Consider the following 58131-nt stretch of genomic DNA (forward strand, 5'->3'; position numbering starts at 1 on the left):
CAAGAAACACATATTACATGGCAACTCCATACCAATTCCCACTAACCATACTTCTTTTATCGCTAGATGAACTTGAACAATAAATAGCTCCTAGACTTTCTTTTACTGTTTCACCAACTCAGTTTGCTTCAAGTAATGTCATGTGATCATAACAGTTGGAGCACTTGGTTTGGTTTGAGAACAAATTGGCTTTGTCAACAGAATCTGCCTCCCAACAGCTGCAACAGCAACAACACAATACGTGTATGTCGTTATACTAGACTGATTTATATAGTTTTGTATCTATCGTTTTTGGCTTCTAAAACAATATATACGTGAACACTTTGTCTGTGACCGTCCTTCACGTTACCATGTCTGTAATCTGGGATACGTGAGAAATTTCGAACCGATGTCTTTCCAATCAAATTTTTTTCTGTTAAATTCCGATACAACTTACACGCAAGAAAAATAAAAACAACTAACGTGGATTTCACTTCATGATATCAATAGAAATTAGCCACTTAGCCATACTGTACCCCAAGCTAGAATACAAAGACTTCACTTAGCTCTAACTTCTTCTATAAGTCAAGTTGCCTGGGTGACGTAGCTCAAGTTGAAACCCACGTATCTTTATTTATACTGCCAACCTTCCCTCTCTCTTTTCTTAAACCAAAACAATTCTTCCTTGAAAAAGTTTTCCTGAAAAAGACCATGTCTGAATCTCGTGTGCGTTTGCATTTTCTCTTGCTAATCTTGCTCTGTTTTGTCTCCCGTTCAAGCTATGCTGCTTGTCCTCCCCCTCAGATTCAAGCTCTCACTGAGTTCATGAACGAGTTTGATAGCAGCCACTGCAACCTCAGTAATCCCTTTAATGGAGTCTGGTGCGATAACTCTACCGGTGCAGTCACAAAGCTACAACTCAGTGCCTGTCTCAGCGGAACTCTAAAGCCCAACAGTAGCCTATTCAGGTTACATCATCTTCGTTACCTTGACCTCAATCAAAACAACTTCATCTCGTCTTCACTTCCTTCTGAATTTGGCAATCTCAACAGGTTAGAGTTCTTATCTCTTTACAATAACCGCTTCGTAGGCCAAGTTCCTTCCTCATTTAATGACCTAAACCTCCTTTCCTTTTTAGACCTTTCCCAAAATGAGCTCACCGGTAGATTCCCACTTGTAGGGAATCTAACAAAGCTCTCTTCTTTATATCTTTATCAGAATCATTTCTCAGGATCTCTGAATCCCAACAGTACTGGACTTTTTGAGTTGCATCACCTCCGTTATCTTTATCTTGCTTACAACAACTTCAGTTCATCACTCCCTTCTGAGTTAGGAAACCTCAACAAACTTGAGATCTTGTCTCTTTCCATCAATGACTTTGTCGGGCAAGTTCCTCCCACAATTAGTAACCTAACCTCGTTAACCGAATTATACCTTGAACATAACCAGTTCACTGGTAGTTTCCCACTGGTACAAAATCTTACCATTCTCTCTGTTCTATATCTTGATTATAACAACTTTTCGGGAACCATTCCTTCTTCTCTCACCACTATGCCTTTTTTATCAAATCTCGATTTGAGGGTAAACGATCTTATCGGCTCTATTGATTTTCCTAACAATTCCTCTACCCCATCTAGGCTCGAGTACTTGTACCTTGGCCATAACCATTTTGAAGGAAATATCATTGAGCCTATCTCAAAGCTCATCAACCTCAAGCTTCTTGACCTTTCTTTCCTAAACACAAGTTACCCGATTGATGTAAGCCTCTTCTCCCCGCTAAAATATTTGCTGCACCTTGATCTTTCCGGTAATAAGATATCTCCGGCCAGTTTAGATACAAACTTAGACATCCCAATAAACCTAGAGATATTGTTGTTACAAGGTTGCGGCATCAACGAGTTCCCAAACATCTTAAAGTTCCTTGACAAGTTGGAGAATATAGACATTTCAGGAAATGTAATCGAAGGGAAAGTCCCTGAGTGGTTATGGAAGCTTCCTCGTCTAAACACGGTGTTTCTTTCAAATAATTCATTTCGTGGTTTCCAAGGTCCAGTGGATGTTCTGGTAAATTCATCGGTGAAGAATTTATTTGTGGAGCAAAACTATTTTGAAGGAGCTATTCCCATTCTACCACTCTCCATCAACGTCTTCTCTGCGTTAGACAATAGATTCACAGGGAGCATACCTCTTTCGATTTGCAACTATAAGTCTCTGACGCTTTTGAGGCTACCTTACAACAACCTCTCGGGACCAATTCCTCAGTGCTTGAGTAACTTGACGTTTGTGAATCTTCGGAAGAACAACTTGGAAGGAAGTATTCCTGACGCCTTTTATATCAGTTCATCTCTACGATCACTTGACGTTGGACACAATCGATTAACCGGGAAGCTTCCAAGGTCTCTTCAGAACTGCTCATCTCTAGAGTTTCTAGTTGTTGACCACAACCGAATCAAAGACGAGTTTCCTTTTTGGCTCAAGGCGTTACCAAACTTGCAAGTCCTTATCCTCAGTTCAAACAAATTCTATGGCTCTATATCTCCTCCTAATCAAGGTCCTCTCGGGTTTCCGGAGCTGCGTATATTTGAGATATCTGATAATAAGTTTACTGGAAGCTTGCCACCAACATACTTTGTCAACTGGAAAGCATCTTCACTTATGATGAACGAAGATGGTGGTCTATACATGTTATACACGAAAAATACTTATGGGACAATATCCTATATCAATATGGAAGCTATAGATTTGCAATACAAAGGTGTATCAATGGAGCAACAGAGGGTCCTTACCTCCTATGCTACCATTGATTTGTCCGGGAACAGAATTGAAGGACAGATTCCTCAATCAATTGGTCTTTTGAGAGCATTGATTGCACTCAACTTATCCAACAACGCCTTCGCAGGCCATATTCCTCTGTCTCTCTCCAATCTTGGCAAGCTCGAGTCACTTGACCTATCAAGCAACCAACTCTCAGGGACTATTCCTAATGGACTTGGGAGCCTCTCGTTTTTGGCGTACATAAACTTGTCTCACAACCAGCTCAAGGGTGAAATACCACAAGGCACACAAATTACAGGACAACCTAAATCTTCATTTGAAGGGAATGCAGGGCTTTGTGGTCTTCCTCTCCAGGACACTTGCTTTGGGACTAATGCGCCATCGACACAGCAACCTCTGGAAGAAGAAGAAGAAGGAGAAGAAGAGGAACAAGTGTTGAACTGGAAAGGTGTTGCAATAGGGTGTGGACCTGGAGTGTTGCTTGGACTTGCAATAGCACAGCTCGTTGCAACATACAAACCGGAGTGGCTCGTTAAGATAATTGGTCAGAACAAGCGCAGAAGTCGTTAGAAATTGTTTTCAGTTTGAGTATGATCCTTCAATGTGTGTCAAGTGGTTGATGATTTCTCTTGTATGGAGGCATCTCTTTATGTTTGTTGTATCATTATCTGATGTTTCTTTTTATCTATTTCCTTTTTCTATAAAGTAAGAAGGATGAATGTTTTGAAGTCAATTTCATGTGCATCTAATCTACCTCTCTTTTTCTACCGAGTAAAAAAGGCAAAAGCAAAGAAGATAGTGAAAGTTGGTCATATTGGGGTTTAGTGATATTCAAACATTAGATCGACCACACTCGGGCAAGAAGAAGCCAAGAAACTGTTGAGACCTAATGGGATATAGAGACAACTAATATATCAAATGGCCTTTTTGTATTGAAAAAAAAGCTTTGTGATGGGGTCAGTTATTAGTTTAGAGTTTGGTTGTGCGAGATACTACAAAATATTGATCGTAAATGAAAGCTACTCCGTCAACAGAACGAAACCGCAACTTATAGTTATAGGAGTGAGAAGGCTATGCTCTTGGAGTCAAAGTAGCTTAAGTCATTGCTTCACAGTCACAATAGTAAAGCCTGCCTCAGTTACAAAAGAAAACCTGATTCTGTATACGGAAACGAATCAGAGGAGTAAGAAAAACAGAGGATCACAGCATTGATAAATTATTCAAGACTACAAACAATGCAACCACAGGGAGTTTTACTGAATTCAGAAATTTCCTTAACACAACAAAGGCAAGTAAAAACAAATTCATTGCTTCATTGATAAAACAAAGTCAACTAGGCTTGACTTCTACAAAGAAGGCTAATAAAAGACTTGGAATCCTCTCGTTTTTTGGAGTACAATAAGGATGAAATACAACAAGGAACACAGATTACATGGCAACCTAATCTTCCTTTGAACTTCAAAGTCTAATCAAGTTGGTTGAGGAACGCTGTCAAGTTTCCTGTTTTGCCTCCGAACTTCATGTCGGATAAGTGATTCTGATGGATGAGATTCTGATATGTAAATGCCAGAGATTTGTTTGGTTTTTGTATATAATAGAATCATTTTGGTGTTGATTGTGTTTTTTGTTCCATGAAAAAGTTTTTCAAGTGTTGATAATGTTAGTAGCTCAGAGTTCATTATGGAATCTTTATGAGCTTCGAGGAGGGTGGGTTTGCAGAAGGCTACACAGAGCCTCTCTGACAGAGGTATATTACCGAATCTTAACATATACCAGTGGTGACCAATGGGAGTCTTAGACACAAGAACTTAGTTCGTGTTCTTGTATACTATAGCTTAATCTATAGCTGTTAATTAAAAGATATCCTTAAGCCTTTAATCTTTAACTGTTTATTAAAAGATAGCTTGCCTTGTTCACATGCGATTGTAGCCATTGGCCAACCATGTCCAGCATTGGTTATGGACAATGTTTGCCTCAAATTCCTCACAATTTGCTAGGCATTGAGAAAAATATCAAACCAAAGATTGGTTGACTCCTCCTAAAAAAACTGCAGGACTTGAGATTCTAAGTAATAGGTTATTGAGATTGATTTGATTCTAAATGATTTGCTCATACTGAGATAAACAACATGATCCAACGTAGTCTATACACATACACATGAATTTAAGATATAACTATTCATCATCCCCTCAGGGATATTTTAACATTAGGCTCGCTTATTACATGATACTAGAGACTCCTCTATATAACAAAAGTATAAATTGATTCTGCACCTCAAGACTAATGAAACAAACAACATTGGTGGCAAAGATCACACTATAACAGGACGGATATAGCTATCATAACATCTTCTCTGAAGAGACTTTTGGTAAGGTACGTACTGGTTTTGCTTTCGGAGTCAGAGACTCCCTCTTTGTCTTGGCATCAACCACTCCAGCCTGTTAAAACAGGAAAAGTAATGACACCAGCATATATACATTCCTGGATTAGAAAAGTGAAAAAAAAAAAAAACTATGCAAACCTTTGGGTTCTTCTGCAAGCGTGTCTTGTCTATAGGTCTTGCGCCAGATTTGGAAAGCTGAACACCGTGGAAGAAAGCATTAGCGCAAGTTCATAGATGTTGTCTAGAGTGAGCCTCTCATGTTTTGTTTGGTCATGAGAGAGAGAGATGTTACCTCTTTTTGTTGTTTCTCAGCTGCCGCATTGCTTTTCAACCCACGAGACGCAGAATAACCATGAGCGCTAGTACTACTTCTCTTCTCCATGCCACTTGCTTTTGCATGCCTGTTTTTTAGGACAAGAACATAACTTTATGACTCCAAACATTACAAATAAAAACGACAACTCCCCTGAGTGTGTATATTATATATATACCTGCCATTTTCCTTCTGCCGTGTAGCTACTGACGGAATAGTAGTAGCCTTTGCTGGAATCTGGTGTTTACGTAAGCTTAATTAGTAGAAAAACCTTTAAATAAATTGTGAAAACGCAAAACATTACTAAATAGAGATATACCTGCTTTTGCTCTTGGACAGAAGTTTCGAGGTCATAACTTTTTTGAAATGACTTAAACGCACGTTTGACAATGTCTTTATCTCCCATACGCTCCATGATCAACGATTTTCTAGTGCTTGTAAGAGCACTAGGATCAGAGGCAGATGATGGACCAAGACTCATAGACATATGCAATGACTTTGGAGCGGTTTGTTTGTTTCCCAGTAGAGAAGAGGCATTCTCCTTCTTTACAGAAGACTGGGAAGTAGACAGTGAAGTGGCTTTCGAAGCTGGCTTGTACACTCTCGGAGTTGAAAACCCTGGTGGGGCTGCTTTTGTGATAGGTGCTGCTGGTTTCTTTGTTGGTTTCACCATGTTTTTGATCTCCTTGCTCGGTGGAGTTTTCTTGCTTGTTGCAATCTTGTTAGCTGTCGGTTTTGTCCTCACCTGCTCAGGCTAGAGACAAGAAAAGCAATGAAGACATAAGAACCAAGCTCTCTGTTATAAACACAACTGAAGAAGACAAGAGAGGTTACCTTGGGAGAGTTTCTGGTACGATTGATCCCCACGTTTCCACCCTTCTTGATTAGTTTTTGGGGTTTCTCTTCCTCCATCTCCTTCTTTGGTGTTTCATCCGCATTGCCAGTAGTGTCATTGCATAGAATGTTCTCTGTCACGTCTTCTCTTACTTCTGTCTTTTCTTTCTCGTCTATTTGTACAACCTCTTCTGGTTTCTCCTGCATATGGTCGACCACTTCTGGTTTCTCCTCCTCCACAAGAGGACACTCTTCTGGTTTCTCCAATCTTGGACTGTCTTTGACTTCTTCTTTCACCTCATCAACAGAGCTTTGACATTCCTTGACAATGATTGTTTCTTCATTAACACTCAGCTCCTTCACTTGAGCAGCAATGTCAGTCACATGCTTATCTTCTTCAGTATCAACCACAGACCCGCCAACTTCACCTTCCAGACTCCCCTGGTCTGTAACGACCGATCTAAAAGAAGCGTTCTTCTTGTTGTCCTCCATTTGTTGTTTCTCCTGATTATCCATGATCTCAGCTTTCCTCTCAGCGATCTTCTTGTAATGAGCTTCGAAATAAGCCTTCTTCTGAGCTACGGAGCCTGGAGTAGCACACTTTCCAACTTCCTCCAAGTACTTGTTCGGAGAGAAAGCAGAGAACTTCTCCCATGAAAGTGAATCATTCTCAAACCTCCCGAATGAAACCGACACTTGCAGGGTTGGGTTCGATGTAGCCACCACCGGTTTATCCTCCATCATGCCATAACAGCCCTAAAAACACATAGACAAATCAAGAACCCCCTCAAAATCAAGACAAATCTTGTCAAGAACTTGGGAAAGATCTCTAGAAAAAACAGAGACTAATAATAATAATAATACCTTATCGTCAATATTGGCAACAACACCAACTTGCATATCCCCCATTAATGCTCAGCACAAGAAACCTTAAATCCACCCAAAATCCACAAAATTTGTATTATCAACCACCATAGCCATTTCATCTTTTTTTTTAAGTAAAAAAAGAAGGATCTATTTGCTACTTTCGTGTAACTTTTTAACACAACACAAAACCCTTGTTGGTGAGTAAAGCTCAGATTCTAATAGAGAAGTGTGTACTTAAAAAATTGGATAAGCTTTGAAAATAATTGAAGAAACAAAGTCATCAATGATTGAAAGTACTCAAAATCTCACTTTAGAGGAGAGAGAATCTAAAAACAAATAAGGATCTGCTACCAAATTAAATCTTACCAGAAGAGAAAAAAAGGTGAAGATAACCCACAGAAACAAAACTCTTGTTAGCTCCCTCCCAATGATGATCCCCCACCTTTTTCAGATTCCTGCTTCTAGTGGACACACACACACACACACAAAAGTTGAACACACAGTTTGTCTAAAAGTAAACACACCAATGTTTTTTCAAAGCTGAAGAAGACTTTGACGAAAAGGAGAAAGGAAGACCTTTCAAAGATTGAATTATTAAATAACTTTTATCACTCAACTGAAAGAAATCTTTAATGCAAGATTTAACGAGAGAGAGAGAGAGAGAGAGAGAGAGAGGAAAAGCAAGAGGAAGAAGAAGAGATGAGATTAGAGTCAGATCGGCAATGAAGACAAGAGTCGGTGGGACCAGTGATTGAAATAATAAAAAAGTAACGTGGAAGTGATAACTTCAAGGGCGATCTAAGATAGAGAGATCAGAGACAATGCACACTGTAGTACTACACAAGTATCCTAGTTTACGAATTTTTTACTTTTTTAATCACCAAATTAATTAAAGACAATATTTAATGCTTGCCTCCTCTTCTCAGGACGCCTGTGAACGTGTGGGACCCACATAGATTCATTTCTTCTCAAGGTCATCGGAGTGAACTGCAACGAAAAGGTTATGGGCAGAAAAAACTATTTGGGCTTTCCCAGCCCAGCCCATTGTTAGTCCCATAATGACGTTGTGTATTGTTTTATGGTTTGAAAAAGAGAACAAACCATATATGATGATGATCATTCGCCAGGTAAGTTTTATTAACATAGCAAGAAGACTTAAAGAGAGAAATGAAATGTCAAAACCTAAATTAAGATTTCAAATAGTTAAAAAGCCATTAAATGTCATGACAAACCTACGCACTCAGTGCCACCGATCATATTCTTCTTCGCCATTTCAAACATGATGGACACATTATTAAGGTTTGATTGGTAATCTTTTCTACAAAACACAATACTTCAAGATGAGTTTTTTTTTATTAGGGAACAAGAAGATTGAAGATAAGAAGAAGAGCACCAAAATGAAAAGAAAAAAAATCTCCAAAAAGGGTTCATCAATGGCTTCCATAGCCCTCTAATATCTCTTTCTCTAATTCGATTTATACACCAGAAAAAAACAAAGAATCACCTGAACAAATGTATTGTAGAATCTGTAACGCAGACGATGTTAAAAAAAAAAAAGAATGCAATTTTTTCCTTAAACTCTCACAAAAAGATTGAATCATCAGCCAAGTCTGACAAAGAAGCAAACCCGAGCAGAGACTGATCTTTAGCTCTCTCAATCTTATGCTTATTATAGAGATCATACGGCTCCCAAAGACGATCCAGCGGACAAGCCCTCTTCTCATCAAGTCTCACCCACGGCTTCCCTTTCCCACTCCAATGCAGCAAACTCACAGGACCAGAATGCAACGACCGACAGCTTCCTCGTACGTTGTCCCCTCCTAGACCGTGCTGGTTCCACCTATGATCGATAGCTTCCACATCCCCTCCGAACACAAGCAGAAACGGCGGCAAAGAACCCAAATCGTAGATCCTCTTCTTCTTCTGAAGCTGCATCCATCTCTCCAGCTTCTCCCTGTAGTTCCCTTCTCTCCACCTAACCATGTCCATCACCATCACCCCCGTGTTGAAGTAGCAAGGCCTCCGACCCGAGATCTCGCCCGGTAAAGCCGGGTCGGACCAGAAGTTTGAAGTGAAGTACAGCGTGAAGTTCGCCTGGCAATACTCCGGAGCTCCGATGACACGTGTCCCGGTCAGCTCGGTGTTCCACAGCTTCGTTATGTCGTCGACCACGATCACGTCCGAGTCGAGGTAGATGACTCGGTCAACGCTCCGGTCGAGTATGTCTCCGAGGTAGTTCCGGGCGTAGTTCAGCGGGTTCTCGAGGGCCTGTCTGATCGACGACGATATCAGGTTGATCACCGTGTCTTCCCGGAAAATGTAGACTCTGAAGCTCAGCGAGGGGAAAGTCGACCTGACGAGTTGACTCAGCACGCGCGGGCTCGCCGAGTCGAACTCGGCGGATATGAAATGGAAGAAGACGTTCTCGGGACACGACGCGTGGCGGAGAACTGAGTGGACTGCGGCGACGGACCCGCGGAGATACTCCGAGTCCAGAGTCATGGCAATGTGGACGAGAGAGGGGTCGAAGCTCTTCTCTCTGTTTGCTGACGACGACGACGCGCACTCCTTGCCGTTTCTGTACTCCGGAGCTTCGGTGAACGGACCGAGTTTGCTGAACTCATTTCTTCCGTTGTCTCCGTTGGTCGTGATCCTCCCCGAGCCCGTCCGTATTCCGACGGCAAACGGTGAAAGAACGATCAAACACAAGACCGCCGCTAAAACGACGGCGTTTAACGGCATTATGAGAAGAGGAAGAAGAAGAAAACGCGTTTAAATTCAAAGCTAGTGAAAAAGAAAGATTTGAGCTTTTTATTTTATTTTAGTGTGCTAATGAATAATGATGTAACGTTGTGTGATAAAGATTGAAGAAGCTTCTGATCTGATGAGGTTTATTACCAAAGATATCAAGAATGTTGTTTTGTTTTGTCTCTCCACAGAGATGGAGAGATAAGGAGGAAGGAGTAGAAACATTGATTATAAAAGGCAGGTATGACTTTTAGATTCGCATGATTTGTTTCCTTGTTTTGTAAAAGCGCGTGAGACTGCAATAAGGCCAATCCCTAAACTCGAAATTACCCGTATTAACGGAAAAGTTTAAAAACAACATTTCGGTGGGAGCTAAATAAGTAAGAGTGGCTTGGGTTCGTCTACGAGAGGGTGTATCGTAAGAACAACGAAAGGTTGGTTTTGGAAACTAGTCTTGACTCTTGACCCATTATGACGGTGCCAGCTAGCTATGAAGGTCGAGGGAAACAGCTGGATGATGCGCTTTTGTTAAATGGGTCCATATCCGAGAACGGACGGCTGAGATGTTGAGTTAACTCAACTTGTCACGTGCTCTGCACACATATTTGCTTGTAATAGTTCTTATGTCTGCAAATTAATGCTGGTTTGCCAGTTGAAATAAGAATAAATCTCTTTTTTTATTTTGTAAAAGAAAATATTAGAATTTCGTACTGGCAAGCATTACTAGTATATACCTCAGAAAATATTTCCCACGAATGTTTTTCGGGGAAAAGAATAAAATATATCTTTTTTTGCTTTATAGAATTTTACAAATATCAGATTTTGTACAGCCAAGCAAGGTATAACGTTACTAAAATAATTTTTTTGTAATGAATGTTTAAGGGAAAACAATATCCTTTCGCACTACAAAACGGTGAGGGCAAGCATTGGATTTTTGTATAACAACCAAACAAGGAAACTATAGATTCTCACATTCACATATCCCAATCATTTAACAATGATTTATAATGCTAATTTACACAATTTATAGAAACGTTGCTTTTTAAAACAACGCCGATCCGATGGTTAGATCGGATTCAACCATGAATTGGTTATATAATTAGATTGGATCTAATAGTTGGTTTGATCATAAATCGGTTATATAGTCGGATTGAATCTTAAAATTATTAAACTGATAAAAGCTACTGAAACTAACAAAAATCTATATACATAAAGTTAGTTTATATGTATAATGTTTTACGTTTAAATTTTATTTATATTTTAACTATTTATTATATTTACTAAAGTTATAAAGTTATATATTAAAAATATATTAAATCAGATTATTGAATTAAGTTTAATCTGGTCGAATCATATTAAACTATGATTAAAAAAAATCGACTCAATTTCCGGTTCAATTTTGAAAATACTGGTTGCTAGAAAAGACCATCATTTTGGTTTTATTTCGAATTTCCATTTGGCTAAATGTTCTTTGTCGGCAAAATTTCATTAAGACATTAAATTATTGAAATGATTGAATTTTATATGGGGCTGTTGGCAGCGACTACTGAGCCAATTACAGCGAATATTCCCGTTGGGTAGTGCAGCTCATGGTCGACGTAACATATAATATAAAGGAAGTTTATTATATAATGCCACATTTTCTATAGGATGTAATATGCGATGTGTGCTTCAAACTTTTGATCGGTATGAGAAGAGAACACGATGAAGATTTCACCTTGAACATCTTTGATTTGATATGTTTTTATTTAATGTATTTGGAATATTCTTGAATAGTTAAGTCACTGCAACTCTATATAAACTTTACCACCTAATTATTTTTGAGTTAATATAAACAAAAAATTGTTTATCTAAAATTTATTTTATTCAGAACTGTGTATCAAAAACTATACATAATTGTTCATATGATATATCGCATCAAAAAGCTAAAACAAATTCTTTAAAAACAATCTAATCCTATATAAAATATAACCTGATAAATACGATCAGAACAAAAATTAATGACAAAATCGACATCAAAATTTGGTTGAACGGCGACAATACTTTGATATCATAATGATCTTATTTCACACTTTTTAACAATCTTAATGTTTTTTCCGCATCACAATCGACTACAATCATCTTCATTATATACACGATAAAAATTCTTCAGATAGAAATAGAATATTTTCTTTGACTAAAATTATTCCAGAAATTTTTTTAGAACCCGTAACTAAAAACAAAGAAGCAAAAACTATTGGAAGAGAAATCCCAGTACGGGTGCTCCAAAAGCCACCAGTGCCGATTCACAAAAAAAACATATATATCTCTTTCATCCTCGCACTAGCTGCTACGGCTCATTTTTGATATAAGCAAGGTTAGGTTAAGAAAACAATTGTCGGGTTAAGAAAAGGAAGAATGAATCAAAGTTTAGTGATTAGCAGTTACAAGAAATCCAAAATATATATTAAGAAAATGCAGAAAGAAAAGAGTCGAGTGCGTCACTGAGTTTACCTGTTCAATAGGGTTTGGTGTGTTTCTTTTGTGGGGAATAAGAAAGTGACTTGTGGTAGAAGAAACGATAATTGAAGTTAGGTGGTAACATGAGGTTTAATTGCTACCGACGAAGCTGGTTCTTTTAATATATTTATCACAATAGTTGTATGTAGAGAACGAATTAAACACGGGTTCCTGATGAATTTTGTACTCGCATGTCGACATTCTTTATTAAGCTAAAGAAGATGATCTTTTCTTAATCTGCTCTCTTCTTGCTTCTCTTATCTTTTCTCACATATAGAGGAAAGAATGGTCTCGGAAGCTTCTTGCTTCGTGTCAATAACAATGTTGTTGTTGTATATAAAAGGGGCAAACAAACTAAGATTTAATGAATCTTCATCATGTCCTATGGAGCAAGACTTATGGAAGTGTCACTTTGAGTTCTTTTCTGTCTGCTCCAAATGACTGTCACATTGCAACGGAGAAAATCGCATAAATACTCTAGATTCATCTTATATTTACGGAAATGTAGAAAGAACTACAATACCAAAACGTCTAAAGTGAGATCAAAGATTATTGGCAAGTATAGTACCTCGACTCCACAGTCTTTCACGTACATGTTTGTGAATAGCTCAGATGCCTCTGGTATGGGACTCTCCTGCGATAAAGTTAAACCAAATGGAGTTTGTATGATTAACTGCTTTGGCACTCATAACAAAGACAAAAACCTAAGAAACAGCCACAGGATTGTTTATTACCTTGGCCTGAGCTACGGCGTCATTACGGCGTCATCTACTTCTTTCCTCACCTCTTTCTCCATATCCTTTTAAGTCAAAAAGATCAAATTGTTATTTTTTAATGGCAACCAATGATGATTGTATTTGTTTCAGTTTTTTTCAAGCTCTTTGTATGGAAGAAGGATGGGAAGGTAAGAGAATAATTGTACCTTAAGCTCTTTTTCTGTGGCTATGTCATGAGATAACAGCAACTTTCGAACCCTTTCAATTGGATCACGGACCTGAAGGTAACACCATTGAAGAAATATTTACAGATTATAAAAGGATACAAAAATTTCTGACGTTTTATTATTCTTAACAAATGAACAAAGAAGTAACCTGTCTCACTCCGGAGAGTTCGTCACGTGTACGGTATGTGCTTCCTGGGTCAGACATAGAGTGGCCGTGGTATCTTTAGGTGTCCATCTCAAGAATCTGCCAAGGTAAATGTCAATGGTTTTGTTTGGTGTTTCGTCATATCAATAGGTAGAAAATGGGCTATAAGAACCAAATATACGCTAACAACACACTGTGATGTGTTACTGACAAATATGCAATGAAGGAAAACTGGTTGGAAGCTGAAATCAAAATGTAACCAGGTACACACCAAAACTCCACAACAGCCTAGTCACGCTCTCCCGAAATCAGCAAGCAAAAAACGTTTCTTTTGACCTTTAACAAAAGTATACATGCTAAGTAGAGTTTCTAAAACAAAAAGTACTTATATAACGTTTAGATTTCTCCGAGAAATTACTCAAATAAACCTAAATCCAGACTAACTACAAGGATCTGAAGTTACCAAAGGGTCATATTGATAATGTTCAGTTTCAGATAAGCAAAGACTGAAGACCAAGGAATGAAGATTTAAAGCGGTAAATACTTGGTGACAGGATAAAGCATTACAATGGGGCCATGCTCCTTGGCGAACTTGCATGCCTGCTTCACAGCCAGTGCATCCATAACATCCACCTACACAAAACCATCATATACTCACTAGTCACCAATCAGAAAAACAAAGGATACAATAGTATTGGTTAAAACTATAAACATACAGTGAAGAATAAACATATAAAGCTTCGAAGACATTTGTAATACAATAAATCCAAACCCATAACAGATTCAAATATCACATAAAGGTTCCTTCTTTCTCACTCAGTTAGTATCGAAACCAGACAAGACTCATGAGATTAGACAAAATTAAGTCTCTCTCACCTTCAAACCAGGAACATATAGTCTCCACGCTTGAAATAAGCAGGAGACTTAGCCGACCTCCACGTAGCCGTTCCCACTCCATCTACACCACAACCATCCAATCAAAACCAAGACCCAAACTTTATCAAAAAAGAAAAAAAAAACTGACAATGGTTATTCTCGCAAACGAGAATAGCAGGCAAGCCCCAGAGAGCCGCAATATTCAAAGCCTCAAACAGCTGACCCTGATTCGCCGCACCATCACCATACAAAGACAAAACTCACACAACTCCTCCTTTGGAATACTTCTGAGCGAAAGCCAAACCACACCCCAACGGAATCTGAGCGCCAACGATCACACACTCCTTCTTATAAAAATGCATCGACCCTCCTTTCCCGTCAGAGCACCCTCTCCGCCTCCCCATGAGCTCGGAGAACGCGTCCACGAGCTCCCCCTCCTCGCCCCAGGAACATGCAGTGGTCTCTGTACGACGTGATGACGGCGTCTTTCCTGGTGATCGCCGCCTCCATCCCCACGGCCAGAGCCTCATGCCCGTCGTACAAGTGGCAGAACCCGCGGATCAGAACCCGAATGGATGGAGGTTGTTTGTTTAAGGAAGGGGTTGTTATCGGAGAGAGAGTCAATAACGCCATTTTTTATTTTTGGTTTAGGAAAGTTTCGATCTTTAGCAGTTAAAAATCGAAACTTTATAGTATAAAGAAGCGTCCGTCTTCTTCTATGATAAGAGTCAAAACCCTTTTATGCAATAACGCAAATCAAACATTGAATCCAACACCTCAGTTTCATTCTCAACGACAATTGGATTCCTCTTGGGTATAAAAGACATACTCATATAATGTAATACAGAACATATGTGCTCGTCAGAAGAGCTGAACTAAACTCAAAAACATTTTAGAAAAGAAACTAATTATACAAGCTCTTCTCGTTAATGATCTTCACATTTAAATACTATCTACTTTCTGCATCGAACGTCCATTCTAAGAAGCAACTGTAGGTGTCATGTTGTTTAGTATCTTTACGAGATATGCCGATGCTATTCCAACAGATATTTTTGTCGTTTGAAGTATCTGGTAAAGTCCTCGGTCAAGTCTTCGTGATAGTAGAGAAGATTCAGGACCTGCATCATGATATATATAACAACCAAGTCAAAACCACGAAAATAAAATGTATCAAGTGTCACACAGAATGGTAGAGAACATATTACCTTGTTGTACACCTTCCTTTTCGACTTTCTTCCCTCTTCGTATTTTTTCATCGTCTTCCTAAAGGACTCAACTACATGAGTATCAAGGCTCCGAAACCTTGTCTGCAGATAGAAGAATTTTTTAATTTTAAATCAAAAGTTATTTAGCAAAAATAAAGATAAACATCAATATATATCATTTAGCATTTGAATAATACCTTAAGCTTGTCCATAAAACTCGTTTCATCAGCTTCCACACGTTTCCTTTTGTTACTATAAGACTGACCAAAACCATGATGCTTAGCCTCGGGAGGAGGGTGGGGGCTCTTAACCTTGAGAATGATGGTTGTCTTAGCATTGTCCGGAAGGAAGACTTTGAAACCATAATACAGCTTCTTGTCTTCTTTCATGAGTTCCCTCATTTTTGCAGTGGTACTAGTGACACCGTTCCTACAAAAGAGACTAATTAATATCAGAACCAGTTCACATGTGTGATGCTTGAATTTAAGATTAAACCGGACGTAAGAAAAAAAAAACAATTCATACCCGAGATGATAATAACCATGCAAGATCTTTAGAAACTCCTCGTATTTTCCAGGTTCACCACGAAATGCTTTTTTCACAGAAGCAATGTATGGATGCGCGTCATCATCTAAGGTTAGCTCCCGCGATACTCTTCTATCAACCGTGGTTTGATGTTGGTTTAACCCTTTGTTAACATCGGGAGTGCTGGCTCTCTCAGCCTCACTAGGGATGGTTGTCTCAGCCACGGGAGTGATGATCCTCTCAGCCACGGGAGGGATGATGCTCTCAGCCTCGGGAGGGATGGTTCTCTCAGCTTCGGGAGTGATGGCTCTCTCAGCCTCGTTAGGGATGGTTCGAGGCTCTCTCACAGCCTCACTAGGGATGGTTCTCTCATCTTCGGAAGGAAGGAAGGAATTAAAATCAAGACGCAGCTTAGGGTGATCTTTGAAGAGTTCATCCACCGTTGCTATGATAATAGCTTCATCATTCCTACAATTAAAGGGAATAATATAGCAACATGATCAGAATAACAATTCACGTTATGAGTTTTCTTGTGTAGATTGAGACTTGAAACAAATAAGCAAGCCGAATATTAAGGAGAAAAATAGAGATACGTACCTCCGATGATCTTTGCAATACTTCAACATGTCGACAAACACTTGATATTTTTCAGGTTCATCTTTTAATGCTTCCTTCACACGAGCGATGTACTGTTTCGCATAACGGAACATTTGATTCTTCGGTTGCACTCTTCCTCCACCCATGATGTGAATTTGACCTAATCCAATCATCCAAATAAATCAAGAAACTGTTGTTCATCAAAACAGATGAGATAACTCACTGAATCTCTCTAGTGTCTAAAAACTATTAGCACCTTCTCGTTTTAAAAGATTACTGTTAATCATGATCAGAATCCTTCAAAGAAACATAAACTAATGCGTAAACCTAATCAAAATAATCTTTAATTAGATTTCTCACATAATATTGATCCATAATTGCCGTTCTTTTTTTGTGAAACTAACCAAAACCCTAATCAAACGGTGTTGTCAGTTTAGAAGAACCGTGTAAATTTAATCGCTAAACGAGAATTTCATGTGATTTTCAGAGGTTTTATCATCATTAGAAAAGTGGAAACCAATCGAGAAACGATTTGAAAAAGAAACGAACCAGAAAAAAAACTCGATCATCTTTCGTGACCTAATTTAACCTAATCGAACGAAACACGACAAAACCGAAGAGGAAGAAGGTATGCTTACGGGAATTGGAAGACTAAACGCGGCGATGAGCAAGAAGACTTGTCTTGGTTGAGTATCGTATATGGACTTGATAGATTCTCGGAAGCAAAATCTGTAATGAGTTTTTTTTTCTATCCGCTAATGTATTTATACTTGGCCCTCTTCTGTCTAATTCTTTTTCTTTTTGACGTCAATTGTATTTGATTAACTTATATAAATTTTTTTTTCTCAACTTATATAAACTTTAGCCAAAAATAAAAGGAAAATCTATGAGAACCTGACACGAAGGGTGCGGAAAAATGTTCTATTAGATTGGATTAAATATTTTATTAGACCATAGCTTTTTAGAAAAAGGTTTCATATTACAATATTTTTTATCTTTTTTTTTATAAAAGAATGAAAGTTAAAAAACTTTTTTTAATGAAACTAAACTACATATTACAATAAATTGTGGTTTGAAACTTTAAAATTTAGATATAGTATTGACTAATTTAGAGTTTATAATTTATAAAAAACGTTAAACATATATAAATATAACTATTAATTTTTTTTGGTTAAAAATATAACTATTAATTTCTAAAACTATTTCATTATTTTTTTAAATATGTTATTAATATTTTTTGAATAGAATTCAACAATATTTTGAGACGGCCCTACTTGTATGAATGTATGAGTTGGGAGCATCTGACCCCAATAACTTTTCAAATTTTAATGTAAAACATTGAATAAGCTCAAAATGCTCCATTATTTTTAGCAAATATACTCCTAATTCATCGAACAATATTATTTATTCCCCCAACAAAAAAAGTTTTTGCCTCAGCCCCAACACATAAATTAAGTCATTACAACACCATTCTCAGGAATATTTAGGTAGAAAGTGTCTAGTTCACGAGGAGAAGAGGGTGTATAACTTTGCTGGAGAAGTTTGTTCAGTTTTATTCTTTTGACATATAATGTACATTTGCAGATTTGCTTCTTTTTCTAACAAACGATTTGATCGCCTGAATCCACTAATTATTTTTCTAGTCTGGATGCATCGTTGAAGACACTATAAACTCGTTGAATTTTGATACGATATTTGAAAATCATTTTAAAGATTTTTTTGGGTTAAAGATTAAAGAGTTGAGAGGAGGTTGATATATAAAAAGATGGGAACTACAAAGATCTTAGAAACTTTATTTATAAGGCTGAACTAGAGCTTGATCCGCACGTCCATGTGGTTTTAGTTTTAACTTTTTTTTTATTATAAATTGTTTATTGACATTAAGTTATTTAGATATTTTTAGATTTATAAAAATTTATCTAGATCTGAAAAAATTCAAATCGAACACTATCCGGATTTCTTTTAATATCCGAACATAGTTTAGTTTTAAAATTTAAAAACTCGATACTCGTAAAAAAGATCTATAATGTATACATGAATGTCATGTCTAACTGATTATGTAAATAAATAAAATAATTTTGTTAACCGGTTTGAATTCTTGTCATTAATGAAACAATTTCATTTAAACACGTAAAATTATTATTGTTAATACTTAAAATAAATGTTATCGGATTATTATGATAAATATAATTATTAATGAAGTAGTTTGGAAAAGTGAAAAATAATGTAAATATGTAATAAAATACTTAAATGAAAATAATAAATGAACTGATTAGAATTAGTCGAAAATGTAATGAAAATTTGTAAGAATTCACTTAAAGTTAGTCAATTATTATTTTGCATTTCATCTTTAGAAATATAACAAATCATAAACAGATTTGCCTAATAAAACAAATAATACGAATCTAGCTAACCCGAACTCGGTTTAGATCCTAGAAATGATTAGATGGATGCTACACATCATCAGCGACACTCTAAGTTATACCAATCAGCGATCTCTAAAGACCCTGGTAAAAACACATTGAACCCCGATATCAAGTCTCGGTGTCCTTTAAATAGTTCCTTCACCTCTTCTATGCAACCATTCCTATCAATCCTACAATCACATTACGTTTGAAATTAATTTGTATTAAGAGAAAACAAATCATATTCCCATATTGTATACATACTATACAGACATACCTCCCAGCATTAAAATTATTCATAATCGCAAGAAAATCGTCATATTTTTCACGATCATTCTCAAATTTATCCTTCACAGTCCTAAGATATGCATAGGCATCATCTCTAGTTGTGTTTCGTGTTTTTCCTTCTCCAGCCATGGTTTGAACTTTGAAGTTGGTCAAAGGCTCGAAGCTGATCATTTTCCAAGCAAAGAGAGTTAACTTTTTCTTCTTTCTTTTGCATTAAAGAAAATTAATTATTACTTTTTAAAAAATCTCTAATGTATTATATTGTCTTAAAAAAATCTGTATCAAGAATCTTAATTCAACATTACTAGAATCAGAGACATCGAAGAAATGTCCATAAAGAGCTCGAGATATGACCATCATAATCAACTTCACGCTACAAAAATAATTTTAAAAAATTTAATTATGCATGAGGCCGTATTGCTATTTTTAACAAAAAGCAAGAAGAAACAACACTGTCAAATTTGAGAGATCATGTAATTTCATCGATTTGTACAAAATTTAATGTAAATTTCTCAGTACACTAGAAACTAATCAATAACACATTTTTAACAATGACTAACGCATTTTATCAGTTTATGGCTTGTATATAAGAAACAATAATGTCAAATTTGAGAGATCAGAAAAAAAGAAAGAAAATTGAGAGATCATGTAAATTCATCGATCTCTACAAGAAAATTTCATGCATAATTTCTTAGTACACTGGAAACTATTCTTGGTAAAAATAGAAGTAACGAAATAAAAGAACTAACGAAATAGAATTATGAAAAAAGTTTTTTTTTTGTTTTTTGTTTTTGTTAAGAGTGTGAAAAAGTTCGAAGCAAGGAACCAGGAAAAATCAACATGATGAGTACAGGCTTTACCTTTGTAGAACTAGCACATGAATGGTTTTTGAGTTGAACGGACCTCTTTATATATAGAGATTTGATGGTTTTTGTTATATACTTATATTACGTGGCAATGATTTTTATAATCTACAAAATCTATAAAATTTAGTTGATATCAATTAAGAAATAGAAAAAAATGTGAAAACTTTTGATTTCATAAAATCTCAAAATATGATTAACTTAGATATTCAGTATCTATAAGATTTCAGCATGAACCGGATATATAAATGTTTAGTAAATTTACTTTACAAAATTATTTAAACTTAACCAATATTTTTTAAGAAATATATGTAGAAGAATTTTTTTGTTAGATATTGTAAAGGTAATATATAGTCATTTATAGATAAAGTTTTATTTTAATGTTATATATATATAATAATAATTGATTTCTTAAAATTCATTGGAGTTTCCAGATTCCTTCAATACCTAAAACTAATATATCACTAAAAGATAACAAAATAAGGGCAAATCTCTTAAATAGTTTCCACAGATCAATGTAAAATGATAATTATACCTTCAATTATAATTTACTTAATTATTTATTAAATATATAAAAATAAATATTAAAAATCTGTAACAATAAATATTAAAAATCAAATCTTTTCTAATTTATTTTCAAACTTTTTTCCATTTTTCAGAAATGTTATTCTAAAAGGTTTAAGTAGACTTTCATAAATATGTATGATATATTCTTGAATTTTTAAAATAAATTCCCCAAATTTAGGAATGCATTCATAAATATGTACGTAAGGTTAGATTATTTTGAATGTAACTTGTATGCATATTTTGGAACGTCTTCCTAAATATATATGATATCTTTTTGAATTTGACTTATATGCATATTTAAATATGTATAACATCTTAATAAAATTTAGATATCAAATTTAGGAAAATCTTTCTAAAATTTTAGGAAGATGTTATACATATTCAAAAATATTTAAATATATGTATAATTCAAATTCAAGAAGGTGTTCATAAATATATTTATGAAAATATTCTTAAATATGAATTTAAGAATGTATTTTAAAAATACATTTATGATTTTTTAAAAAAATATATATGAAGATATTGTACATATTTATCAATATTTTCAAAATATATTAAACTTATTGAGATATATTCCTAAATATGCATATACTCAAATTTATGAAGATATAACAATATTTCCTAATTTTAAAAATATATTATATTTATTGAGTAATGTTTTACTAAATATGCATATAACTCAAATCCATGAAGATAATGTACACATTTTGGAAATTATTCATCATTTTTTTTAAAAAAGAATATATCCTAAAAATATTTTGAAATGAATAGAAAAGGTTTTCAGAAAATTTGGGATTTGAATTTTTTTTTTTAAATTGATGACAAAAAAAATTGGTTTAAAATTTTATTGTTTAATATAGCTTTGGAAAAGTGTATAATTGTTTTTTACCTCTTTGATAAAATTTATTTTGATCACTTTTAACTTTATGTGCTAGTTTGGGAATGAAAATATGTTTTGATACTATTTGAAACCATTTCATAAAATAATTTATACCATGATATTGTAATTGGTCGGTATGCTTTGGTGTTGTTTTATAAACATTTACGATTCCAGATAAATGAACAATACTACTGAAAAATCTCCGCTATTATTATCACCTAATAAAATATGTATCTTTTGTTTGGTATGCGATATTTTCTGTCAACATTTTTTTAGATTAACACTAATAGACACAACTCGAATTAGAACTTATATAGTTATCAGTATTGAGTCCATGCTTTGGTGAAAGTACCATAAAAATATATAGTCTACCAAAAAAAATCATCAGAGGCTAACAAACGATGCGATAGAAAAGATAGGAAGACACGAAATCACCAGATTAATCCCACATTTGATTAAGAAACAACACCGAGTATCCAAGTACCATATACAGAAATGAAATCTCTCATCTCTAGTCACATTTCTTGCAATCGCTCCAACAATAGCACTGCGCGAGATTCTAACTGAATGGACAAAACATTCAAACATACGGATAACATATTGGCTCTTGTCTGGCAAGTTTCGGTATCTAGACTTTTCTCGGGGTTGAATTATCATCTCCATGGATGTTATATTATTCAACATCAAACCCACCCATAGAAAAATATGAGTCACGTTGTCCCTTAAAAACCTGAAACACACATCTCAGTTCTGCAGTGACCTGTTAAAAATTCGGAACGGACATTCAAATCCAATTCTCTCTCTTACTTATTTCTTCTTTTTTTTAAGCTTGAGATGGTTAGCTTGGTTGTTGTCTGCAATAAAGACCATCCTAGTAGTTTGTGTTCTAATTAGAATGTCAAAATGAGTTATAATTCATCACGTGGTTTAGTTTAGTCGGATTTTTATGAACAAATTATATTTTTAGATTCATTTAATAAATGATTTTAATGATCGAGTTTAATTTAGATCACGAATTATATAAAAAGTATTTAGGGAATATGAGTTAACTCATGAGTTCTGTCGTTTATATATATATATATAGAACAACTTCCAATTTTCTTATGGAAAATGATAGTTTCTATATTAATCTATCTATCCTTTATAATTAAAATATAAAACAAAAAGCTTTAGATATTTATATATATATATGTATATATATCACTAATTATATCATACATATCTTTAAAATTAAAATGAAAAACAAAATTTGATTGATTTTTAGGTGTTGGCTTTATTTAATATTTAATATTAATATTTTGGATTTAAATTTCAAATTATATTATGGAAATTGTTTTGATTTTTTTAATTTTATGATCATTTTATTTTTAATTATATTAGATCTTGAGTTAGCTCATTTGACTCATGTTCTAGATTATCTGAATTCAAGTTTGCGTATTAAAATTCATATGATAAATGAGTTAAACTGATCTAGTTCATGAAAAACCCAAGTTTTAGTTCATTTCTAATTAGGTTCTGAATGGTAAACAGCGGTTGGAGCGGTGCAGGACAAGCGTTTTGGATACTGCGGTACAGTTTAACTGCAGTTTATACAAAAGAAACGCATAATGCAGAACAAATGCGGTTCGTCTAAAATAAGCGGTTCAATACAGATCTCGAATGGTGATATATAATGAATAGTAACTGCGGAATACATATAATATGAGATATATTTATATTTTACAAAATACAAAATCAGTGATACTAATATAGATTTTGAAAATATATTTTCGCTTTAAACATTATTTCATATATCTGAATTATGAAAGTTAATTTGCTATTACTGAGATTTATAGACAATTATTAGATTCATTATTTTCTAAAAATAAATAAATACTAAAATATTATTTAATATAGTTTCAAAAGAATTTTTTAACCTCTTTAATGAAACCTATTTCAGTCATTTTTTCATTGTGAGCTATTTTGACGAAAGATTATATTTATGATCTTTTGAGGAAATTTCTCATTATAGTATTAATTATATTTCAAAAATAAAATTTATAACTTATTTTTCAAATAAAAATATTTTCCTCTAATTAATTTACTAATAAAATATTACACATTTAGTGTTAGTTTCTCTAATATTCAAACCAAACCAATTTATATTAATTTTAGGTATTTTGACATATATTATTAAAATTCATATGTAATATATTATTTTATTTATAAATTTTGAGAAATTTAAATTATATAATAAATTTTAAAATAATTTAAATGAGTTATCCGAACTAAACCGAATCCAAATCTAAATTTAAAATAACTGAATGTGACTGAAATTTTTGAGCCCAAAAATCGTCCCGAATAGAACCTGAATGGATACCTGAACACCCACTTCTATCCAAAGTCTTGGGTTAGTTAACACATAGATATAATATATATATATATTCCATTTTTTTTCTTGAGCAACCATAAAATTCATATTTGAAGGTGGGTTTAAGCCCATGAAGAGTTCATGTTACATAGAGCAGATTTTGCTACAGCATCTGCAGGTCCATTGTAGATTCTTGAAACAAAAGAAAAGAGACAAAAGCTTAAAGAAGAAGATAGGGTTACGACGTCCGAGAAAATTTCATGGAAATTCTTCGGTTTTGATGTCGAAACAATTGTTTTAATAAGCCCAAGAGAATCTGATCGAAGCCAGATAATATATATTTCATTCAATACAACCTTTTTGATCACTTTCTTCTTTAGAATCTATTTTGTGAAAATAAACTTAATAGAATTATTCTCAAGAATTTCTCTATTTCAACAAGTAAATAATATACATTTAAATTTTAGTTTATAGTAATTATATAGATAAAATATGGATTGTTAGTTTTTTTTTCTTTTTAATAACAATAAAATCATTTATCTGTGTTCTTAAGAAAATAAAGAAAATATCATTTAAGAGCCAAAGTACAACTAACCGCACTACATTTGTTTCTTTTCAATTCTACATGCGGTTCGTGTATAAATCTCTTCGCACTGCACTGTTTAGAAATTAATTATTATTTAATCTATAGAAATTAGTGGTAAAAAGATCGGCTGAGTGGTGACATCTTTTTCTTCCTGCCATGCGTTCTCTCTGTCCCGCATGTAACATTCACACCCTTACTCATACAACAGACCAATCTATTAAAGATCGGCTAAGATTAACCCATCTTCTGAGGTGGATCGCTAAACTTTACTTCTCTCTCTAAAAATCTCTCTACATTCTCTCTTGATCTCTTATCATCAGAAGCCCGTTTCCGGCCGACGGTTCTGGCTCTCATAGCCTCCGTCGGTTGGGTCTCTGTTTTCTTCTCTCGATCTTAGCATGCATGTCCTTTTGTTTAATCTTTGAGCATATTTAATTATATTTCTAGATCTAGATTAGTAGATCGTGGTTTCGAGTTTGAGGGTTGTCAGTGGTGATATTTCTGGAGGCGTTCTACGGCTTTGCTCTGTCTCTATTGACTGTTTTTGTCTCAACCTTTCGAGTCCTTTCGATTTGCATGTGTGATGATGCTAGCTTCTTGTGGTGGATTTACCAAGGGAGGATGGATGTGCTTATCCTTGTTGTCGTTTGTGACGGGTCAATCCTTGGAGCGATGCCTTCTTCTTGTTTCGGTTATGCAGTCTCCGGTTCGTCTACAAGGATTTGGGGCTTCGGCTCTCTGCACCTAGCGAGGAGGTATGATTGTCAAAAGCTGAGTCTTCATCATCCTCAAGGTTTCCGTTTCTGCGTATTCTGATGGCTCGTCAGGTGGTCAGAGCATTATAATGAGAAGCAGAGTATCCCCTAATAATTTTGCTGCTAAAGGGTGTGCGCTTACTTCTTCTCTCCTCCTTAGGTGTATCCATTTACTTGGGTGTTTTGTAAATTTGATCTAGTTTCTACAATTATGTTATGCTGTTAGCTTGTGTTTATTATGTTTTGGTTTAGGTTCCAGAGAATTTGTTCAATTCTGCTGGCTATGGTATCCAGAGTATGTTCTTTCTACTGCTGGCTTAAGTCTCTAGGAGTTTCAATACTCGGTAGCTTAGTGTATTATCCTTGTATATCAGCTTGTTCTTCATCAATGAAATGTTTCAGTGTTTAAAAAAAAAAAGATTAACCCATCTTCTATTCCGCTAGCCAGCAAAACTGAATTTGAGGGCTTTTTGGCGCGAAACCCAACTAATTTCTCAAAAAGACAACCGCGGACTATTCCGGTGCTAGTTTCATCTTCGACGAACAAAAATAACTTCGTTTTAGTAGAATTTGAACCTAGGACCGACAGATTTACACTTTATTCTAAGTTTTTTTACCACCAGACTACCATCGATTGGTCTTAATTTTTTTTTTGAAAAAAAAAAAGATTGGTCTTAATTTTCTTATTATCTGTATTTATCATTTTGCTTTGAATCCAATCTTCTTATTATGATCATTAATGATTGTGATCAATTAATGATCCAATGATGAACACATCATATATTTTATTGATTGGCCAGACCGTCAGAATTATAAAGAAAATACAACAATTGAAAAAAAAAGTTGAGAATGTAATACGTATATACATATAAATCCTAATTTTAGTTGAGTGCCAGCATTTCTAATATCCAATCATCTACCAAAAATATCTAAGGTGTAGAAGTATGAATTTAGCCGATGTAGATGTAGATTTATTTGTGTATAAATAAATTTTTGAAAACTCATTCAAAATGATAGATATCGAAGAAATAATTTTTATGGGTTTAAATTAAAATGTGGTGTAAAAATAGGCTAGAGAAAACATATGCGTTTATTGATATCTCTTGATTTTATTAAGTTTTAGATTCATATTTTAGTCCATTTTAATCATTTTAGGATGCATTAAGATGTATATATTGCATTTGCATACATATTTGCATGTCACAGGGTCTAAAGTGCACAATTGGAAGTTTTGGGGCTAAATTGAGGACGTTTCTGCAAGTTCAATAGTTTTAGGGCCGATGTGTAAATAACCAGAAGTTGAAGGGCCAGATGCGCAAATATACTAGAATCCACCATTGGGGATCTGTCAAGCTTCTCGATCTGAAGCTTAGCCACGACGGAGATAACGACCGGAGTTGCAGAGGGCGAGTCCGGTGCTTCTGGCCAGAACACGATCTCAACCACCACCGTGAGACAGATGACGAGCTCTGGCCACGAAGGAAACGCGACGGAGAAGCTTCAATTCATGGTGGCTCCGTTTTCAACCACGAAGAAGAAGACTGTGACATTGACGGTGGCTGAGAAGCTTGGCCGCAAGCGTCACGGTGAGCACGAGGAGGATAGAGAACGACGAACCATGGTTTGCAACCTCGAGTTAGAGCGGGTTCGGAGTGGTTTGTTGCAGCGGGGATGAGACGTCGCTGTGAAACCAACGAGCTCCAGAGCGGCTTAGTGAAACGGGATGCATAACCCGCTCGGGAAATTCTACGTCAAAGATCACGAGTCTTGCAGCGGTGAAGTGGAGCGACATGCCAAGGCCGCTGGGAGAAGAAGAGACCAGATTTCAATTGGTTAACCGGTTTATTCCGGTTTAATCCATTTGACTCCGGTTTAATTCAACTGAACCAGCTCGATTTTCATTCTTCTATAAATAGATTTAGACCTAAAAACCCTAAGGTATCTCATTTTCACTCTAGACTTTGCCTCATTTTGTAAAAGCTTGAACATTTTAATCATTTTAAGGATTTTCTTCATCTTATATCTTGTTTCTCTTAATCATTAACATGATTAACCTTGAATCTCATATGGATTTAAGGTTTCTCATGAAGATTAGAGAGTAGACTCTTTTTGAATCCATGGGTTAGGTAGATCTAGGATGATTAGTGAAGAGTTAAGGTGTTTATTGTTGAATCTACTAGTTTTTATGCTTGCTAAGTGTTCTTAATGCTAGATTAGACTTGATCAATCTCATCTAGATCTTAAGCTATTTTAAGCCCGGAAGGTGTTTGTTAAAATGCTTGAATGAACTTAGTATAGCTTTTTGTTCACCTTGCCAAAGGAATTTGTTGTTAAGGGAGCTTAGATGGTTAATAGACTTGTGATTTATGCATGCTTTCTTGTTTTAGGCCAACGGGAGTTGATGTTCTAAGCATGTTTAGCATAGGGATTATTGTCACGGGAGTGGATTAATCTATTTGAGTGTGTTCTAGGCCTATAAAGACTTGTGGTTTCTTAAAGTTGACACCTTTACTTGGAAATTGCTTTGGATCAATTACCTTAAACCCATGGATTCTACCTTATCATTTGGTTGAAAGTTTAGTTCTTGCACTTCTTTCTAGTGTGGATTTGAGATCACCTTTGTTTATATTTCTAGGATCTTAGCTTTGTTACCATCATCAATCTTCTCGTTTGCTTAGATTAAGAGAGTTTGTGTATTCTTGGTGCTATAGATCACTAGTTCTCTGTGGTTCGACAACCTTTCTATACTAGCATTTGACTTGGGAGCCTTGAAAACTTCCAATATCAAATTGGCGCCGTTGCCGGGGAACTAGTAGATTTATCATTAGGATTTCAATCTTTCTTGAGACTAAGCTTTATATTCTTGCTTTGTTTTGCTTTTGTATAGTTACTAACCTTTTCTTCTAGCTTTTGTTCTTGCAGTGATGGCTTTAAGCTACCATGAGAAGCCACAAGAAGAGGAAGACACATTTGAATATCACATTCAAGATGACTTTGATGCAAGTATACTCACACCAGCACAACTTGTGATGTTATATGAGCTTCAGAAGGAGTACCCGGGGTCGGCAAAGACATCCCTAGCACGAAGGATCCGGTTGGAGCTTATTAAGGATCGAGCAGAGCTTGAAGGAAGGGAAGTTACAAAGTATGAGTTTAATGTTGCCTATGACCTTAAAGAGGTAATGGATTGGGCTCCACCACTCCAGCTGGAAGGTATAGAAATTTCCATTTTAGAACTTCAATTTGAGAAAATATGCTTGCCTTGTGGTGAAAACATTGCCCATGATCATGATTCTCTTGTGCTCATCAATGAATGTCTTGATCTGATATATGAAACTAGGAAACTAGATGAGTTGAGAATAGAAAAGCTTGCTAGAGATCATATTGAAGTTTGTTTTGACAAGAGCTATCTATGTGCTTCATTTGATCTCGAATCTGAGTTTTTGATTCTTAATGAACCTAGACCTCTTCTTGCTCTTGCTGATATAGGGGATGAACTTGATGTGGATAAGCTCTTGCTTGAGATAGAAAACCCCCTTGTCAAAAATAATCATGAGAATGTGAACATTGTGTTTTATTCAGTTGATGGAGATAGAGTTGACTACTTTGTTAAAACCTCCTTTGAACATGTAGTTGACTTTGTCTTTCCACCAAATGCATTTGATTCTCATGACCATTTGAACCTCAAAGAGCATCTCATGATTCATGATACATCTTTAGTGAAGCTCTTTGATGAAAAATCTGTCTATTTTCTATGGACAGTAGTGTGCTCCTTTGCGCATTTGGTTTCTTGTTCTTGTAGGAGAAGGACCAAAGGTGCATTGGCTCAGCCTTTTGATACCTATGATTAGCAAGCACACAAAGTCAAGCTAGAGACTTAAAACAAGCTCACTTGGGAGGAAGTCCCATGTTTATCCATTGTATATATTTCTTTATCTTTCTTTCTTTTTAGGTTGTTTAATAAGTATGGTTGAGATTTTCAGGATGGGTCTATCTATAGATAAGAGAAGTCTTTATCTCCACTTCAGCCCATGTCTACCGGTGAAACAAACATGAGGCCAAGGGTCCTCTACCACCCAATTCAGCCAATAACTCCAAGTATGTGCCACTCCAACTTTGTACATTTTTAGTTCTCATATTTATTTCTTTCTCTTAGATCTCTTCTTTGAGCTTACTATCACACAAGGGACTGTGTGAAGTAAGTTTGGGGGAGAGTCTACTATCTCACATTGTTTCCTGTTTTGTTTACTTGTCATGAGTCTCATGCATTGCATTGTATATACTTATTTGCATTGAAAAAAAAAAAAAAAATTTGAAAATTTTCAAGCATTTAGATTCATATCATGTTTCATTTGCATCTTTAGGATTGAGTATAGAAGCATATAGGTTGCATTCATGCATTGGGAGCCAACCTTGTAAAGAGCTCATGCTAAGCACTCAATTTGATACCCTTTGTAATCATGACAAGTAGCTTGAGCACTCTTTTGACAACTTGTAGACTTCGAGCCTTGAAACTCCTCTTGAAACTCATTGATTGTTGAAACTTCTCATCTTTAAAGCCAACTCCAATCTTATTTGACTTGAATGAACTTAATGCTTCTTGCTTATGGTCTTTTGTGTACTAAGTCATGGCTATACACACTTGAGTTGTCTCACCTATTTTGCCAATTTTTTTGACAAACTCAAGTGGTAGTCCATTCCCAAAAACCCTTCCCTCCTTTCATGCCATCATTGATTGTTGAGTGAGGTCTTTTTGGAAAGCTTTACATGTGCATAATGTTGAGAGTATTGGGATCGACAATGCTTGGTCTCCATTATTTGCTAGCTTTAAGACTCATGTTGTCTAGCTTCTAGGATGGGATGGGAGTGTTATAAACTTTGATCTTGGGAGTATGAAAAGTGGTGAAAGAAAGGGTAGACTCTTATAGCTCAAAAGAGATTAAGTCACTAGGGATAAGTAAAAGAAAAAGTCTAGCTCAAGAATGTGAAAAGTCTTGGCCCCCAAATAAAAAAAAAAAAGAGAAAAAAAAAGAATAAAGAAAGGAGGCTAGCAAATGTTAGTATGAGCTAATAAGTGTTTAAAAGTGTGAAATTCCCTAGTAGACATCAAAAGAAAGAAAGAGTTCTAAGTGATAAAGTGTTCTTTAGTGTTTTAGAAATCTTTGGGTGAGTGAAGAGAGTGGGGTTTGGCATTGGGAATAAAGGTGTAATTTGAATATTTGGGAAAAGGGTAGGACAATGGAGATTGAGCATTGTATGCATGAGTTGATCCTTTTCTTAGATATATTATGTGCAATGTCAAAGCTACTTTGTTTTGAGAGTAAACCACCTTGAAAGATCCTTTTAAATCTCTTGTTTCACTTTGCACTAAAGCCTTTCCTTACATAACCAAATGATTTGGACCATTTGACCATTTGCAAGAATTCACTTATGATTTTGCTTAATGAATGTGAGAGTTGGTTGATTGGTGTGTATGTGGATTCTTGATGATGATTGTAGAGATCAAAGGAGCTATAATAGGCCTTGAGAAGTTAGAGTTGGAAAATGCTTTTGCTCTTGCTATTTGGTATGATTATATAAGGATATCATGTTGATGGCTAAGAAGAGTTTCTTTTGGTGATGAGCTCTCACTTTTATATCTCTCCTCCTTGAGTTTTTGAAAATTTACTTGAGGACAAGTAAAGAGCTAGTGTGGGGGAGTTGATATCTCTTGATTTTATTAAGTTTTAGATTCATATTTTAGTCCATTTTAATCATTTTAGGATGCATTAAGATGTATATATTGCATTTGCATACATATTTGCATGTCACAGGGTCTAAAGTGCACAATTGGAAGTTTTGGGGCTAAATTGAGGACGTTTCTGCAAGTTCAATAGTTTTAGGGCCGATGTGTAAATAACCAGAAGTTGAAGGGCCAGATGCGCAAATATACTAGAATCCACCATTGGGGATCTGTCAAGCTTCTCGATCTGAAGCTTAGCCACGACGGAGATAACGACCGGAGTTGCAGAGGGCGAGTCCGGTGCTTCTGGCCAGAACACGATCTCAACCACCACCGTGAGACAGATGACGATCTCTGGCCACGAAGGAAACGCGACGGAGAAGCTTCAATTCATGGTGGCTCCGTTTTCAACCACGAAGAAGAAGACTGTGACATTGACGGTGGCTGAGAAGCTTGGCCGCAAGCGTCACGGTGAGCATGAGGAGGATAGAGAACGACGAACCATGGTTTGCAACCTCGAGTTAGAGCGGGTTCGGAGTGGTTTGTTGCAGCGGGGATGAGACGTCGCTGTGAAACCAACGAGCTCCAGAGCGGCTTAGTGAAACGGGATGCATAACCCGCTCGGGAAATTCTACGTCAAAGATCACGAGTCTTGCAGCGGTGAAGTGGAGCGACATGCCAAGGCCGCTGGGAGAAGAAGAGACCAGATTTCAATTGGTTAACCGGTTTATTCCGGTTTAATCCGTTTGACTCCGGTTTAATTCAACTGAACCAGCTCGATTTTCATTCTTCTATAAATAGATTTAGACCTAAAAACCCTAAGGTATCTCATTTTCACTCTAGACTTTGCCTCATTTTGTAAAAGCTTGAACATTTTAATCATTTTAAGGATTTTCTTCATCTTATATCTTGTTTCTCTTAATCATTAACATGATTAACCTTGAATCTCATATGGATTTAAGGTTTCTCATGAAGATTAGAGAGTAGACTCTTTTTGAATCCATGGGTTAGGTAGATCTAGGATGATTAGTGAAGAGTTAAGGTGTTTATTGTTGAATCTACTAGTTTTTATGCTTGCTAAGTGTTCTTAATGCTAGATTAGACTTGATCAATCTCATCTAGATCTTAAGCTATTTTAAGCCCGGAAGGTGTTTGTTAAAATGCTTGAATGAACTTAGTATAGCTTTTTGTTTACCTTGCCAAAGGAATTTGTTGTTAAGGGAGCTTAGATGGTTAATAGACTTGTGATTTATGCATGCTTTCTTGTTTTAGGCCAACGGGAGTTGATGTTCTAAGCATGTTTAGCATAGGGATTATTGTCACGGGAGTGGATTAATCTATTTGAGTGTGTTTTAGGCCTATAAAGACTTGTGGTTTCTTAAAGTTGACACATTTACTTGGAAATTGCTTTGGATCAATTACCTTAAACCCATGGATTCTACCTTATCATTTGGTTGAAAGTTTAGTTCTTGCACTTCTTTCTAGTGTGGATTTGAGATCACTTTTGTTTATATTTCTAGGATCTTAGCTTTGTTACCATCATCAATCTTCTCGTTTGCTTAGATTAAGAGAGTTTGTGTATTCTTGGTGCTATAGATCACTAGTTCTCTGTGGTTCGACAACCTTTCTATACTATCATTTGACTTGAGAGCTTTGAAAACTTCCAATATCATTTATGTATGATTATCAGATCCGATCCTGAAAAGCTTTTTAAAAAATTGGAATGAAATCACAATAAAAAATTTAAGTGGTGTTGAACCTATACTACCTTTGAGTGAAACATCAGCTTTAACCATACGAGCTACTGATAACATTTGGATAAATAATCGAAAGTTATGTTTTTATCAAGGGCTGGGAGCATTTGCTTCTACCGCTTCTGTCCAGGACCGCTAAGGCGTCTTGCCTATATGATGTCATCATACTTGAGATAGTATATATCAAATTAACGAATAGTATTGTTTAGTCAAAATTAAAATATGTATATGTGCATATATGGATCCAAAATCAAGACATGATTGAGGAGCAGCTTCCATGTGAAAAACGCTTATGATTGGTTTTTGTACTAATGTTTACATATGATAATAACAAAAGTCCAAACGAGGCTTGGACCCATCAGTCGTAATTTGTAAAATCACACTCATTATAGTAATTTCTACTAATTCGATATTTTCTCTAATCAAAAAAATAATAACATCTTTCAAAAAGATATAATAACATAACACTTAATATTTTTTGTTTAATATATAAAATGATTTCCATCGTAAAAGATACAGTTTTTGCTGCACTTAAAAGTTTAAATAAAACAAAACAAATGTACAATGTTCATTAGGATTATGGAAAAAACAAAGGACTAAATTGTTGCACCAATGAATGATTGAACATATGATTTGAAGGTAATAATAATCTTGAGAAGATGAATTGTGAACACGTATTGAACATGCCATCCAGTCTCTCTATAATTGAACTAGCTACCAAGACAAACTAATTGAATGTATTGCCTACCATAAACTTATACATGTCTGCATATTAAGAAATGGTGTAGGGTTACATAATAATTACTTCATAATATTAATATATCAAGCTATAAGTGGTCTCTCAACGAGTATTTCTGCATAGTCTAAGATGGCTCTTTTGGGTCATTTATATTTTTTATTATGTTTTATTGACTTTTGATGAAAAAGTAAAACATCATTTAAAACTACTAATATTTTCTAACATAAATCTATTGATGTTTTGCAGTTCATCTTACGCAATTGGATCATACAGATATGTAAATAATAATGAAAAAAACTTATTGGGGTCAAGCTATATAGATTTGTTTTAGGGTCATAATGGGACAATACAATCAACACATGGACGATTCCTTGTACATGAACCTAACTCTACTAATATCGCCCACAACACAATTCCATTGGTAGACGCATGCCTCATCTCATCCAAGAAAGATAAATTCTCTTATTTTATTTTATAAATACAAGAAGAAAATAAGAACATGTGCAAATGTTCCCTTGCAAGGAAAACAAAGATGCAAAAGTATGAGAAATAACTATAAAATGTGGGAGATTGTTGTCACTATTTGAGGTATGTCCATGTGAAATCCCTTCTCTTATCTTTCCGCAACTTGTGCTTGTATTTGTAGTTTAGCTTTGCCACTTAGTCAAACAACATTACTAACATCAACCATTTAGTCCTCGATCCGAAAAGAAAACCAATTTCAGCTTTGCCCTCTGCCCATTATTCCATTTCCGCATCTTAGAATTTTGTATGAAAATTTTACTTCGGAGGTTTGCCATCTGCCCATTATTCCATTTCCATTTCCACTGACTATTGGTGATAAATTCTGTACGCAGAGATGTAAGACAGTAACGTCATTACTTTTTATAAACATTTTAAGATGATCTGAGCTCTGACACCTGAGGGAAGGGTGCGATTTTCAAGTTGTAAACCAGAATAACCAAATGATAATACAAATGAGACAGGCTAATTATCAAGTATTATAATTCAACTATGAAACGTATATTAGGTTTAAAAAAAAAAACGTATATTATCATATTAGTGTCATATATATGGACGTGCAAATAATTATATGAAAAAACATTAAACGTAATTGGATAATCAATATTTGTAAAAATTGTGGTTACAAAATATTTGTAAAAATAATAATTGACCATGACGTATGTAACGTGGCTTTAAATCTATAGTAAATTAAAACAGTAGGTTAAATTTTACCAGTCTGTTTATAATTATTTTATGTTTGATTTGTTTCTAAGTAAATAAGCTAGAATGGTTCCACATACCAAAAGAATCCAGGAAGAAAAAAGACATTCGAGCATTGATGGATACTGTTGATTTGATCACTTATTTACATGTCGTAACAGAGACAAAAGTGTGTTATATATCCCTGCCACCTTAATTAGCTGGGCCATCATTGCTCAGCTATTTAGATGATATGATCGATGCTTAATATTATTGAACTCATTGTCCCAAGAACCGGTTTGATACTACCAGTTAGGATTTTGTACCGATTCGGTTTGCTCTATTGAGTATCAATTAACTTAAATATGAAAAGAACAAGACGAGGGCGGGAAAAAGCCAAAGAGAATGAAGCCATGATAATGGTCGAAGTAACGAACATAAGTCACATGGAGGGTTATCTCCCAGCATATTAATCCGTCGCCGTCTACATGAAAGTGATCATTCCTTTGTTCCTCCATACTCTCACTTTAAATCGTCTATTTTTTTTAACGATAAAGATTTTGACTGTTCCTCTTAATTAATTTGGAATGATTTGTTAGTTTAAGCTAAATTGAAAGAATGACCCGTGTTTTTTTATAAGAGAATCTCAAGTCTGATTTAACTTTTGATTTCTACTTTTACGAAAATCATAATTCATGGAGAATATATAGATTAGTCTAATGATTTACTTTATAGTACTTTTAGATTTGAATTAATGATGTTAATTTTCGGGTTTTAAATAAAGGCAAATTATATCTTGGTTTGAATGTTCGGTCCAGTTCTCAAATTTGTAAATGCTTTGATCTGCCATGTTGCCGATTAAATTGGCTAGGGTAAAGTAATACTGTTGTCTTCTAGGCAAGTCGTGTATCTTAAATCCATGCTCGTTTGGAACAACAAAAGATACATGTGATTTGTATATAAGCGTAGATGATAAGTAACCATAGTTATAAATGCTTATAGTTCTATACATTTTAAGTAATACTGCTTGATGCATATGTTGGCCCCATTTTTCTTAACATGTTTAAAACACTAATTCAACCGGTTTTGAAACAAGTTTTTTTCAAGAAACCTATTCCTAGAAGTTTTGAATAGTCTATTCTATTAATTTAGAGTCCTACTTTTTATCTACTTAAAAATGTTGTTATTTAAGTTTGAACCTATTCACATTTTATTAGAACTAAACACAATATTCTTTAACATTCTGTTATAATATATATCATGTATGCTTTCGTGTGGATATTTGGTTGCTAGGATTTAGGAAGTTAGGTTTGTTATAGTTTAATAAAAGAATACTAATGGAATTATTTTTATACGTATATACATTTTAAGTAAAGCTATATAAATAAAAGGTTAATATGCATGTATTGTAGTTATTATTCAGATGTAATATTGAAATTTACCGTAACTACGTATTATGCTCCTACTATTTATTTTGCTAACATTTGTGTATTGGTTTTCCAAATCATATGTGACGCAACTATACCAATGCTAATATGATATATGAAATTCATCCAATCGTTCATATAGAAAAACATGAAATCCTTTTGTTAGAAAGTCATTTGGTTCAAATTGTTATAGTTTAGATATATATTACGTATTCAGAAAATTATTTGAGCATTTCTAATTTATATAGAACTAAAGTTTAAAATAAACTTTTAGTATGTTGTTATTTTTAAATAAACATACAAAAACAAGTGGTTGATATATGATTATCAAAATTAAATCAAAACAAATTTTATCAAATATAAAATATAAAGAGTATTTTATGTAATTGATATAAAATATATATTTTGTAATTTAGTTTATATTTTAAATAGACCGTATAACCGCGCGTCCGCGCGGGTTCAAAGTCTAGTTTTGTATTAAAAAGAAGAAACGAAAATTCTACATGCAATTATGTTTTATATATTATCAAATGTTCGGTCAATGAAACATTACCTCCGTATTGGCAGAGGTTATGTATCGAATATCCGTAGGCCGTAGCTGTGTAGAGAAGAAAAATCATAAAACTATAGGTAAGAATAAATTTGAAACAGTAATAATTTCGAAGGAGAGAAGAGTTAATCAAGTCACGTGCTCGTCTGCCCAATTTGCCTGCTCTCTCCATCTCCCCCTTCGCGTGCTTTACCATTATTTCTCTTAATGTCTCTCTCCCTCTTTCTCTTCGTATTTACATCTATGCCACTCTATTTTTACTACCCCTTTTCCTCCTTTTTACCATGATGCTTGTCATTTTACATCATCTTGGCTCTGTTATATAAAAAGACAAAATAAGATTAGAATCAGATAAGCATCATTGATACTCCGATCAAGTCAAATGTCAAACAGAATGGTACAGCATCATCTGATTCACCAGAGAACACACAGCATATTATTTCAAAATTTTGTCTTAATCCATTTTTTAATTAATACATTACTGTAAATTTGGAACTGTTCTAAGGTTCGCCAGTTGGGATATATTCCTTTGCCTGTCAGTTTTTAATTTTGTTTTGATTTCTTCTTGTCGTTTGCTACCATATTATTTGGTAATGGTGATAAACTGATAATACATTGCTATTGTTGAATAACAATGATTATTATTATTTTTGCCAACATTTCATTTGAGTTGTTTAAAATATCATATAGTTTCTTTTTCTGTGAGGATTTAACACGACATCAAAAAGGACAGAATCTTTCTGACCTACACTGTTATCTGTAAGAAAAACACAACAATGACTATTTCTTCAAATCCAATTTAGATTTTATAAAGATTATTGTTAATATCAATTACTTTAGAGTTTTAAACAGCTAATATATATCGACAAAAATGATTTTAACTTTTTTTTTTTAACATTCCACAATGAGAAGGATAATGAAAACAAGAAATGTAGTCAAATTACATTTACTTCTTGGAAAAATGCTACATTGAATTCAAATTTGAACAAGATATTTATTATATGCTTCAAAATATTGTCAAATTTTTTGTTTACCGGAAAATTACATATTTCAAAATTTCAGTACTAAAAATATATAGAAAACCAATTCGAAAGAGAAAATATTTTAATGTTCTCTTTAAGACAAAGTCTATAATTACTTTCATAGTTTCATAGTTTCATAGTTTCTAGAGATAGTGATTTTTTATTTGTATCCCTGAAATAGATATCCCTTTAAGTAGATAGTGTATTAGGATGCTCTAAAATATTATCAAATTAAATTTTCATCGACATTAATATGTGATTACTATAGTTAGTTACTGTTAGTATTATATAAGAATAATTTTTCAATAAAACTAACAGCAATATTATGATAATAGTTATCATTTATTTAATTAATCCTTTTCACCACTTCCCCCTCTCTCTCTAGATAGCATTTAAAAACCACATTACACAACAGTCTGAACTCGTAATCATAGTTTCGATCTGCCGCCATATTCAAGCAGTTTCACATTTAATGTGAACACGTTCTCCTTCCATATTTCTCACATCGTTAGACTCAACTCAAAGACAAGTAAAAGAAAATGTCTATTCAAGGACGGTTTCCTCCGAGTCCACCGGTCTCTTCCTCATCTCCGGCCTCTTCTTCCTCATCGCCGAGTTCTCAGTCACCGTCACCACCTCCTGATCTGAAACAAAGAGTCATCGCCTGTCTCAACAAGCTCGCCGACCGCGACACCTTAGCTCTCGCCGCCGCCGAGCTCGACTCCATCGCCAGAAGCCTCACACACGACTCCTTCTCCTCCTTCCTCACCTGCATCCACAGCACCGACTCCTCCTGCAAATCTCCGGTGAGGAAACAGTGCGTCGCCGTCTTGTCTCTCATGTCTCGCCACCACGGCGACTCCCTCTCTCCTCACCTCGCCAAGATGGTCTCCACCGTCATCCGCCGCCTCCGAGACCCGGACTCCTCCGTCCGCTCCGCCTGCGCCGCCGCCACCGCCGATATGTCCGCTCACGTCGCGGCGCAGCCGTTCGCCTCCGTCGCGAAGCCGCTCATCGAGACGCTTGTCCAGGAAGGCGACTCGAACGCGCAGATCGGAGCCGCGCTGTGTTTATCGGCGGCGGTGGAAGCCGCGGCGGATCCGGAGTCGGAGCAGCTGAGGAAGTCTCTTCCCAAGATCGGGAAGCTGCTGAAGAGCGAGGCTTTCAAGGCCAAGGCGGCGCTTTTGACCGCGGTGGGGAGTATCATCGCCGCCGGCGGCGCGGGGACTAAACCGGTTTTGGATTGGCTGGTTCCGGTTTTGATCGAGTTTCTGAGCAGTGAAGATTGGGCGGCGAGGAAATCAGCCGCGGAGGCGTTGGGAAAAGTCGCGGCGGCGGAGGAGTTGGCGTCGCAGTACAAGAAAGCTTCCACGGCGGCTCTTGAGAGCAGAAGGTTTGATAAGGTAATAACAAGCAAAGATAAAAATATATATATATTTTTTTTGTCTTTAATGGTGAAGTGAATCTAAATCACATGTAACAAGTGCAGGTGAAAAGTGTAAGAGAAACTATCAATCAAGCATTGAGACAGTGGAAAGAAGTCTCAAGTGGTTTAGATGAAGCCTTGTTGTCTCCTTCTAGATCTTCCACTGGTATGTTAATGTGTTACATTGTCTGAAAAATTAGATTTAGTTTTTGACCAAAAAAAAAATAATTCTTCAGATGATGGTAGTAGCATTGGATGCATTTCATCTGTCACGAGAAGTTCAAGCGTTGAGGTTGGTTTTAAGTCTTCAAGACCAAAGAAAGCTACGCCTATGATGAAGAGGTCCCCATCTCTACCTGTGAGTAGATCATATGGAACAACTAGACAACAAAAAGAGAATCTTCCAAAAAGGAATGTGACCATGTTAGCAGCTTCTATTGTGGATGATAAGAAGGGACCACAGTTTCCACCGGTGAAGCAATCTGTTAGTGAAAGGGTGGAATCGGAGGAAGATGAGGCCAGCTCAGGAGGACCAGATATAATCAAACGTACCATCTCTGAGAAAAGCAGGGGAGATAAAAAAGAACATGGCTTTGGTGGTGGGTTGAGGTCTGGCTCGAGGGTTGCACCATGCAGTGACGATGGTGATGATTCTTGTGATCCGGTTGTGAAGAATTGTAAAGATGATGGTAATGAGAGCAGGAAAGACAGCGAGGAACTGTCTTTGATACGTGAGCAGCTTGCTATGATTGAGAACCAGCAGTCCAGTCTCTTAGACTTACTTCAGGTAATACAAAACTTGGTCTTTAACGGTCCTGTTTTACCTTACTGTAGATGAAATGTTTCGTTATGAATATTATATATGGCTCTGTCCTCACTGAAAAAAGAAAATACATTTTGGATGTAGAAATTCATGGGAAGCTCACAGAGCGGGATCCAATCCCTGGAGTCTCGAGTAAGCGGTCTAGAGATGGCTTTGGATGAATTGTCATGCGATCTTGCGGTTTCAAATGGGAGAGTCCCTAAGAATAGTAGTTGTTCAAAACTACCTAGTACAGAGTTCTTAAGTCCCAAGTTCTGGAGAAAAACTGAGGAGAGACCAATGCAGACACGGACCAGAGACACAGCCAGTGAAATGGCTGCGCAGGAGAACAGTTTTGACCAGGAGATATCGACAGATGTGAACAACCTCGGCCAAAGGGGAGGTGGTTCTGTTTATCAGAAGAGATCAGCAAGAAACCAGTTCCAAGACTCTATGCATACAACCACTAGGTAAAACCATCTTTCTAGTAAATAAATAATCTTTGATTTCTTCAGTGGTTCTGCTTGTAAAAATTTGATTTTGAAAGGTCTGCTTTTGTATTTTTTTTTTCAGATTATCTACTTGAGCGATTCTATTTTTTTTTTTGTTGGGGAAGAGGGTGATGTGAGGATTTGAAGCACAATAGAAGCTGACCAAACTGATTTAGATTTAATTATGCAAAAGCCAAATCTCAGATTCGATGCTTTGCTTCAACGGCCTGTTTGAATTTTACACTCTCACTCACATGTCTTAGTAAGCTTTTCTCTTTTAGAAAAACAATCTAATCTAATCAATCGTGGGAGTTTCAAAGATTTAAATGCATGTGAATAGAAATGATATTCTTGTAATGTGTCATTGGAGTTTTGTCAAAACGGTGATTTGTGTGACTGTTTGGTGTTTTACACTCTTGATCTGTATATCTTTTGGAAAGACAATAAATTATTGGTTGCTATATAAAAGAATCAGGACAATACAAGATGACTTCACTTCACTTCAAATAATGCATTTGTCTGATTCAAAAACTAAGTGATTGTCCGGTGGTACAATAAAGTGTTAAGACTGTAAAACAGTAACTTGTCCTTCTCCAAAACTGATAGTGGTGCAAGATAAGGTTCTTGTGAAATCTATTGAATATATATCATCTTCCATGTCTTGTCTTCTGAATCGAACGCCCATATCACTTGCTTAGGCCAAATTCTCTCAGACACGCACAAACGATCATCAAGACGGCACATAACAATCTCGCCAAGGTAGATGGGTCTGGTTATGTAAATGGGTCAATCCTCACTGAAAAAAATACATTTTTGGATGTAGAAATTTATGGGAAGCTCACAGAGTGGGATCCAGTCTCTGGAGTCCCGAGTGAGCGGTCTAGAGATGGCTTTGGATGAAATATCATGTGATCTTGCGATTTCAAACGTGAGAGTCCCTAAAACTAGTAGCTGTGGAGGAGAGAATTGTTCAAAACTACCTGGTAAAGAGTTCTTAAGCCCCAATTTATGGAGAAAAACCGAGGAGAGACCAATGCAGACACGGACCAGAAACTCAGCCAGTGAAATGGCTGCGCAGGAGAACAGTTTTGATCAGGGGATTCGTGAATCGACAGAAGATATCAGCAAGAAACCAGTTCCAAGACTCTATGCATACAAAACTACAGAAACAAACCGCCAGGTAAAACTATCTTATAATGAAGAAATAATTAATCTTCGCTTTCCTCAGTGGTTGTGCTTATAAAACCAGACGGACTCAGACGCTGAAAATGAAAAAGCCTAAATCTCAGATTCTATGCTTTGCTTCAACGGCCTGTTTGAATTTTCAACTCTCACTCACACGTCTTACTTAGTAAAGCTTTCTCTTTTAGAAAAAAAAACTGTCTAATAATTTAATCAGCGAGTGAATCAGTGGGGGTTAGTTTCAAAGATTAAATGCATGTGAATAGAAATGATATTTATGTGATGTGCCATTGGAGTTTTGTCAAAACCGTGGATAGAGATGTAAAGCTCTGTGTGAATGTTCGATGGTACTCTTGATCTGTAAATATTTTTGGGAAGAAAATAAATTATTGGGTTGCTATAAAAGAGTTAGGACAATACAGGGACAACAAGTCTCCAAGAGCAACTTGTTATCTAGTAGAATTATATAACATAAATGGTTCTGTCTTTACCATAAGATAGTTCTAATGGTTTTGTTAAGCCCCAGTCGTATAGCTTGTAATGGCACCCGCGCATGCCATCAACTTTGTTTTGTCTTTGCTAATAGTTTATCGTTGTGAATTGAATATTATATTTGGAATTGCATGATCAAGATCTCTTTCAACATATTACAGAACTAGCATAAAATAAGCATATAACCATTAACAATGGCTTAAAAAGCAACATGGTTCTCGAGAGGTTTACAAAATAGAGATTAAACTCGGGACATAACAAAGAACATTGTATGCTTCGAGTTTACATTTGTAAGCTATGTCATAATATTTAGTTCTGAGATCAAATGCCACCAATGGTCCATCCGAAGATTCACCATCGTAAAACAGTAACTTGTCCTTCCCCAAAACTGATAATGGTGTGAGTTTCTTCCACATGTTATTCCTACTCCAAGCATAGGTTCTTTGATCTACTGAATATATTTTATTCCATGTCTTGTCTTCTGAATCAAACGACCACATTACTTGCTCTGGCCCAATTCTATCAGACAAGCACAAACGATCATCAAGACTGCACATGGCAAGATTCGGTGTGTACAAGCCGTGGTACGAGTCGTGGAGAAAAGGAGGTTGAGGAATGACTTGAAAAATTTCGGTGTGAAGATCCAAAGACAAAACATTGGTTTCCCCACCCGCAGTGAGCCAATGAAGTGACCCATCACAATACACAGGACCTTGTTTTTCATGAATCAGATAGGGAGAAGCAGGGACAACATACCTCCAAGCATTTGTGGTAAAATCAAAAACTTCACAAGTAGTAATGCTTTTGTTTTTTAGACCAAATTCAACAGAATTGTATAACCAAACTGCCTTGTATGTCCCTTTGATCTTGTCTTTACCAAATCCAAGAGAAGGTTGTCTGATCTTCCTCCAGAAAGCCTCAAGTTGATAGTTGCATGGAGGAATAGTTCGATGCCAACGAGTGGTGGGATTAACCACAATACTCGAATCATAACGATCGGAGAGGCATATCAAACCGTCACAGCTGGTGTTGCAAATTAGGTAAAACTTTTTTTCCCAATTTGTAGGGATTTTGACAGAAACTGTTGACCCCACCACCAACGTTCTCAGAACTTCAATTCTAGGACTACTATCATAATAATAAGTATAACCATCGTATACCAAAACAACATCTGTTTTTCCTGATTGCTTGCGATGGAGCATTTGTCTTGTTTGGAAAGAACGGCATCGGATGATAGTTGATTTCCATTGCTTTGAAACCGTCGTGAACTTGAGGAGGGTTTTTACGTCAAGTCTCTCTAGAATACTCTCTATTATGTCGTGTGGTAGCAGTTCTTCCATACTGTTCTCTCTCTGAAAGATGAAAGAGAGAAGACACCATATATGCTTATTTATAAGAAATCATCTTCAAAAAGAAATTCGAGAAAAGAAAGTAAGGGGATCGCAATTTATTTGTTAAGTTTATAAATATGAAATCTAGTATGCTAGATAATTTCAAACTCGTGGAAATTTAACATATTAATAAGTGTTTAATATGTTAAGAGTTAAACACAAGAAATCTAGAATAAGAAAATAGAGTTTTCTATTAGATTTGATTTGTGTTTTCCATATCTATCAGGTTAAAGGAAATTGTTTTCTAAAATTAATAAGAAACATTATTTTTATAAATTTTTTGTTTCTAAAATTTTGATAGTCGGCAACTATCCACAAATCATGTTTTGTACTGGATCAGCATTTTCCAGATTTTAATTTTAATTTTTATCGTGGTGGAACCGAATCGTTAAAGCTTAGAATATTATGAAAATTTTGAAACTGTAGTTTGGTAGGTAGTTAACCCAAAGATATAATAAATTATATGGGAAGTTAACCAAAGACCAAATAAATTATCTTGGGAGTACTTTACATGGAGACTAAATGTGTTTTGGAATGTGTCATGCATAACTTAAGATGGATTTAGAAGTATACGCCGGGGGTAGCTAGTATATTTGAATTTTGTTAGTAGTTTTAACTCTTCAAGGATGGTAACACACTAACATGCAACCAGGACGAGTTAGTCTGGTGGTGGTGTACGGCTTGCAACTGTAAATACGGTTCTGGGTTTGATTCGCACTGGTCATCGAGGCTTTCACATAGATTTTTTTGGTCTGAGGAGAACAACACATGGCCTAATTCAACGCGGTTGCCAAAGATTCTAAACCTACCACGTGGCTAGTCTGAACTTACAAAGTGAAAGTCAGGATACCCTCGTAAATATAAAAAAAACATGCATCCATCATGCATGTGTATGTGGATGAACAAATTATGTCTTTGCGTGCTATTATAAGCAACCAAAACAAAAGCATGGAGGACAGGAAAGAAGAATGTTGCTGGATTTATCATAAACAAGAATAACAAACGTGAAATGGAATAAAAGATGGATGTATAATTGTAATGGAAGGTACATTCTTTTTTCTTTCTTTTGTATGAATCAATCATTAGCTATAATCTTATAAATTTATAAAAAAATGAAAGTGGGGAGAGAAGAAAGGAACATGCTTCCAGCGGTTTCAAGCAATGTGCATAGCAACTTCCCACTATACTTATGCCTAAACCCTCTACCTAATACAATTAAAGGAACCATGTTTGATTTGCATTAAGCAAGTTTGGCGGCTCTATACATATACCTCATCCCACTTTCTATCACTTTTCTCTTATTTTAGTTTTGAAAAATATTAGATGTTCAAAATTATTCAATACAACAAGCATATTCACATATATTACAAAAACAGCCCTAAGCAAACACAATATCAAAGTCAATAAAAGATTCTAGAAATGAAAGTCGGTTATAGACGACAAATTAAACAATAAAATATCTCAGAAACCAAATGATACAGCTGGATACAAAAATGATTTACTGCTATACCCTGGGCAGAATTGTATGTTCTACAAACTCACTTATTGAATGAACCAACTTTTTAAGGTCGGCAACGCGAGATTGATGAAGAGCAATCGCCTTCAGCGTCACATTCAAGTCCTACATTGTAATATATACAGCGTATTCGTAAGAAACTGATACCATTTACTTTTAGTTTACCAAAGGGGCATAACGAAACTAATTTAATAGATATTCTAGGTTGCAAAAGAAAATAACAATCTTATTAATATACTACTAGTTTTTTTTTTATAAACAGTGATGAGTTTGTGTTGTCGAACATACAAGTGACAAACCTGATCTTAGCCACGTTTTGTTTAACTAATCGAACCAGGAAACATTCAACTTTCTGATGTTACTTCGCCAGTGAAATGAAACTTATAAACCATACTTTTCTGTCATCTTTACTTTCGTTTTAAACTCATCAACCATATTTATTCCACACCAACCAATTGTTTAGCTAGACACAGTAGCATCTTTGATTATCAAGCCTGAATCATGCTGTGTAGTGTGTACCACCAGGGTTGGTCCTCCGCTCCGGCGAATCTTGAAGAACAATTAATATTATTTCCCATAAAGAAAAAAACTAAAAGACCACACGCAACACAACTGTCAGGAAATCATACGTCTCCTTTTTCAAACCCAATACTATACTTTACATTACATAAATAAAAAAGACGAGAAAAGTCATGGTCCACCTCGTTGTAAGCATCTTTGGGATGGACACAAGTCGCAAAACTAGTGGCACCTTTCTCGTCTTCATTATTAAACAAACAACAAAAATCATTAATCCATAAGAAAATGACGTAGTAGTCTAAATTTAATTAATTTAACCCCAAAATATGAGGAAAATGATTAGTACTAATCGGTGGCTACTCCAATAGTATTATTTGAGAAACGCTGACGCCTCCTAACGCGACTCATCACAACACAAACGCGTCTTTATCACAAAGGATTATTTCAGAAAAAAAAAAAATACATTAAATTAAATTTATATATTCCCTTCTTTCTTACAAAAAGAAGAACAAGAGTACTTTGGTCGGCCGGCGCATAAAACCAGATCTCTTCTCCCCCGACTAAAACCTTCTCCAGATCAGTCTATTAAAAGCACGCTGTCCTGTCCTCACCCAGAAGATAAAAGTTTCGATTTTTATTTATAACAACTTTAGTGGAGAAACCAAGATGATGGAGTATGAGAATGGGAAGAAGAGGAAAGTTCGGAACAGACAGCAGCACCAAACCAAACCACACTTCTTGTCTCTAAGGTATCTAACGACATGTCTCTGCTGTTTCTTCGTCTTGCTCTTCTTCTTATTATCCTCCGACCGTATCTCCGTCCGTTCCGATTCTCTCAGACCCTCTCTCCGCGTCCCTGCTCTCTCCGTCTTATCTTCCATGGATTCGATTCAGCGCTCCTTTCACGGTAGATTCCCTCCGCTGAGCATCCAAGACAGAGTCCAGTTCCCCGACCACGTGCTGCTGCTGATTCTCTCCGCTAGAATCGGGAGAGGTGGGAAGGAGCTAGTTTGTGTTTATCATCACGGAGGAAGAAAGGAAGAGACTTTGGTGTTGTTGCCGTCGATCTCTAGCGATGAATTCGATGAGTTCAGATCGGTTGTTCGGTGCCCTAACGCTCCTTTAAACTATTCTTCGTCTGTTGATCTCCAATTCAAAGGAGATTTGGTTAAGAAGAAGATGAGTGATGATGAGAAGAAGGTTCGTGATTGGGCGAAAGTTGGTTACGAGGCGGTGATTGACGGCGACGACACGGTTGTTGTGTTTGTGAAAGGATTGACTCGAAGACCTCACAAGGAGTCAGATCCTTCTTACTACAAATGCCAGTTCGAGACACGTGTCGAAGTTTTGGTAACTCAAGCTCTCGCCGCGGCGCAAGAAGTCGTGAGGTGTGTTTTGCCTGAGAGCTTGAAGGTTAATCCGGAGGAGTTTCGTGTGAGCGTGATCCACGTCGATCCTAGAGGAAGATCTACCCCTGCTTTACCATCCGTTGCGAGAGTCTACAGTTCAGAGAAGAAGAAGAGTAGTGTGGTGAAGAGGGTGAAGAAGCATGAGCTTTGTGTTTGCACGATGCTATGGAACCAAGCACCGTTCTTGCGTGAGTGGATTATGTACCACTCGTGGTTAGGCGTCGAGCGTTGGTTTATATACGACAACAACAGCGACGACGATATAAAAGAGGAGATCGAGTTGCTCAACTCGGAGAATTACAATGTGAGCAGACACGTGTGGCCGTGGATCAAGACTCAAGAAGCTGGTTTCTCGCATTGTGCGGTTAGAGCGAAAGAGGAGTGCAGCTGGGTTGGATTCTTCGACGTGGACGAGTTCTACTACTTCCCCACGCATCGCTCTCAAGGGTTACCTAGCAAAAACGCTTTGAGCTCGCTAGTCTCTAACTACACTTCGTGGGGTTTGGTGGGAGAGATCAGAACAGAATGTCATAGTTACGGTCCCTCCGGTTTAACCTCTGTTCCATCGCAAGGCGTGACGGTGGGTTACACTTGCAGACAAGCGAACCCGGAGAGGCATAAGTCGATAATCCGACCAGAGCTGCTGACGAGCTCGTTGCTCAACGAAGTTCATCATTTTCAGATGAGGGAAGGAGTAGGGCATATGAGTTTATTGGAGAGCGTTGCGGTTGTGAACCATTACAAGTACCAAGTTTGGGACACTTTTAAAGCCAAGTTTCAGAGAAGAGTGGCTACTTATGTTGTGGACTGGCGAGAGAATCAGAACCAAGGGTCTAAAGATCGAGCTCCGGGGCTTGGTACTGAGGCTATTGAGCCGGTTGATTGGAACAGACGGTTCTGTGAAGTGTGGGATACTGGTTTGAAGGATTTGGTTTTGTCTAATTTTGCTGATCAAGTGACTGGTTATTTGCCGTGGCAGAGGCAACAACAGCAACAACTACAAGAATGACTTTTTTTTTTTTTTGGTTACTTGGTTTGTGAGATTATGTACATTTGACGAGTATACATTAATATTCTCTTCTTTTGTTTTTATTTTTTGGTGGGGATAATTGAAATGGTTTCTATTTTTGATTTTTTTAGTTTACCACATTTGTAAATTTCAGTTATTTTTTTATTCTTCTTACATGAATTAATATTTTGTTTACAAATGTATTTTGGATTTTTGTTTGGACTATATTTTTTGTCGGTAAGAAAGTTGTCAGTAAGATGATGATAAAGATAAATCTTGAAGGAATCTTTAACACCAAACGTGTTAATCATTGTCGTTATGGCAGTGGTAACGGTCCTAACGGATATTACCAATTTGATGATTATTACCCATCATAAAAGTAAAATAGTGGGGTATTAAAAGCGGCTTTCTATCATTTATTTCTCATCATACATACCACTATCAGCGGCTATATCGTTCATTGTTCTCTTTTCCGGTCACCTGTACAATTCACCGTAAGGAAAAAGCCAGCCAGCCAACCCTTACATGTTTGGGGCTAAAATGTAAGTAACGGTATAAAAAGCCCATGGGCCACAAAACATATTATCTTCAGACATTTTTTAGTTCTATAGAGATGTCTGTTTTCATAGTTTGTCACTATTTGTCACATACTACAACTTGCAAGTTTTGAACTCTTGCGAGTAATGAGCCAGCCTATATTTAACAAAAATGAATACCATTAAAGTCACATTAATACGAGTATTTGATATGCTGGTCATATATAACAAAAACTATCATCATTACAAAAAGAGTCGTAAGTTCTTGATTTGTACTTTGACCCTCACCCAGAAAGAATAACTACCTTTCCTTTTCAAAGATTTAAACATTGATACTTGAATCTTCTTCTCTCTGACTCTCAGACTTGCTTTTTCTGACGACGTCGTTTAGTTACTGGATTCTTTTCCCAAACAAAACAAACCAGCTAGTAACAAACAAACAAATAATAATTAATAATCTCTGCAAAATAACTAAAAAGAAAAATAGTCAAAACAGAGGAAAAGAAAAAAAAAATAAAGTTGTCTCCTTTTCTCATCAGTACAGTCAATGAGCGTTCCTCCTTTCCGCCATTGAACTTCTCTGAGAGGAAAAAAAAAAGAGAAACCCTAGATCGATCCAAGCTTAACACCATGAAGACTCCTCTCTTATGTCTTCTCCTCATCATCACCATCATCTCTTCATCATCTTACGCAGAAGACGACGTCCTCTGTCTCCAAGGCCTAAAGAACTCACTCACCGACCCTTCCTCACGCCTCACCTCCTGGTCCTTCCCGAACTCCACATCCTCCTCGATTTGCAAGCTCACCGGCGTCTCCTGCTGGAACGAGAAAGAGAACCGCATCATCTCTCTCCAGCTCCAGTCTATGCAGCTCGCCGGCCAGATTCCCGAGCCCCTCAAGCTCTGCCGCAGCCTCCAGTCCTTGGATCTCTCCGGAAACGACCTCTCCGGTGCGATACCTTCCCAAATCTGCTCCTGGCTCCCTTACCTCGTCACGCTAGATCTGTCCGGGAACAGACTCTCCGGCCCGATCCCGTCTCAGATCGTGGAGTGCAAGTTCTTGAACGCGCTCGTCCTCAGCGACAACAAGCTCTCCGGTTCGGTTCCGACAGAGCTGAGCCGGTTAGATCGGTTGAGAAGGCTTTCTTTGGCCGGGAACGATCTCTCCGGAACGATTCCTTCAGAGCTGTCTCGTTTCGGGGAGGAGGATTTTTCGGACAATAGCGGTTTATGCGGGAAGCCTTTGTCGGGATGCGGGGCGTTGAGCGGGAGGAACTTGACTATCATCGTGGTCGCTGGGGTTCTCGGGGCTGTCGGGTCGTTGTGTGTAGGTTTAGCGGTGTTCTGGTGGTTCTTTATGAGAGAGAGGAAGAAGAAGAAGAGAGGAGGGTACGGAGCTGGGAAGTCTAGAGACGATAGCGATTGGATTGGTCTGTTGAGGTCTCACAAGCTTGTTCAAGTCACTCTCTTTCAGAAACCTATCGTGAAGATCAAACTGAACGATCTAATGGCCGCTACTAACGAGTTCAGCTCCGGGAACATCGATGTCTCTTCGAGGACCGGTGTTTCCTACAAAGCGGATTTAACCGATGGGTCTGCGCTTGCTGTTAAGAGGCTTAGTGCCTGTGGGGTTGGGGAGAAGCAGTTTAAGTCGGAGATGAGTAAGTTGGGTGAGCTTAGACATCCCAACTTGGTGCCGCTTCTAGGGTACTGCGTTGTGGAAGATGAGAGGTTGTTGGTGTATAAGCACATGCCTAACGGTACGTTGTTCTCTCAGTTGCATAGCGGTGGATTCTGTGATGCGGTTTTGGACTGGCCGGCTAGGCTTATGATCGGTGTGGGAGCTGCGAGAGGGTTAGCTTGGCTGCACCATGGATGCCAGCCGCCGTATTTGCATCAGTTTATTAGCTCCAATGTTATACTTCTTGATGATGACTTTGATGCGAGGATTACTGATTACGGTTTGGCTAAGCTGGTTGGGAGTCGTGACTCTAACGATAGCTCGTTTAATAACGGAGATTTGGGGGAGTTGGGTTACGTGGCGCCTGAGTACTCGAGTACTATGGTCGCGTCTTTGAAAGGAGATGTGTATGGGTTTGGGATCGTGCTTCTTGAGCTGGTCACGGGGCAGAAGCCGTTGTCTGTTATAAACGGGGTTGAAGGGTTTAAAGGGAGTTTGGTGGACTGGGTGAGTCAGTTTTTGGGTACTGGTAGAAGCAAAGATGCTATTGATAAAAGCATTAGCGGGAAAGGACATGATGAGGAGATATTGCAGTTCTTGAAAATCGCGTGTAGCTGTGTTGTGTCTAGGCCTAAGGAAAGGCCGACGATGGTTCAGGTGTATGAGTCTTTGAAGAACATGGCGGATAAACATGGTGTTTCTGAGCATTACGATGAGTTTCCACTGGTATTCAACAAACAAGAAGCTTGAGTGAGTGATTTTTTTAAGGCAGCGTAAAGCGCTGGAAAGGTATGAGGAATCTACTCTGTATCAAAAAGCGTTTTTGTTACTTTTATATCTCATTCTTTGTTGCTTCTTCTCCCACTGTTCTTACTTGTTAACCGTGTTCTTGTGTTGTCTTGTTTACTGCTTGTTGTAAAATTATGTACATTCGCTGTGGGTCATCAATGTACTCTTTGGAATGTATTTGATATGAGAAGATTTGTTCCGCCTTGTTTCATGGTTGTACCGTACAAAGCTAACAAGTTCTTGGCAATTTGGTCTAATTCATTCCATAGATTCCAAATGTCTTTTTGCCTTAAAGTTGTATCATTAAAAAAGCTTTGTTCTGAACTGTTGATTTCATTTTTAATGGTCAAAAGGGTGAAAGCATAGTTTGGTGTGTTTGTGATGATATCTTTTGGATTAGATGTGGGGTTTGGTCTTAAGAATAAGACACGACAGAGTTTTAAAAGAAACGGTATGGTGGAGGCAGATCTAGAGATGTCAGCGTCTCGCTGAGCATACACACATGAACCTCGACCCCACTTATAGTAATAATAACATCGTGTTTTGTCACCATTTCCTTTTTGATAATCTGGTGGTCTCTCTTGTTTGTTACTGTGACAAGCTGTGAAAGCCATTTAATCAAAACTACTTGCACAGATCATGGGAAACAAGAGTCTCCTATTTTTGGTACTTTTTCTTACAGTGAGTGAACTTATATGAATGCAGAGATAAAGCGAATAAAGATTATAGAAGCAGAGGTAAACCAAATAAGCAAATAAGATTATAAAAGCAGAGGTAATGAAACAGATAAACAAGCAAATAAGATTATAAAAGCAGAGGTAATGAAACAGATAAACATTTTTAAAGTGAGTGAACTTAAAGAAGCAAATAAGCTTGAGAACAGTAAACTGAAGGGACAAGGAATGTATACTTTGAAAAGCAAAAACACAATAGCCAAAACACCATGTCTTTTTCTTTTGTTTGTTTGTTTATCAGCAACAGTTTGTCTGCAGTTTCTTAACTTCTCTGATAGCAGATCAAGTAACAGTGGAGTCACCTTCTGAACTGGCTTCACATTCTTCGAAATTCCGCAGCATTTTCAGAGGAACTTGCAATGAGAAGTATCTCACAAGATTGCAAGAAACTTGTTAACAAACACTGAGTTTAAACTAATTGAGATTCTGGAGTTTTAACAAATCACCTTGGACAGTTTTTTCCTTTACTTCAAAGGTGCACTTGGAAGTTACATCCGCTCATGTCTAACCGTTTCAGAGCCGTCAAGTGCTCTAGGCCTGGAATATCATCCACTTTCTCACAGTTGGTGAGATTAAGGTCGCGCAACATTGTCAGCTCTGATAGGTCGGATATACTCTCCAATGAAAAGCAGTTTCCCAAGTTTAGCTGCTTCAACTTACACGGAAGAGGAGGAACACACGTGAGCTCTCGGCAGTCATGCAATGAAAGTTCCTCAAGATCCGATAACCCCTTGAGGCTAGACGTAAAACTGTGAAACTTGTTATTCCCAAGGTTCAGTATCTTCACAGAAGAAAGCTTCTCAAAAACATCAGGGACTTCACCAGATATTCCACAACCACGAGCATCCAGTTCCTCGAGCAGCAAGAGGTTTGAGAAAGATTTTGGAATTACAAAACTAGATTCTTCGCCTGTACCTGGAGGAGCATCAATCTTCATCATTTTCAGTACCTTTAAGTTTGAGAGGTCTCCAAAACTTTCTGGCAACTCCATGACCAAAGTTTCCTCCATGTGCAGATGTTGAAGAGACTTCAAGCCTCCAAATGAGTTAGGAAGCTTCTTGAGATTTTTACACTTGTTCATTTGGAGTAATACCAGGCTCTCCAGCTTCCCAAATTCTTCAGGGAGTTGTTCAATGTTGGAGCCTTCAAGGTATAAGCTATGGAGTGTGTCCATTTCTCCAATCGTACTAGGCAGAGATTTCAATGATATGCAGTTCCTCAACTCAAGTTTCTGAATAAACCGCAACTCACTTATCTCTTCTGGTAGAGTTTCAATTTGTGTACTATCCAACTTAAGTTGGAGAAGAGAGTTTAACCTCCCTATTGAACTAGGAACCTGTTTCAGCGACCTGCATCCTCCTGCTGAAAGTTTAGTCAAACATGGCAGTGATCCAGGGCTTAGAGGTAGCTCCCCCACCGCGCTTTCATCGATGACTAACTCTTGTAATGATGCGAGGTTATTGATAGTGTCAGGAATCTCAGTAAGGGATGTGCAGTGCATCACATACAACTTCTGGAGACTTATGAGACTTCCAATAGAGCTCGGAAGACTTTGCAGTGAAGTGCTACTAAGATCTAGCTCCTCCAGTGATGTCAACGTCCCTATGCACAGAGGTAGCTCTTGAATAGATCTGCAACTCTTTAGATTAAGCTTTTGAAGTTTTTCAAGGCGAAAAATTGATTCTGGTAACTTCTTTATCGCAGTTCCATCAAGAAGAAGCTCTTTCAAGCATTTCATAGCACCAAAGTTTTCTTCTGGTAACACACTCAGATTTGAACAGCCAGATAGGTAGAGCTTTTCAAGAAATTTCAGTCCAGAAACATCCTCAAGAAACTCAGTGAGTCTTGTGCAGTTTCTGAAATCCAGGTGAAGTAATGTTTTCATATTACCAACTGATGCAGGAACCTTCACTAGAAGCTTGCATCCTTGGAAATCAAGCTTCTCTAAGGCTTCATGGTTTGATAAATCAGGGAAGGCTTCTAAGCTGTGGCAATCACGCAAATTTAAAACCTTCAACTTGTCATCCACCTGCAAACCAGAGAGAGTGTTTTTTTTTAGAAGTGAGACTTTAACTCAAAACCCATGATAGAGCCATAGAGGGGAGATAAGAAAGCTTACCCTTCTTGGCTGCAAACTCTGGAAGCGTCTTATACCACTCTCTGAAAGATCAAGAACAGCGAGTTGCCTATTAAGAAAACTCGGTGGAACATCTTTTAATAGACAGCCTCTCCACTGTATCCACTTGAGGTCAGGTGGAAGTTGTTCAAGATTTCCTTGCAGTTCCACATGATTGATCTGAAGAAGTCTCAACTTTTTCATTGGTACAAAATGCTCCACGGGAATGGTGTTTTCACTACTTGTAGGCTTTAATATATTCTTCAGGTAAATGCTGATGCCTGGATTCACAAACTTCTTCTTGAAATCTAATACGATTCCTCTGATGGATGGTGTTCCCTGTCATAACGATAATGTGAATAGAACTCAAATGCAAACGATGATATTATTGCTTTAGATAAAAAAACTACCTTCGCATTGTTCAACACGGTCATGATTTCACCATGATCCCATAGTCTACTTCGCTTTCCAGGATCCTCAAGGCTTTCTTGAATGACCATCTGCATTCCCATGTCCTTAATCTGATCATGCATCCAAAGAGTATCGTCTGCCAAGAACTTAACAAGAGACTTCTGTCTAAGAGCTTTGAGAGCAGCCTCAGCGTTGAACCCACAACCTTTCAGTACGTCGACGATTTCCTCTTTAGTCATGTCCATTTTAAGAAAGAGACACGCAGTGTCGAGGAAGACTTTCTTCTCTTCATCGTCTAAGGACTCAAAACTCAGCTTCAGAACGTCCTGAAGACCGTTTGGTTTAGTTTCTTCCAGCTTCTTTAGCTGAACTAGCCACTCCTTTTCCTTTTTGTCATAAAAAAGAGAACCAAACACTTCAACAGCTAGTGGCAACAATCCAGTTATCTTGACGATATTCTCAGATAACTTCAGTAGACTCCCTGTTGGTTTTTCTTTTCGCAGTGAATGATAGCTAAACAGCTTCACTGCTTCCTCTTCACTCAAGCACTTGACCTCATACTTTAGGCTCACAGAGAGCCTATTGAGAATCTCTTCATCTCTGGTAGTGATGACTATAAGAGTTCCTTCACCATACCAACTCCTTTCACCGAGTAAGGCATCAACTTGGTCTACCTTATCAACATCATCTAAAACCACAAGAATCTTCTTCTCATAAACACTTTCTCTTATCTTGTCTCTCCCTTTGTTAACATCTTCTACTTCAGGTACCAAACGGAGAATCCCCTTGATCAAAGTCTTTTGTAGATTGAGTAACCCGTCATGTCCTGATGATCTTTCTCTAACGTTTGAGATGAAAACTCGTTGCTCCTTGAAGTATTCTACAATCTTGTTATAGAAACGTTTTGCAAGCGTAGTCTTCCCAATACCACCCGTACCGTAAAGCCCCAAGATTTGAACTTGAGAACTGGATTTAAGGTTGACCAGATTCATCAAATCATCAACACGTGACTCCAAGCCAACGGTGTATTCTCCAACTTTCTCTGGTGTATTGTTCACTTCAGCTAAAACCCTCTTCACCACAAACCTCATGATCTCATCCTCTTTTATTTTTTTTATTTTATTTTTTTGTTCACTGATCATCATCTCATCCTCATTTTCTCCTTTTCTGCCAAGTTCAAGAAACTAACTTACAGCTCTTCTTCTATATCTACAAGAATATAAAACAGCAGAGGCTGTGTGTTTTACCTGTAAATATATCCAGGGATGTTTCCAACTATTTTCATTGCTCCTCTCCATCGCTGTATCTCTTCCTTGCTAAATCTTATGTCCTGTGCGTGTGCTTCAAAGTCCTTCACGAAACGACCGCTCTGTTTGCGTACATCGCAAGGATCTACCTCGTAGAAGATTGGTATCATGGGACGATCAAGCGATGAGCTCAGATCGCAGAGCTTGGCTAACTCATCAAGGCACCAGTGGGAGTCAGCGTAGCGAGAGGAGAAGACGACCAGGGAGGCCGCGGAGTCTTCTATGCCTGCCACGAGGCTCGGATTGATCGGTTGCCCTCGTTCCATGCCTTCGTTGTCGCGGAAGATGAGGACTATCTCCTTCTCGTGGAGATCCTCGTAGAGACGCTTTACGAGGGTGTGACGCGTGTCTTCGCCTCTGAAACTGAGGAAGAAATGATACTTGAGCCTATGCGGCTTCGATAGAACGGCAGCCTCCATCTCCCGAGCTTCTTCCTTGTAAAAAGTCAAACTGTTAAAAGACAAGAAGTTCACAGAGATGTCTTTCTTGAGAGGATGTCTTTTAGAGCTTTAAGCCAAACTCTGTAGCTTTTGCTTTCTCTTTGTTGTCTCGTTGACCCATCAGAATATTATCGACTTCTCTAATCCCAGTTGGAAAAATAAAACAAAAAATAAATTGTTTAAATTACAAATAATATCTATCTATATCATATTTGCCATCTGTTTTTCTTTTGCATTCGGACTATTGTGTTAAAAATTAGAATGATTAAATATTGTTTATATTTTAATAAATATAATATATAAATTACCCAATAATAAAAAAAAATTTAAATTATTTTGATTAGATAACTGATTAAAATTAATAATAATAAAAATTATTTAAATCTAAAAATATATTTAAAATAAAAATAAACTTATTATATATGTTGTGATGTTATCTGAAAATATATTTAATAAAAAGTTAAAACTAAAAAACAGAAAACACATAACTAAATATTAAATCAAATAAAAATTTTAATCTTATATATTAAAGATAAAATATTGAGTGATTTATTTTAATATTTATTTGTTAATAATAAATGTACAAAGAAAATTTCAAAAATAATTTACGTAAAAACTTTCAGAAGAAAACATAAATAATAATTTAGCATTATATTTTTTTAATTAGTAGTTAGCACATAAATAATAATTGGTTAAGAAAGAAAACATAAATAAGAATTTATCATTAAAGTTTTTTTATTACTAATGAACATATTAATAAGTAATTATAAAATATTTATACTCTGATGTGCGGGCGAAACACATAGTTTAAAATGTAAATATGTAAACATTGTCAATTTAAAACTATATTCTGCAGTCTCGTAAACTATTTATTTTGGTCTTTCAATAATATTTTTAAAATATAAATCTATCTAATCTATCTATATTGTTGTGAATTAAAATCTACATATATATATAAATGGGGCCAAAAATAAAACATATATAAAAATAATAAAATACCTACATATATTTTATTATTATCCAAAAATAATATTCTCAAAAATAAAAGTTAAAATTTAAAAGAATTAAAAATGTAAAAAAAAAGTTCAAATTTTATAAGCTTAACAATAAATGTAGTCATAAATATTTGTAAACATAGCGTACGAAGATACTCTAATCCTCTAGCCACATCTAACGCAATAATAAGGCGTCTACTCCAATCTAATAGTATTGCCTCTTGTTGAAAAAAAAGATACTACTCCTTCTTTCTAGATTCCCTACAATGTTTAGAATAAGTATTTTGAAATGAGGAACTCTCCCATGTAGCTGGTTTTAAGAAAGATCCAGACTCTTAATCAGTTTCATCTTGGTGAGTTCATAGGGAATGGTAGCAGTAGGTAGGTTATGTGAAAGATCCAGCGCATATATGATGTAAGATCCCAAACCGCTTGGAGACGCTACCAGTCAAGTTCATGTATGCGAGTACAATATAATTGATTTGACCTTCCACACCAATGTCTTTATCCGTAATCTTGCAAATTAAACAAGGTACAATATCGGATTTCATTTGGTTCCTCTATCTATGTGCCTATGGCATCTATATCGTTTTTCTCTGTTTTGTCAATCTACATAATTGATATTAGTTTTCTCAGTTTTCTTAACCTATAAATATTTTATAGGTTTCTGAGATGTCACACAACAACTAGACCAAACACATTATCACATCATTCAACTATCATAACATAACTGAAGATCACATTATTTATCAACTTGCAGAGCCAAATATGCAAATGTGTGTTTCAAGCACAAAGTAGCAAAGATTCTACGCTAAACACTAAAACCATTTGTAAAAATTGAAGAAAAGACTTGAGGACTACATCATTCACTTCAAACCTCCGACTTGGTGCAGAAGATAACTGCAAATGGACGAGAAACCACTGATTAAAACTAAAGATTGTTTCTACATATTATTTTTGTAAAAACAGCACAAAGAAAAATAGTAATGAAATCTTTTGAAGTTTAAGCTTCCTAATATGCCACCAAAATCAATTGTTTCTTGCTTCTTCTTCTCCTTACCCTGCAGATTCTTGTTGATCCAAGAG

At 36.4% G+C, this 58131-nt stretch overlaps 12 protein-coding genes across 12 annotated transcripts; 5 read left to right on the forward strand and 7 right to left on the reverse strand.

The window, feature by feature from the left end:
• Positions 1 to 589: 589 nt before the first annotated feature.
• On the forward strand, positions 590 to 3487 carry LOC108833523 (receptor like protein 24-like). Its single transcript, XM_057010527.1, has one exon. The coding sequence runs from the start codon at positions 691 to 693 to the stop codon at positions 3322 to 3324; it is 2634 nt and encodes an 877-aa protein (XP_056866507.1). The 5' UTR covers positions 590 to 690; the 3' UTR covers positions 3325 to 3487.
• A 1425-nt stretch (positions 3488 to 4912) lies between these two features.
• LOC108812931 (protein WVD2-like 7) lies at positions 4913 to 7841 on the reverse strand. The gene is made up of 8 exons (XM_018585332.2): positions 7518 to 7841; positions 7149 to 7213; positions 6285 to 7040; positions 5770 to 6204; positions 5629 to 5687; positions 5430 to 5538; positions 5276 to 5332; positions 4913 to 5192 (listed from the first exon to the last, which is right to left on the reverse strand). Exons 2-8 carry the CDS (start codon positions 7191 to 7193, stop codon positions 5094 to 5096), a joined length of 1560 nt encoding a protein of 519 aa, XP_018440834.2. The 5' UTR covers positions 7194 to 7213; positions 7518 to 7841; the 3' UTR covers positions 4913 to 5093.
• Positions 7842 to 8575: 734 nt separating this feature from the next.
• On the reverse strand, positions 8576 to 10222 carry LOC108847364 (probable galacturonosyltransferase-like 8). Its single transcript, XM_018620624.2, has one exon. It carries the CDS (start codon positions 9891 to 9893, stop codon positions 8733 to 8735), a length of 1161 nt encoding a protein of 386 aa, XP_018476126.1. The 5' UTR covers positions 9894 to 10222; the 3' UTR covers positions 8576 to 8732.
• A 1712-nt stretch (positions 10223 to 11934) lies between these two features.
• On the reverse strand, positions 11935 to 15001 carry LOC108845095 (pyruvate dehydrogenase E1 component subunit alpha-2, mitochondrial). The gene is given in 11 exon segments (XM_018618365.2): positions 11935 to 12839; positions 12967 to 13032; positions 13133 to 13153; positions 13156 to 13197; positions 13321 to 13392; positions 13490 to 13585; positions 14054 to 14119; positions 14363 to 14380; positions 14383 to 14444; positions 14511 to 14796; positions 14798 to 15001. Coding segments are annotated over 11 exon segments (972 nt in total). The 5' UTR covers positions 14996 to 15001; the 3' UTR covers positions 11935 to 12794.
• A 164-nt stretch (positions 15002 to 15165) lies between these two features.
• On the reverse strand, positions 15166 to 17475 carry LOC108845105 (uncharacterized). The gene is made up of 6 exons (XM_018618373.2): positions 17328 to 17475; positions 16690 to 16849; positions 16093 to 16560; positions 15765 to 15996; positions 15568 to 15669; positions 15166 to 15480 (listed from the first exon to the last, which is right to left on the reverse strand). Exons 2-6 carry the CDS (start codon positions 16833 to 16835, stop codon positions 15397 to 15399), a joined length of 1032 nt encoding a protein of 343 aa, XP_018473875.1. The 5' UTR covers positions 16836 to 16849; positions 17328 to 17475; the 3' UTR covers positions 15166 to 15396.
• A 1677-nt stretch (positions 17476 to 19152) lies between these two features.
• Positions 19153 to 19511, reverse strand: LOC108845110 (paired amphipathic helix protein Sin3-like 3). Its single transcript, XM_018618378.1, has 2 exons — positions 19372 to 19511; positions 19153 to 19285 (listed from the first exon to the last, which is right to left on the reverse strand). The coding sequence occupies exons 1-2, from the start codon at positions 19509 to 19511 to the stop codon at positions 19153 to 19155; spliced, it is 273 nt and encodes a 90-aa protein (XP_018473880.1).
• Positions 19512 to 26755: 7244 nt separating this feature from the next.
• LOC130512485 (uncharacterized) lies at positions 26756 to 29605 on the forward strand. The gene is made up of 2 exons (XM_057010532.1): positions 26756 to 27321; positions 28306 to 29605. Exon 2 carries the CDS (start codon positions 28308 to 28310, stop codon positions 29232 to 29234), a length of 927 nt encoding a protein of 308 aa, XP_056866512.1. The 5' UTR covers positions 26756 to 27321; positions 28306 to 28307; the 3' UTR covers positions 29235 to 29605.
• An 8551-nt stretch (positions 29606 to 38156) lies between these two features.
• On the forward strand, positions 38157 to 40990 carry LOC108850285 (TORTIFOLIA1-like protein 4). Its single transcript, XM_018623873.2, has 5 exons — positions 38157 to 39203; positions 39290 to 39392; positions 39463 to 40013; positions 40134 to 40498; positions 40602 to 40990. Exons 1-5 carry the CDS (start codon positions 38340 to 38342, stop codon positions 40612 to 40614), a joined length of 1896 nt encoding a protein of 631 aa, XP_018479375.2. The 5' UTR covers positions 38157 to 38339; the 3' UTR covers positions 40615 to 40990.
• A 1393-nt stretch (positions 40991 to 42383) lies between these two features.
• Positions 42384 to 43693, reverse strand: LOC108858399 (F-box protein At5g10340-like). The gene has a single exon (XM_057010537.1). The coding sequence runs from the start codon at positions 43531 to 43533 to the stop codon at positions 42421 to 42423; it is 1113 nt and encodes a 370-aa protein (XP_056866517.1). The 5' UTR covers positions 43534 to 43693; the 3' UTR covers positions 42384 to 42420.
• Positions 43694 to 46085: 2392 nt separating this feature from the next.
• Positions 46086 to 48240, forward strand: LOC108812860 (glycosyltransferase family 92 protein At1g27200). Its single transcript, XM_018585244.2, has one exon. The coding sequence runs from the start codon at positions 46286 to 46288 to the stop codon at positions 48035 to 48037; it is 1752 nt and encodes a 583-aa protein (XP_018440746.2). The 5' UTR covers positions 46086 to 46285; the 3' UTR covers positions 48038 to 48240.
• Positions 48241 to 49043: 803 nt separating this feature from the next.
• On the forward strand, positions 49044 to 51289 carry LOC108811120 (probable inactive receptor kinase At1g27190). The gene has a single exon (XM_018583174.2). It carries the CDS (start codon positions 49204 to 49206, stop codon positions 51001 to 51003), a length of 1800 nt encoding a protein of 599 aa, XP_018438676.2. The 5' UTR covers positions 49044 to 49203; the 3' UTR covers positions 51004 to 51289.
• Positions 51290 to 51990: 701 nt separating this feature from the next.
• LOC108807981 (disease resistance protein RPV1) lies at positions 51991 to 56164 on the reverse strand. Its single transcript, XM_057010547.1, has 4 exons — positions 55551 to 56164; positions 54303 to 55470; positions 53896 to 54231; positions 51991 to 53805 (listed from the first exon to the last, which is right to left on the reverse strand). The coding sequence occupies exons 1-4, from the start codon at positions 56027 to 56029 to the stop codon at positions 52246 to 52248; spliced, it is 3543 nt and encodes a 1180-aa protein (XP_056866527.1). The 5' UTR covers positions 56030 to 56164; the 3' UTR covers positions 51991 to 52245.
• Between the last annotated feature and the right edge of the window lie 1967 nt (positions 56165 to 58131).

This window comes from Raphanus sativus, chromosome 1 (genome assembly GCF_000801105.2).
Source record: "Raphanus sativus cultivar WK10039 chromosome 1, ASM80110v3, whole genome shotgun sequence".
Taxonomy (NCBI): Eukaryota; Viridiplantae; Streptophyta; class Magnoliopsida; order Brassicales; family Brassicaceae; genus Raphanus; species Raphanus sativus.

Bases quoted from the DNA above. Each gene is read 5' to 3' on its own strand.
- LOC130512485 (XM_057010532.1), top strand. From the start codon at position 28,308: ATGGCTTTAAGCTACCATGAGAAGCCACAAGAAGAGGAAGACACATTT.
- LOC108847364 (XM_018620624.2), bottom strand. From the start codon at position 9,893: ATGCCGTTAAACGCCGTCGTTTTAGCGGCGGTCTTGTGTTTGATCGTT.
- LOC108845110 (XM_018618378.1), bottom strand. From the start codon at position 19,511: ATGGCTGGAGAAGGAAAAACACGAAACACAACTAGAGATGATGCCTAT. The intron at 19,286-19,371 runs GTATGTCTGTAT...ATGTGATTGTAG, and splicing joins AATAATTTTAATGCTGGGAG to GATTGATAGGAATGGTTGCA.
- LOC108812931 (XM_018585332.2), bottom strand. From the start codon at position 7,193: ATGGGGGATATGCAAGTTGGTGTTGTTGCCAATATTGACGATAAG. The intron at 5,688-5,769 runs GTATATCTCTAT...CGTAAACACCAG, and splicing joins CTGTCCAAGAGCAAAAGCAG to ATTCCAGCAAAGGCTACTAC. The intron at 5,193-5,275 runs GTTTGCATAGTT...CTGTTTTAACAG, and splicing joins GCTTGCAGAAGAACCCAAAG to GCTGGAGTGGTTGATGCCAA.
- LOC108850285 (XM_018623873.2), top strand. From the start codon at position 38,340: ATGTCTATTCAAGGACGGTTTCCTCCGAGTCCACCGGTCTCTTCCTCA. The intron at 39,204-39,289 runs GTAATAACAAGC...TAACAAGTGCAG, and splicing joins AGAGCAGAAGGTTTGATAAG to GTGAAAAGTGTAAGAGAAAC. The intron at 39,393-39,462 runs GTATGTTAATGT...ATAATTCTTCAG, and splicing joins TCCTTCTAGATCTTCCACTG to ATGATGGTAGTAGCATTGGA.
- LOC108812860 (XM_018585244.2), top strand. From the start codon at position 46,286: ATGATGGAGTATGAGAATGGGAAGAAGAGGAAAGTTCGGAACAGACAG.
- LOC108858399 (XM_057010537.1), bottom strand. From the start codon at position 43,533: ATGGAAGAACTGCTACCACACGACATAATAGAGAGTATTCTAGAGAGA.
- LOC108845105 (XM_018618373.2), bottom strand. From the start codon at position 16,835: ATGGGTGGAGGAAGAGTGCAACCGAAGAATCAAATGTTCCGTTATGCG. The intron at 16,561-16,689 runs GTACGTATCTCT...CTTTAATTGTAG, and splicing joins TATTGCAAAGATCATCGGAG to GAATGATGAAGCTATTATCA. The intron at 15,481-15,567 runs GTAATATGTTCT...ATCATGATGCAG, and splicing joins AAAGGAAGGTGTACAACAAG to GTCCTGAATCTTCTCTACTA.
- LOC108807981 (XM_057010547.1), bottom strand. From the start codon at position 56,029: ATGGAGGCTGCCGTTCTATCGAAGCCGCATAGGCTCAAGTATCATTTC. The intron at 55,471-55,550 runs GTAAAACACACA...TGAACTTGGCAG, and splicing joins ATCCCTGGATATATTTACAG to AAAAGGAGAAAATGAGGATG. The intron at 54,232-54,302 runs GTAGTTTTTTTA...TCGTTATGACAG, and splicing joins CCGTGTTGAACAATGCGAAG to GGAACACCATCCATCAGAGG.
- LOC108811120 (XM_018583174.2), top strand. From the start codon at position 49,204: ATGAAGACTCCTCTCTTATGTCTTCTCCTCATCATCACCATCATCTCT.
- LOC108833523 (XM_057010527.1), top strand. From the start codon at position 691: ATGTCTGAATCTCGTGTGCGTTTGCATTTTCTCTTGCTAATCTTGCTC.